The sequence below is a fragment of the Urocitellus parryii genome, chromosome Y, assembly GCF_045843805.1.
Source record: "Urocitellus parryii isolate mUroPar1 chromosome Y, mUroPar1.hap1, whole genome shotgun sequence".
NCBI lineage: Eukaryota > Metazoa > Chordata > Mammalia > Rodentia > Sciuridae > Urocitellus > Urocitellus parryii.
The window spans coordinates 288,612-353,288 of record NC_135548.1 but is presented as its reverse complement, the minus strand read 5'-3'; the positions used below and the strand labels follow the sequence as shown (position 1 = coordinate 353,288).

The 64,677-nt window shown below is 58.0% G+C and overlaps 2 protein-coding genes across 4 annotated transcripts; both read right to left on the bottom strand.

Annotated features, from left to right (window-relative positions):
* Positions 1-4,844: 4,844 nt before the first annotated feature.
* On the bottom strand, positions 4,845-21,580 carry LOC144251049 (glycoprotein Xg-like). 2 transcript variants are annotated; one of them, XM_077794174.1, is made up of 11 exons: positions 21,336-21,580; positions 17,670-17,711; positions 16,146-16,169; positions 14,236-14,298; positions 13,563-13,628; positions 12,625-12,681; positions 10,724-10,780; positions 9,233-9,277; positions 8,307-8,342; positions 5,530-5,646; positions 4,845-4,942 (listed from the first exon to the last, which is right to left on the bottom strand). In XM_077794174.1, the coding sequence occupies exons 1-11, from the start codon at positions 21,397-21,399 to the stop codon at positions 4,926-4,928; spliced, it is 588 nt and encodes a 195-aa protein (XP_077650300.1). In that variant the 5' UTR covers positions 21,400-21,580; the 3' UTR covers positions 4,845-4,925. The 2 variants fall into 2 exon arrangements, with proteins under 2 accessions (XP_077650300.1, XP_077650301.1); XM_077794175.1 differs by lacking the exon at positions 9,233-9,277.
* Positions 21,581-24,065: 2,485 nt separating this feature from the next.
* LOC113176946 (CD99 antigen) lies at positions 24,066-38,605 on the bottom strand. 2 transcript variants are annotated; one of them, XM_026381501.2, is made up of 10 exons: positions 38,448-38,605; positions 32,340-32,363; positions 31,396-31,446; positions 30,132-30,182; positions 29,206-29,262; positions 28,920-28,967; positions 28,635-28,685; positions 28,029-28,142; positions 24,909-24,965; positions 24,066-24,519 (listed from the first exon to the last, which is right to left on the bottom strand). In XM_026381501.2, the coding sequence occupies exons 1-10, from the start codon at positions 38,515-38,517 to the stop codon at positions 24,494-24,496; spliced, it is 549 nt and encodes a 182-aa protein (XP_026237286.2). In that variant the 5' UTR covers positions 38,518-38,605; the 3' UTR covers positions 24,066-24,493. The 2 variants fall into 2 exon arrangements, with proteins under 2 accessions (XP_026237286.2, XP_026237287.2); XM_026381502.2 differs by lacking the exons at positions 24,066-24,519; positions 24,909-24,965 and adding an exon at positions 25,553-26,799.
* Positions 38,606-64,677: the final 26,072 nt, after the last annotated feature.

The following is a 64,677-nucleotide window of genomic DNA, read 5'->3' as shown; positions in this document are numbered from 1 at the left end:
CTAAGTTGACTAAGTAGATGGTGAGTGGAATGAATGAGTCCGTGCCAGAATGAACAGGTGAATGAATGAATGAATGAATGAGCGCATGCGCACCTGGACCAGTGCGCTGAATGAGTGCTGGAGTAGGTTTCACTGAATGAATGAGCAGCTGAGTTGAATGAATGAATGGGTGGATGGATGGATGGGTGTGCGCATGCGCACCTGGACAGGAGAGCTGGGCTAGAGAAAGGATCCAGAGGCCAGTGGCCCAGGAAGGGTCCCTTGAGTGACAGTGTATTTCAACCCGGGTCACAAGACCCAAGAGGCAGGCCCTCCTGTAGGCCAGTGCGCCTGGCCGGCTCCAGGGACAGCGCATAGCCGGACCAAGCACCTTATTGCATCCACTTGGGGGACAGGCAGAAGCCCACGGGGCCAGGTGGCCCCTCACCATATGTCCTTGAAGCCTCGGGTTCCTGCGGGGACCAGGTTGACGGTTCAGGTGAAGGGCCCTTCGTAGGCAGGCCTAGGAGGGGTGCAGGTAGGTGTGGGCCTGAATCCTGTGCATGCACCCGGAGTGGAGCAGCCTCTCTGAGCTCTACACACCAGACACTGGGAGCAGAGGCCCCTCCCAATTGTCAGATCCAGAACCTTCTCCAGACACGGCCAAAACCCCTAGAGGTGACACCACACCAGCCACACCCCTCGGGGCTATGGGGAAACAGTGCCCAGAGGCTGGAGAGGCCTCTGGGTGGGAGGCCACCTGGCTGGATCCCTCTGCCAGGCCCAGCCGGTCTCTCCACTCACCCGACCCCCCAGAGCTCCTTGGACTTTGACTTCAGGTGTCTTTGTGCTGGGAACATGGAAGCTGGACATGTCCATCTCACTGAAGGTCAGCCCGGGAGGGAAACGGAAGGCGGGAAACTGGACAGAGGTTGGAGGCGCTGCGTCTGCAACACAAGCTTCTGTCCATGTGCTGCCATCCCCTGCCCCACACTCGCTCTCGTCCCTCTTGGGTCCCGTTTCCTCTCCAAGCAGAGCAAAAGCCTCTTTCGAAATGATACTGTGCCCAGTCAGCAGGGGACAGGCAGCCCCTTCGCTCCTGGGTGAAAGGGCAGGTGCCCCTGGAGACATGTCCTCAAGATGTCCTCACCTCGGGGATGATGACGTCACTGGAGAATCCCGGGGACCCTGATCTCACATCAAATGCAAGCCGAGAACACAGATGACAAATGGAAAAGCCATTTTACAAAAAGGGACCACCTATTTGATTGACAGTATGAGTTTGCCACCCGGAAGAATTTAGAAAAAAAAAAAAAGAAGAGTAAGTGTTTGTGACAAATATGCAAATTTCTGTGTGTCAGAGTCGCCACTTTGTATCAATCGTTCATCTGCCCATAAAAGTTGTTTCTAGCTATTGTTGATCTTTAAATTTTTTTCCCTGAGGATTAAACCCCCCTGAGCCCCGTCCCCAGCCCTATTTTGTATTTTATTTAGGGACACGGTCTCCCTGAGTTGCTTAGGGCCTCGCTTTGGCTGAGGCTGGCTTTGAACTCGCGATCCTCCTGCCTCAGCCTCCACAGCCGCTGGGATGTCAGGTGCCGGCCATCAAAAACCCTGAACTTTTTTTTTTTCTTGCTGTTTTCCTGGGCCAAATCGTGAACTGGATTGGTCTTCGGCATGAAAAAGGTTTATTTCTGCAAACAAGCAGAATACAGCGTGCTTTAATGAGTATTGGGTATCTCGATGATAAACGTTTTTTCAAAAAATGAAGATCCAATTCTCCCTCTTTGGGATGTCCAATGCTCGTCTGGGGGGGGGGGTATACCTGGTGTGTTCTCTGATTGACAAGCTCAGAGAGACCGCAGGCTGCCCATGAATGTAGGGAAAAGAGTGGGGAAAAGAGTGGTGGAAATTCGAATTAAATCCACGCTGAAAAACCTCCTCTCACGCGGGTCAGAATGGTGCTCGTCAAGAACATCTATAATAATGAAGGGCGGAGAGTGTGGGGCGAGAAAAGAACACTTTACACCGTTGGTGGGGGCTGTAAATTAGATGACCCAGCTGGACCACTCCTCCCTATCACCTCGCTGCAATGATCCACGCACACCCAGGTTCAAAGCAGCCCAGTTCACAGCAGCCAAACTATGGAGCCAGCCTGGGGATCCATCAGTGGATGAATGGATAAAGAAAATGTGGTGTATATATGCACAATGGAATATTACTCAGCCATGAAGAAGAATGGCATATGACATTTGCAGGAAAATGGGTGGAACTAGAGATCATCACACTGAGTGACTTTTACCCATCAGCGTGGACCAGGAAGAGGAGGGAAGGGAAGAACTGGGTTGTAATTTTGAGCAAATCATGTTGTATGCGTAGCCCACAGTGAAACCCGCTGTTCTGCTTAATTAATACACACCAGTTAAAAAGAAATTGTATTTTAATAATTTAAAATAATTCTTCAGATATATAATCTTAATAATTTAAAAATTATTTTAAAATGTTATTATTTTAATAATTTTTATTGTGTTTAGTATCATGTTTTGAGAAATCTTTACACGATTTTTAGGATTTTATCAGAGTTTTTAGGGTTCAAAAAATGGAGGTGGCTTGCCATTGGCCAGACCGAGTCACATGATCATGCCTGACTGCAGGGGATTCTGGGAAATGTAGTTCCTCCGTCAGCCCAGGAACCAGGCCCCATTGGTCAAGTTTCGCGGATTTAAAACTATTGAGAAGGAAAAACTGGGCCAAACAGCCTGGATTCTCTACTCTCCAGCGCTGTAGTTTTCTTCTGCGGTTTTGATTTCATGGTGTAGAGTTTCCAGCCATTTCTAAGAAATTCCCAACGTGTTTATTTATCTTTTTTTTTTTTTTTTTGGAATGGGGTAATTAAAACTCAGAGAGGTTGTGAAACTTATAAAAGTTTGCACAGCTTCAAGAAACCTCCTTGTCCTCCTCCTCCTCTTCCTTCACTGCTTCCTGGTGCCCGGTCCTGAGCTGCTCTCCTCCTCCAGGCCCTGCCGCCATCTTGTTCTTCTCCCCTTGGGCCAAAGCCATGGAGTCAGCCACCAGGGACTGGACCTCGGACACCAGGAGCCCCAGACAAACTCTTCCTCCTCTAACCTGTTTTGTTTCAGGTCTTTTGGTGACAGTGATGAAAAAGCTCACTCAAACCCCCCAACCCCAGATTGAGCCCCTGAAACAGTGAGTCCCTAAGAAATCCTTCTGACAAGTTGACTTACCTCGGGTGTTTTGTCACAGTCACGGCGATCTAACATATACCCCAATATCGTCACCCTCTGGTCCTGGGGCGGGGTTTGATCTTGTCACGGTCTGACCCGATTTTATATGTTCCTAAGTCCTTGATCCTCAACCCAGAAAGGGACTCATGAAGATGAAACTTAACACAGGGCAACCGTCAAAGCCAAGAGTTTCCTTTGGCATTTGTTTATTTGTCGATTGGAGAGTTGGAGGACGTGCTGAGGTTCACACTCAGGGCCCGGTGCCTGCAAAGTGCCCGCCCTGTCCCTGGGCCACCCCCAGCGACCACCGTTATGTGAAGGAATTAAAAGTGGTTTAGGACAGTCATGGGAATGGGCAGACATCCATCAAAAGTGTTTAGATTCCACCTCGGTGTGCGGGTAGGAATCTCAGGGTGGTTGTTTTTTTGGTACCAGGGATTGAACTCAGGGGCTCTTGACCCCTGAGGCCCGTCCCCAGCCCTATTTTGTATTTTATTGAGAGACAGGGTCTCCCTGAGACTCTTGGGTGGCCCACGCCTGTCATCCCAACTGTTGGGGAGGCTAAGGCAGGAGGATCACTAGTTCAAAGCCAGCCTCCACCAAAGGGAGGCCCTAAGCAATTCAGGGAGACCCTGTCTCTCAATAAAATGCAAAATAGGGCTGGGGACGGGGCTCAGGGGTCGAGGGACCCCAAGTTCAATCCCTGGTACCAAAAATAAAAGAGAAAAATGAGGAACGTGATTCTGAGACACGAGGGTTACAAGTTTTGGGTCCTTTTTCAAATCGAGGCTATTTCACCCCTCTCTGGAGACCTGCAGCCAAGGTGACAAGGTGAACCCCAGGGACTTGGGGGGGGTCCTCTGTATGAGTTCCAGCCTGCCATGACCTCCAGAATCTTTGGTTCTGATATTTGGGGCAAAGTGTAAAAACTTACGTCATTACAAACCTCTCCTGAATCAGACTGGATCCCAAGGCCATTTTTTTCGCGCCCTGTCCCTCAAAGTGTCCCTAAAAATAGAGCGAATGGCTCAGACCCTCTTTAGATGTTGAAGCATCTAGGAGGTTTCCCCTCCGTGAATAGACAAAGGTACAAACCAAGGGCGGAGGCTGAGGCAGGAGGCTGGCAAGTTGGAGGCCAGCCTCCACCACTCAGTGAGGCCCTAAGCAATTTAACAAGACTCTGCCTCAAAATTTTAAAACAACACTTTTTTTTAAAAAAAAAAAAAGGCTGGCAACATAGCTCAGTGGTAAAGCACCCCTGGATTGCATTCCCAGTATAAAAAAAGGAAAAAAGAATTTTCTAGAAAAAAAAGTCTTGCAAGACCCATTTCCACGAGGTGATTTTAAAACCTCAAATTCCATTTGGAGGGAACAGACAGGGGACGGAGGGCCCTGGAAATCCCTCCTGCCCCTTGCAGGGGGCGAAGGGGCAGTGTCAGTAATGAGGGCCGCAGCCTCTGTCCCCGAGACCCCTCTGCTCCCTGGCCTCCGCAGCCGGGCTCAGCCTCCGTGGAGGCCCCCCGCCTCCGCCCCGTGAAGGCAGCAGCTGCGGGGTGGAGGCCACAGGTAGAGAATCCTTCTGGAGGCAGCTGGCCTCCTTCCGCAGGTGGGAATGCACTGAAATAGAAAAGGAGCTTTTCCGTGGGACGGTCCCCGGCGTCGTGGGGTCCTTGTGGGGACCTCGGGAAGACCTGGGCAGCTTCACACCGTCTCTGGATCTGGAAGGGAAGGGGCCAAAGGTCTCAGGTCGGAGCCGGGGAGGAAGCTGCATCCCTCATCCCAAATGCATTTGGGGAGGATTTCCGCGAAAGCTTTTTGAGTTATAACTGGTATTTGTGTGAGCCTCTTTTTTTTTTTTTTTTAATGCGGCCTCATCGGATCTGAAGCGCGGAGGGTAATTATTTTCTTCTTTTTTTTTCTTACTTTTTTAGTACCGGGGATTGACCTCGGGGGCACTCAGACCCCCTGAGCCCCTGTCCCCAGCCTGAGAGACAGGGGCTCCCGGAGTGGCTCAGGGACTGTCAGTACCGCGTCTCGGCCAGCAGAGGGCGCGCGAGGCCAGGTTTTGGAGACCATCCCAAACTCCCTCCGGAGGGAGGCCGCCCGCGGAGGCCCGGGCAGACCTCCACCTGGGTGGTCTCCCATCCTCCCCCGGTTCTGGGTCCTGCCGTTGGAGGGTGTCTATGGCTCCCTGGGTCCCCAAGGGGCTAAGCCCTTGCAGTCTGTAAAAAGCGGCCACCAGGAAGCCTTCGCTTGCCGGCTTAAAGCAGCCCGTTCCACGAGAGGGACAAGAGAAGGAACTTACCACTGGCCCGAAAGCAATTCCTCCTCTGGTTGGACTTGAAGTAGCTGACCCCGGCCCCCACCAAGGCCACCACCACCACAGACACGATCGGGGACACGATTCTGGCCACCGTGTTGCCTGCAGGGTGGACAAAGAAAGTCTGCCTGAGGAGAAAAATATTGGTGAGCAGAACCGCGGCTAAAATGGGCGGCTCGGAGAAGGGCCTGGAGAGGCGCCTGGCGAACCGCGTCCTTCAGGGGACAGACACCCAGGGCCGCGCTCTGCACGCTGCGCTCCGGGGTCTGCAGCCCTTGATGGACAGGCTCCGGTTCAGCCGCAGGGCTGTGCCTCGGCACGCTATCGGGGCTGCCGAAGCCCCGGATGCTCAGCACAGTTCCTTTACAACCCAGCCCGGGGTCTGCTCAGAAGGGACCCCTGTCCTCCAGGGCACTTGAAACCACCTCTAGGTGACTTAGGGTGGCTGGAAGCCGTGGGGACACTGGTGACCCAGCTAAAGGACAATTTTCAATCCGTGCTTGGTGGGCTCCATCTGTGGCTGTAGAACCCACAGACATGGAGGGACAGGGCAGAAAAGTGTCGCATAAGAGAAATTGTGTATATGTATATGTGTGTGTAATGATGTGATCGCATCCACATCACATGCATTGAATTATATGCGAACTGTCTGAGTGACATGTGATAATTGACCATGTAAAATATAATATGCATAAATAATGTATGATCATATAATACATGTGATTACATAGCTTATTACATACGAGATATATATATATATCATAATATACTATGAAATATATGTTACCTAAGGTTGTGTATAAGATATAATAATCACATAATTATAGTAAATAATATGTAAAATATATTAAGTATACATAATCATCGCTTTGGCGGAGGCTGACTTTGAACTCGTGATCCTCCTACCTCAGCCTCCCGAGCTGCTGGGATGGCAGGCGTGCACCTCGGTGCCCCGCTGTGTGTATAGTTTTTTTTAAAAAAAAAAAAAAAAAAAAAAAAAAAACTAGAACATTCCTGCTAGGAGTTGTTTCCAAAACCAGGCTGATTCTCTCGTGCCCTGAAACAGAAACACCCTCCAAATATAGACGTCCTCCCTTCCTACAAAGTGTCCACGCACCGAGAACCGAGGTTGGGGACCTCTGTATACATACGCAGCCATATGTATGTGTGTACAGGAAGAGGAAAGGTGCGTATATGTCACTATGTCACTGTATTTGTATTTATCGACACTTGTCACTGTCTAGCTGTGTAGGTAGGTACATATATTGATTGATTGATTGATCGACTGATCAATAGATACATCGATCGATGAGAAGAAGGGGAAGCCTAGTTTGCATTTGGAGTCACCAGCGATGTCCCTGCAGACGGGCTCCGACAGCCCAGCCCAGGTCTGGGTGCGGGAGGTGACGGACATGGATGTCCCGTGTGGGCTGGAAGACTGTCACCTCACCATCTGTTTACCTTGCCTCTCGGGCCTCCCCAGAGGGACCGGCCTCCCTCCCTCCCTCGCCTGCCCAGGTCCACACCCCTGTGCAGGGCGGCAGGGCTGCATTCCTGCTCCGGGGGTGGGCTCTGGGTGGGCCTCCCGGGAGGCTGGGCTTTGGCAGAAGGGAGGCTGGGCTGGTCCTCAGCCGGGTGTGGCTTCTCTCTTCGGCGCCCTGCCCTGTTGGCGGCCATGGGAACGAGCCTCACCCCCGAGGGACGTGAGATCCCAGCGGAGGCAGAGACGGGAGGCCTCAGCTGCAGCCCCAGGTCTACGGGGAGACTCGGCCTCCCAACCAAGAGGGCGAGCAGCCTCCACCCGAGCACCACGCAGCAGGGAGGCCGGGTGGGCCTTAAACCACCACCATCAAATACTGAGATAGTAGCAAACAGTTGGGAGGGGTTCTTTTGTTACACAGCGCAGCTGACTGATACTCACTGCTTTCCTCTCTACGCCCCTTAGACGTCGTTCCGGTGCGGTCATTGCTACCAAGTGGCCCCCACCCACCCACCCACCCCGTGTGGGCTCCCTCTTTCCCATGAGTCACAGGACCCCAGGGGGTCAGCCTGGGCTGCAGGGGCTTCTCTGCCCTTCTCTCTGCCCTTCTCGGCTCTCTCTGATTTGAGGGACACGAGGTGTCCACACCGGATTCCCAGGGTCAGGGGACAGAGATGGCCGAGACGGCGGGGCTATGATAAGGAATCAAGGGGTTCTCCTGAGATGCCACACCCAGGCACCTGCTTCCCAGTCCACGCCGACGCCGTGGCCGCTGGGCATGGCCGGTCCCCCCGTCCTCTCCCGTAGTGGACGGGACAGCCTCGGGGCTGGGCGCGCGGGTCGCGATCATCCTGGGTCTGCGCTCAAGCTGGCTGGGACCAGGTCCCTGGGAGGGCGGGGACCCTGCCCCCTGCTAGTTGGCCCTTTGGGCGCAGCGTCCTCTGTCCTGTGCCCTGAGATGGCCGATGGGGCATTTGAGGGCTTAGCTGGGGCAGAACGACCCTCCCCTCCCCTGACCCGCAGCTGTCTGTCCCGGGTGCTGACTGACTGTCCCCTGCACAGGGGCCATGAGGACCCTCGGGCCAAGCCCGGGCTGCAAGGCGCGACAGCCCCGGGCTGTCCCCACCGCTGCTCCCTGTGAATGCCCGTGGGTGGCGCAGCCTGTGGACGGGGCACGTGAAAAGTGCAGTCAGGGGGGACAGGGGACGGCCACCGGGGTGGGCACAGCGCCCGTCTACACCGCGCCCGCCCACCCGGGTCCGAGGAGACGTGGCGGGCTCACCTTGTGGGTTGCCGTAGGTGGACTGTCCGTCTCCACCTGCAAACAGAACAGGACACGGTCACGCGCTCAGCTCCGCCCGCGCACGTCTGAGAGGCTCAGGGCGCAGGCGCGGGGCTGCCGAGGGTTTGCATCGCGCTCGCAAGCGGAGCGCACGGGCCACGGGGGCCAGGTGGCCGGGCAGAGGGCAGGCGCAGGGACTTCGGGGTGGGCAGGGTCACTCGGGTGTGCGACACACAGCGCAGGCACACACACACGCAGCGAGCTACACCAGTGTGCACGCACACCCACCACGGTACGTGACACACGCAGACACACAGCAACGCGTGTGCCCATCCACACACGGGTGCACACATCCGTGCCCGCTGCACCCCCGAGGGCAGAACAGCCCTTACACACTCCGTCAAGAGTGTGCAGACATGTGTATCCACACACCTCCGTATGCACAGAAAACACACGCAGGCACACGCGCTCACACACCTACACGCACGCACCATGGTAAGACGACTGCACACGTGCGCACCCCTCAGCTCCACGGTCACACACACGCGCACGCAAGAACACACGTGTGCAATTCACGTGCACATCGAGCACAAGATAGAACAGAGTGCATGCACATGCACCTGCGTGCATGCGCGCAATCATGCACATCCTGCACAAGCACATTCGCGTGCCCAAATACACGCGTGTGAGCGCAAAGCGTGCTCACAGGTGCACACACACGTGCACCCGAGGGCCGCAAAAGCTCCCCTCAAGATGTTAAGGCCGCGTGCAAAACAGCTCCCGAGCATCGAGGTGCGTGAGCGCAGGGATCGCAGACCTGGGTGCGTTAGTGGCCCCGCGGGGGGGACAGGCAGACCCCCTCCCATGCCAGGCCGGGGGTTAGTGGGGCGCGAGGACAGCGTCGCCCAGTGCGCCCCTTCCTTTACCATAGGAATTTCCATAACGAGGTTTGGGTCTGTAACCCCCTCTGCCTGCAGGACAGAAGGACCCGTGAGACGCCGGACTGGACCCGGGGAACCGCAGGGCGCAGGCCCCACACCCGAGCCCAGACCTGCCCAAGCCCCCCAGGGACTGGCTCCCGGGCACCCGGGGCCTCCAGGACCTGAGACCCTCTCCCTCTTCCGGAGGACACAGACAGCCCCGGCAGCGGTGAGGAGCCACCGGCCAGGACCCCGGTAAGTGAACAGCAGCGGAGGCCCGTCCAGGCGGCTCCCGGGCCTGTTCCCTGTGAGGGAGGCTCCAAAGGCCACTGGACCAGTCACAGGGCCAGTCCCCGAGGGCTCCCGGCCAGGTTAGGACACACACGGGCAGGACAGCGCCAGAGCTCACGGCTCCTGCAGCCCCAGAGGGCGGAGGCTGGACCCGGGTCCCCGGCTGAGCTCCCTCCAGGGCTCCAGGGGGCTCCTCCTGCCTCTCCAGCTCCTGGGCTCCAGGTGGCCCTGGGCGGGTGGCCCCTCACTGCAGTCTCTGCCTCCGTCTCCACGGGGCTCCTCCTCTGTGTCTGTGTCCCCTCCTCTGTCTCTGGGGAGGACACGGCCATGGCCTGAGGGCCCCCTGACCCAGGAGGAGCCCATCTCAGGACCCTCCACTGACCACCTCTGCAGAGATCCTGTTCCCACACCTGGCCCCAGGACCTTGGGACGTGCTGTGTGGAGAGACAGGTCTTTGCAGAGGGGATGGAGGTGCAGTGAGGTCCCCAGGGTGGCCCTGTCCAGCAGGACTGGGGTCCTTGTAGAGGAGGAGATGAGGACACAGACGCACACAGAGGGACGGCCCCGGGAGGACACAGGGAGAAGACGGCGGCTGCAAGCCCAGGGGAGAGAGAGGCCTTGGGAGGAGCCTGCCCTGCCCACACAGGGTTGTGCCTACATCCACTGATAACACGGCCCACCTTTTGCATTATTGAAATGCCACAGGCTATTGACATATGAAGTCTGCTTTGGGCCTCCCTTTGGGTGGAGAGCGACGTTAGCAAGCAGAGCTCCAAAGGCAGAAATACCCTCCCAAATACCGTGTCTCTCTCACGCCCCAAGCTTCCCAGTCTCGTGGGACCAGAGTTACAAGAACCGAGCTCTGGCCAGGTGCACGCCTGTCATCCCAGCGGCTCGGGAGGCTGAGGCAGGAGGATCACGAGTTGGAGGCCAGCCACCCAAGGAATTCCCATGTCACCGCGTGGGCTCCTTTGGGTGACGCTGCATCAGAGTCTCGCTCCCCATTAAACAAAGCTGTGGGTGCAGAGCCTGTCCCCCGGGAGCCCAGGCTCAGTCCTCCCCAGCACAGACAGATGCTGAGTCCCTGGCCTCAGCCGAGGCGGCCCAGCTCACCCAGGACCCCAGATACCAGGCCCAGGCGGAACCCAAGGGGAACCAGAAATTCCAGCATCTGGGTCTCCGCTGCCCAGCGCCCACATGACGCACCGTCTGTGTGTCCGTAGCCACCATGTCCACCGCTGTATCCACCACCGCCATCTCCTCCTGTCAGACAGAGAACGAGGGAGTTAGGGACAGCAGGCCGAGCCTGGCTCACGGGCAGTGGTGACCGACGGGTAGGATGGCCAAGGTGATCCCGCCAAAGTGACATCGTCCACGTGATACATCTCACACCAGGACCAGCTGTGGAGACTCCCGGCTTCACCCAGCTGTATCTGCCACATTGAAACCACTATGGGTGCATGCTGCTACTGCAGAGAGACTTCCGAGGGACCGGCAGCCCCGGGCCAGAATGACCCGCATCAGAAGCACAGCCCCTCCGAGGATCCTGAGTGGGTCTGTGTGGACCGACCCCTTCCAAACGCAGAGAATTTGCCTTAGAAGTTCACCTAGAGACCTACAGAAAGATCTATTTCTGGCCAGGCACGGTGGCACCCGCCTGTCATTCCCCCCGGCTCTGGAGGCTGAGGCAGGAGGCTGGTGAGTTCAAAGCCAGCCTCAGCCATTTAGCGAGGCCCTCAGCCACTGAACGAGACCCTGTCTCTAAATAAAATGTAGAAAAGGGGCTGGGGATGCGGCAATAAATTGTCCCTTAGGGATTCCATCCCTAGTATAAAAAAAAAAAAACCCTATATATATGTAATTTCTTGACACCTCTTTAGATATACGCATATGTGGGTACACACGTGGGAAAATGTAGACCTTTGCATAAAGATATTTGTGGATACCTAAAGTCACATCAAGAGATCTATGCATGTGACATTAAAGGGTACAAACATATAAATGTGTGCACACGTGTTGTAAAGGTGCATACCTGAGGGTAGACATGCTTTGTATCGGGCCATACAGACATTCATGCAAATGCACATAAAAAGGTACTCGCAGGGTCAAACAGGCATATATTTGCATATGATTATCATATGCAAATATCACATATATGTATGAATGTCTATGCAAATACCATACATATATTTGCATATAAATATCATATGCAAATATCATACATACATGTACATATAAATATCATATGCAAACAGCATGCATATATTTACATATAAATATTATATGCGAATACCATGCATATATTTGCATATAAATACCATATGCAAATATCACACATACATGTACATATAAATATCATATGCAAACACCATGCATGTATTTACATATAAACATTATATGCAAATATCATGCATATATTTACATATAAATACCATGTGCGAATATCATGCGTATATTTGCATATGGATATTATATGCAAATATGATGTAAATGTGCATGAGCATATGATAGACACCTAAAGGTCCGTGCGCATATACAATGTACACACAGACACGATATATGTGTGCATAAGGGCAGCTCTGTGCATGCAGAATGCAGAAAGATTCACAGACCTAGACAGAAAGATGGTCTATATGCACAAAGTTCTATCCATTTGTATACAAATGGTCTATACAGACAGCATATATTAACCGCCTTCTGTATAGCCACAGGGAGGTCATTTTACCTGAAAATGACCATGGTTTTCTTTTCCTTCCATCCTGGGCACTGCACCCAGGGGAGCTTAACCTCTGAGCCATACCCGCAGCCCCTTTTGAGTTTTTATTTTGAGACGGGGTCTCACTGAGTCGCTTAGAGCTTTGCTAAGTTGCTGAGGCCGGCCTCCAACTTGTGGTCCTCCAGCCTCAGCCTCCCGCGTCCCAGGGATGCACCTTGGTGCCTGGCGTGAGCACAGGTCTTGAGAGGTGGGTCGGTGCACAGGCTCCCGATGCAGGGATGGACAGACCCTGTTTGTGTCCTGCAGGGGTGACCTCCCTCCTCACGGGTTCTGTCCCCACCCTCCCTCTCTGGGCACACCTGAGGCTCAAAGCGGCTCTGCCCCTATGTACCTGCGGGCGGCCTGGGCCTGGGCGGGTAGCGTCCATCATCGTCGTTGTGATGGTACCCTGTGGGGCAGAGGCACAGCGTGAGGCCCATGTCCCGCCCACACACCCCTACCGGACCCACAGGCCGGGGGCCTTTGTTGGGGACAAGCCCTGTGCACGCAGCAGCTCTTTCCAGGGATCCCGCAGACACATCTGCTGGGTGTCCTGTGGGCAGACAGGGACACTGGCCAGCAGCCTGTAGGAACTGCGCTCTGCAAACAGAGGGGCCTGCCTTGCTGTCACCTGTGCAAGGGTCCTGGGGCCCGTCCTGCTCAGAGTCTCCCATCAGGATGCTGTGCCCCCTCCCTGCCAGGCGCCACCCTCTCTCTCCTCCCGCCCCTGGTTGGCGGGGCCTCCAATGGCCGATGCAGCCCCCTGACCCTCACCTCGGCCCTGGAGGCGTCTCTGGCCTCAGCCCCTGCTCCCCACGACCCCAGACCCTTCTCCTCTTTCAGGTCCAAAATGACCTCCCTCTCCCACCCAGCAAGCCCAAGCCAGACCAGCTGTTTAGACGATCAGCCCCCAACACTGGGCTGAATGAACCTTTCTTCTTTATAAAGGCAGCCAGCCTGGGCTAATTCGTTATAGTAACAGAGAGCAACGTAGGAAGGGTTCAGAAAGAGGAGATGCTCCCGTTGAGAACCAGGAGGAAGGTCGCTCTTACTCCTTTGTTTCTTTAGTGCACACGTAAAATAAAAAGCCACTATATGCCACCACGTGACACGGGCAAAGCCAGACAGACCTATATGTCATGCATTCCCCGGGCGCTGGCCAGCGATTCAAGTAGCCCGCTGTGAAACTATCCCAGAGGGGAATTCACCAACGAGCGCCACTGCGTATGGAGTTTCAAGTGCTCCCGGATCAGTTGCCTCCGGAATCTGAACGGGACTCAAGGTCCTTACCTCCTCCGCTGTTATCGGAGCTCCCAGGCTGTGGGCGAGGCTGGGGTTTTGGCCTTGGGTAGATATCTGCAGGAAGAGAGCTCGGGGATTTCAGGGAAAGTGTAACATACTCACCCCGAGCGTGTGCGCACCCCAGGACCTTTGCACACCACCAGCTGCCCACCCCAGGACCTTTGCACACCACCAGCTGCCCACCCCAGGACCTTTGCATGGGGTGTTCTTTCGGTGGGAATCTCTCTGCCTGATGCCTCTGTGGCTCTGGCTGGGGTAAAGGACCTCTGGGTTTGTCAGTCACCACTGGAGTGACATTGCAGGCAGCGCAGCATACATTGGGGATGCTCTGGACACACCCTCTTGGATACCAGCCACGGGGGACTGCAAATTAATCGTGCAGCTCTGCACGCTAGATTCAAACCCCGGAACCGGAGCCAGGGAGCCGCCTTCCTGTGCGCGGAGGCAGGAATGGGAACATCCAGCTCTGAGTCACACAGGGCCCCGCCCGAGCTGGGACCTCGGCCAGGCCCTCGGGTTGGTGAGTCACTCCGGGAGGGGAAGGGCCAACGTCCAGACCCCGTGGCTCTGACGGGTCCTGCGCAGGGAGAGCCCCAGGGCAAGTGGCCAGAGCTGGGAAGAAGAACAGGCCCCAGGTGTTAGGGAAAGGAGCCGAACTTACTGCCTCCGCTGTCCGGGTTTGCAGGCTGGGGGCCGAAAGGGGGCCTGGGCTTGGGGTAGATATCTGTGGGAACAAGGGTGCAGGCTTAGAAGACCCCCCAAATCCTTCTATGACCCTTCTGCAGGACACACACCTCAGGCCGGGTGCCAAGGCCCACGCCTGTCTTCCCAGCGGCTCGGGAGGCTGAGGCAGGAGGATGGCAAGTTGGAGGCCAGCCTCAGCCATTTAGCAAGGCTCTGAGCAACTCAGGACCAGCCCATTTCCCAGCCCTGAGCCTGCTTCCTGGATTCTTGCTCTGTTTTCTTTGCCTTGAGGACGGCTCCCAAGTCCCCAGACACAGTCCACTCAAAGTCCCTTCCCGGCTGTCCACACACACGGCTCTCTCCTTCTCTCTCCTCCGTGAATTTATTTAATTTTTAATTTTTTTTTGTGCTTCTGAGATGGGGCTCCCCAGGATGGGCCTGGCGCTCGGCAGGTGCCCCCCCACGGAGCTCCAAGCCCCGCCCCAGAGCCACCGGGTCCCTATTTAGGGCGTCCTGCCCGGGCTCCAAGTTCGGGTGACACTGGCCCTCTGTTTCCGCATTTCTTTATACAGTTGTTGAGCACAGTCCTGCTACGGTCTAGAGAGGTGACGTCCCCAAAGGTCATGGGTGAGACCAAGCCGGAAGGTTCAGAGGTGACATGACCACCTTACAGAGGTGTAGACTCATAGTGGATTAATCCACTTGGATGGACTCGCTGGGTGGTGACTGCAGCAGGTGGAGTGTGGCTGGAGGAGGGGGTCCCTGGTCTCGTTCGACAGTCCCCTACATCATTTTGGTCCTCGAAATACGCCCTCTGGGGCCCAAGGCAGGTGTCCCCAACTGTCGCTGGCTGAGTGACACAGTGGCCCCCAGGATTATTTGGCATCGTCCTTTTGACTGGCACTCTGAGCTGCCCAGGAGCTGATGGACCAGGACACGCACTGTCCCCAGGGCGGGAACCAGCCCTGTGTCCCCAAAGAGAACGCGATGCATCCGCCAATTGTCATTGAGACCGACCTGAGCAGCTCACTACCGCCCCCAGTGGTCGGCTCAGGAACTGCAGGGCGGACAATGGTGACCCTTTTCTGGCGGGTTGGGGGGAGGTACCAGGGACTGAACCCAGGGACACTCGACCCCTGAGCCCCGTCCCCAGCCCTATTTTGCATTTTATTTAGAGACAAGGTCTCCCTGAGCTGCTAACAGCCTCCCTTTGGCTGAGGCTGGCTTTGAACTCGCCATCCTCCTGCCTCAGCCTCCCGAGCCTCTGGGATGACAGGTGTGGGCCCCTGGGCCTGCCCCTGGCCACCAGTCACCCATTTCCCATCTCTTTGGATGTCTCGATTCTGGCCAATTTATATAAACGGGATCCTGGGCTCTGTGCCCTTTGGGGTCTGGCCTTTGTCACCGAGAAGCTGATGCTCATGTTGTGGCTGGTGTCGCGGCTTCATCCTTTTGCATGGCTCAGTAATATTCCAGGGTGCATGGGCCACCTTGTTCCTTTTTCATGGCCTAGTCATATTCCACAGCGTGGCCGGACTAGATCGTATGCATGCCTTCATCGTTTGATGGACGCCATGCCTTGGTCTCACCTTTTGGCTTTACCGAATCGTGCTTCTACGTACGCGGCCTGCAGGGTTCTCGACACCTGATACCATCTATTTCTAAAATCCTAACCCTCCTAGTGGACACGATGGAGCTTCTCAAGGTGGCTTTTTTGATTTGCATTTGCCCGGTGACCAGCATTTGCTTGTGGCATCTACTGACCGGCCCCCCATCCCTCCCTCCCCTCGACACCCTACAACAGCCCTACAAAGCGTCTACACCCATCGCTGCCAAAGCCTCCGGCCCAGGGTGCGGCCCCCCGTGATGCCCCGAACGGCCACTCACCTGAGCCTGGCTTCGGGGTAGGTTCTGCGAACAAAGAGAGAAGACAGATTCAGTGAGCCTCCAAGATTTACCGGCGGCTCGGAGACAGGGCGTCCATGTCCTCGCTCAAAGGAAACCATGAAGAGAAACTGCAAAGCCGTGAGGAATGGGGACTGTCCACCAGCTGCCCAGGGGCTGTGTCGCTGCCCACAGATGGCCAGCAGGGACGACAGCACCCAGGACGGGAGCCGAGAGCCTTGGGATGGCAGGTTTTTGCATCTGTGAAGCTTAGATAAAGCCACACTTGGAAGGACTGGGAAAAGCAAGTCAAGAGACATTTTCAGCTTTCGAAACGGTGCGTCTCCTCACTCCTCTGACCCACTCACTGATTCACGCGGCAAACATCGGCTGGGTGCCCACTAGTACCAGAAGAGGTGCCGGTCCCTCTGGGCACCCAGATCACCCCTACGGTGCACATGGGAACATCCAGAGGTCAGAATTCTTGGAAGCGGGTATCAGGTGGGGAGTGCTCAAGGTGCAACCTTGCTGTGACTCAGGTGTGGGCGCAGGTGGGCATGTGGGGGCAGCAGGGGGTTGGAGTCTTCACAGAGCAGAGAAGATTGGACACACATCCCGGGTGTCCAATGGCCAGAGTTTTTTCAAGGACCCAAATGTCTACTTGGATGGACTAACTGTAGGCAGGTGGGGTGTGGCTGGAGGAGGGGGTCCCTGGGCTGTGCCTTTGGGGTCTCTGTCCTGTCCCTGGTGAGCAGAGCTCTCTCTGCTCCCTGGTGCCCTGTCCTGAGCTGCCCTCCTCCTCCAGGCCCTGCCGCCATCTTGTTCTGCTCCCCTTGGGCCAGAGCCATGGCGTCGGCCAGCCACAGACTGGACCTCGGACACCAGGAGCCCCAGAGAGACTCTTCCTCCTCTAAATGCTCATGTGTGAGACAGTGCAGGAACATTCAGAGGATTGGGTTGTGAGAGGTGTAGACTAATAAGTGGATTAATCCACTTGAATGGACTCACTGGGTGGTGACTGCAGCAGGTGGGGTGTGGCTGGAGGAGGGGGTCCCTGGGCTGTGCCTTGGGGGTCTCTGTCCTGTCCCTGGTGAGCAGAGCTCTCTCTGCTCCCTGGTGCCCTGTCCTGAGCTGCTCTCCTCCTCCAGGCCCTGCCGCCATCTTGTTCTGCTCCCCTTGGGCCAGAGCCATGGAGTCGGCCACCAGGGACTGGACCTCGGACACCAGGAGCCTCAAATAAATTTTTCCTCTTCTAAGCTGGGGACTGGGCTCAGGGGTCCAGTGCCTCACCAAAGTCCCCAGGGTATCCCTGGACCACAGGCTCCAATCTAGCAAGACAAGGGTCGGAACCGATGGCCAAAGTGGACCTCTGCAGAGAGACTTCTAGAAGGGCGTCTGTGGGTCTCCCGAGAAGGCTGGCCTCCCTGGAGAGAACGCGAACCTCAGCCCCCAGGGATTCCCAGCTGACCCTAGAGCCCTGGCCCAGCGGGGACCAGGCCAATCCCCACTGAGAACACGGGCACTTACCTGGGTCATCCAGGGCGTCCGCCAGGTCAAAATCTCCCTGAGCTGTTGGAGCAGAGAGGGCACAAGTCACATGGGGAAGCAAAAGGTGACAGATGACAACTGCAGGGATCCCTGTGCTCCTGCCTGCATGGCCCGCCGGTCCCTCTGGGCACCAAGATCACCCCACCGTGCGGCACGCTGTAGGATCTGACTCCCTGGAGCTCAGGGGTCCTCCTGAGCCCCAATCTCTGTGGGTCGTGGTATCAGAGGGGGCCCTGCAGCCACCCTCCAGATTACCTAAGGGTGACCATGTAAGGAATGACGGTGGGTGGTCAGGGACGCCGTGTCCAGTCCTGTTGGTGGCATTTCAAGAATCCCAGCCTCCCATCCGCCCCAGGACCTTGGCATCACTACCATGCCTATTTCCCAGGTGAGAAACCCGGGAGCAGCAGGAGGGGAAGGGCAGGGCAGAGGCTGAGTCTGCACTTAGACTCGGGCCCAGTCACCAAGTCCCAACGGAGGCGGGGCCTGGGGAAACCCCAGGAGCCCTGTGACGGAGCCACCGCCCTCCTCGGTGCTCCCAAGGCCACACCCAGTGTCTCACATAGCCAGAGCCTCTGCCTTACTCCCTCCGTGGAGGCTGGCCTCTCTGAAAGGCTGTTTCCCAACTGCACTGGGGTGGAGGCTGGGTCTTATCAGAGAAGCCACAGGAGGGCAGGGCTGGAGACTGTCCCCAGATATCACCAGCCCGCAGCAGGGACCTGTTTGCCCACGGAGGTGACTTCCAGAGACTTCCCTCCTGGAGCCCTTCTCTGTCCTCTCTTCTCTTTTCTTTATTGGGGAGGGGTATTGGGGACTGACCTCAGGGGCACCGGACCCCCGATCCCCGTCCCCAGCCCTATTTTATTGAGAGACAGGGTCTCCCTGAGCTGCTTAGGGCCTCCCATGGCTGAGGCTGGCTTTGACCTCGCGATCCTCCCGCCTCAGCCTCCCGAGCCTCTTCCCATATCCCATGGCCTCCTCCAGCTCTGATGGGCGGCCAGGGACCCCGTGGGTGGGCAGGACGCGGGAGGGGCCCCAGAGGAAGCTGAGCAAACTGGCCGGGCGAGGTTTTTGCCTGGTTTTGAGAGTCGCTTTCCAAGTAGGAATGTCCCGGGGCAGCGTGACTCACACACACGCGGGGAGGGGCGTGGGTGTCGCCCGGGCCTCCCGGTTGGGCCTCCCAAAAGCCAGGCGTGGCGACAGCCCCTGTCCTGCGAGATGGGCGGGAATCTGCCCTGCGATGGGGGCGGGGAGCCCAGCCAAGGGTCCCCAGGAGTGGGGGGGGGGCGCTCAGGGCGCGGCCAGCCCGGGCGGTGGACATCGCGCGGGCATCTTGCTCTCAGGAGGCCACGGACATCAGAACGCGTGTCTCGGACTTGCTTTCTGGTGGCTTGCGCTGGGTGGCCTCTGAATCCAACCCTGCTGTGTTCTGGGACCCCTAGCCCCACCCCCCCAGGAGTTGGGGACAGCAGCCTGCGTGCTGTCCTGTGATTTCAGGCTGGTCCTCGGGGAAGGCCGGTGGAGACTCGCCCCTGCGCAGAGCAGCGCAGCATTTTTGCACGAGGTTCCCCGGGCCCCCGCGCATGCGCACAGAGAGAAGTCGAGCCGCGGATCCTGCAGGGGGCGCTGCGAATGCAGCTGCAGACATCCCCCGGCCTCGTCCTGCAACCAGACCCCGGCCCCGGCCGCATTGGGTGCAAAAGCATGCAACCTGCAAAGACCCTCGGATCCTGACTTCTGTCCACACCCGCCGCCGGTGACCCGTGCACACAGCCAGCAGCCCAGACCCCGCGGCTCGGCTCCACCCAGGGGAGAGAACAGGCCCCGGGCGGGGCTTGGAAATAAAGGGAAAAAAATAAAAAATAATAATATGTTTTTTTTTTTTTTTTAAGGGTTTCCAAAGCCCTGGCCGGGCGCAGCACCAATTCCAGCAGAATTTGCACACGAAGCGGCGCGGCATTGAATTCAAGTCTACCGAGGCCACCCGATGGCAAACACAGCTGGCTCCTCTATTGTGTGGTGCAAACCAGTGTCACCTCATCTGCAAAACATCTGCCTTTCCTACTGACAGTTGGTGGGTTTTAGTACCAGGGATCGACCTCAGGGGCCCTCCACCCCTGAGCCCCCTCCGCAGCCCTATTTTTTTTGCATTTTATTTACAGACAGAGTCTCCCCGAGCTGCTGAGGGCCTCGCTCAGTTGCTAAGGCTGGCCTCCAAATTGTGAGCCTCCTGCCTCAGCCTCCGGAGTCGCAGACATTACATTACATTACACTGCACTCCCCACGATTTTTCAAAAAAAATTTTTTTTTCCTATAAAGAGGATTTTTTGCGCTTTCTCGGAAAGCGGTTGCACAATGGCTTTCTGAGTCTCTGGACCTTGAGGAACTCCCTGCAGCCCTTGCCCAGCACGTGGGAAGCCCGGGGGCGGGGGGTGGATTCTGAGCTCTGCAGACACAGAAAGAAACAAAGTAACCAACAAGGAAAGGCCACTGTGCCCTGGGCAGCCGCCCTCCCTCCCTGCATTTCTGTCCAGTGTCTGAGCACCTCAGACCCCACGGGTCTCCCAGGCTCCCTGCAGAATCAGCTCACCGTCTACTTTGCAGGGACTGTCACCAGAGACCCCCACCACAGCCACCGCATTGCACGGAGACCACGGCAGCCCCAGGCAGAGAACAGTTCTGCAAACACACCCGCCCGGTACCGACTGCCCTGCCTCCTCCTCCACCCTCGCAGCCCACAATTAGTATTTCAGTAGATATTATGCACCTCATGCATACACCACCCACCTGCCGTAGAGCCTGGGGACGTCCCCAGCACCACAACCAGGCTGTTCACACTGCCAGCCTCCAACCTACGAGGCTCAACAACCCTCTTTTCTTAATAAAAATTCCCGGCCTCAGGTATTTTGTGAGGGAAATGGACGAAGGAATACAGAAAGCACTCGGAGAACTCATGTCACCCTGCTGGCCACCAGAAAGACCCTTTTCAAGGGCAAATGAACAAGGCTCTGGAAATATTCATTTATGCACCTGTCAAACGGCCAGTCAGCCGACGTCCCCATCCATTTCCAACGAACCCCGGTGGCTAGATAAAGCAAGTGACTCCTAATGATTGTTGGTGGCCATCTCTGGACCTTCTACAAGTGGACCGTGACCCCCAAACGGAAGCAAGAACGTCTAGATTTAACAGTCCTATAGTCTCAGGCCAAATGCACGGGAGGTGACATCTACAGGTGGCATGGCGGTGTGTAAGTGTCTCCCTTGAGGTTTCTGGGCTCTGGACACCAGAACCAGCCCTGGGCATCTCCTCCGCCCATTCACAACCAGCTAATGACACCCTGTCTTCAAACAGGACAGACAAGAAAGGCCGGTGTCTGGAGGAAGCCTGTCCCTTCCTGACCGACCCTTCTGCCTCTCCCACTCCCCTCTGTCCATCATGCCCTGGAAGGACCCTCGGGGTCCCACGAACCTTCCCGATGCGGTTCCACCCTACAGTTCCGAGGTCCCTGCGCAACGCGATGCCCCATCCCCGAGCCTGGGAGGCGGGCGGAGCGTCTTGGCGGTTCTTTAGTAAACTTTGGCGTCAACTCTTTGCAGGACTCGGACCTGCGGGAACCCAGGCTCGCGGGGGCGCCCGGTGCTCACCTGGGGCGCGCGGCAGCAGACACAGGAGCAGCACCAGGCCGGGCAGCCCCCGCCGGGTCTCCATGGCTGGCTGAGGTCCCCGGGAGCGTCCGTCCCACGTCGTCCCACGTCGCAGCTGGTCTCCTCCGGCCGCCCCGCCCTGCCCTGTTGACGGCGATGTCCCCGCCTGGGCGGGCAGCGAGCGCTGTGTCCAAGTGGAAAATAGGAAACCAGCCGCGCGCGCGCGCGCTGCGCTCCCCGTGCCAGGAAACCCCGACTGCGCTCGAGCCCGGATTCCACCGAGCCCAGGACGAGTGCTCACACGCTCGCCCAGGGCCAGCTGCTCCCAACTGTCCCAGCCAATGGCACCAGCGCAGGCCCTGGGGCGACCTGGGCGGGGCCACATGCCAATCATTCAGCATCCGCGGCTCCTGGACGCCACCGCTGCCCCCGCGCACCTGCTCAGCCACGGGGACCGGACTCGTGCACCCTGGAGCTCGCAGGTGCTTGGCTGAGACCCCTCTGTCACTGGGGTCCTGCACAGAGGGTCAGGGCGTGGCCGCTGCAATCCAGGATCCAGGATCCCAGGGACTTCCAAGAATCCCCCTCCTCTCCCTGGAGCCCCCAATGATCTCGGTGAGCAGCAGAACCCATAGTCAGAAGGGGCGAGGGATCCTACAGTGGCCCTCTCTCTGTCTGTCACCTGAGACCGGGACACTATCATGGGGATCCTGAGAGACCGGATCTGATAACCAAGATGGCTCCTGACCGAGTACCGGGAGGGTAGCATATACAGCGTGGATACGCGGGGCTAAGAGGGGATCTCACGCAGGAACAACGGGACCCGATGTCTTCACGTGACACAGACTAGCTCGGGTTTGAAGCTTCGTAAATGATTGATTTCTGGAATTTTCCATCTGGTAGTTTGGGGTGGTGCTTGACTGCCGATGATTCGAATTTTAGAATGTGAAATCGTGGATGAGGGGGCACCCGCGTTTCAGAGAAGAGGCTGGCAGAGCTCAGCTCCGGGCACAGCAAATTAATGATGGAGGAGATGGGTCCCTGGGGGGTGTGATTCCGATACGTAAAAATTAAACACTGCTGGGTGCAGTGGTGCACGCCTGTTATCCCCGTGGCTCGGGGGAGGCTGAGGCAGGAGGACCGCAAGTACAGGGTACAGGGGATTATGGAGGTGCAGGGGAGTATCTGAATGCAGGGGAGTATCAGGATGCAGAGGAGCATCTGGGTGCAGGGGAGCAACTGGGTGCAGGGGAGCATCGGGGCATAAGTAGTATCTGGGTGCAGGGGAGTATCTGGGTGCAGGGGAGTATCTGGGTGCAGGGGAGCATCTGGGTGCAGGGGAGTACCTGGGTGCAGAGGTCCATCAGGACAGAGGGTCATAAATCGGAGCGGTGGTGGCAAAGACGGACAGAAAGGTTCAAATGCCGAGAGGCTGGGCCACGTGACTGCTCCCTGTCCCGGAGGAAGGGGCTCCTAGGCCCGTCCCTGGGAGGGGTGCCCGTGGGGGAGGGGCAGAGCCCTTACCCGTGGGGACTGGCCGTGCGCACCCCCAGATGCAGGCGGTTCCTGAGCAAAGGCCTAGGACCCAGGAGGACGGCCCACCCGCGGTCCCCCACATCAGGGGACAGTGCGCTGTCCACACAGGTGTCGGACCGGCCACCAGGGCTGCGGGCAGGGAGCTGCCGGGAACCCCAGCTGCCCGGCGCGCAGCGGCTCCTGAGGCCCTGCCGGGGGACAGCAAGGCCCTCCCCACGGGGTGCCTTCTCTGGGCGGCCAGCCAGGGCTCTCGTTCACTCCCCCGGGCCGCTGGCCACCCCGAGTGGACAGGCTCGTGTTCTGGCGGGAGAAGTCGGGAGCCGAGGCTGCCCGGCTGCAGCTGGAGTCCACCGGAGCCCGTCCCTGGGGGCCTGGGCGTGGGCAGCGCCCAAGGTGAGGAGCTGCTGCCCCCCACACACACACTACGGGGGAAAGTCGGCTGTCACCGCAGGGAAGGGACCGTTTCCAGTGACCGCGGCTCCCCCAGGAGGACACTCCCGGCCACCACAGGGAGGAGCTGCTCCCCCGTGTTCAGCCAGACCCCACGTCCACGGGGCCCAACCCCTGGTACCAGGCTCCAGAAATGGTGAGCAAACACCCACGTTCCACCCACAGGACACACGCCGCTTGGGGGGGAGACATCTGGGGGCCGGGGAGTATCTGGACAGGAAAGGATCCCAATGCGGAGGAGGGTCTGGATGGCAGGAGCACCTGGGAGCAGAGGAGTATCTGGGTGCAGAAGTGTCCCGGCGCACAAGGAGCATCTGGAGGAAGGCAGAGCCTCTGTTTAGAGGAGCATCTGAATGGAGGGGAGCACCTGGGTGCCAGGGCCGACCTATATTCAGAGAAGTAGCTGGGTGCTGGGGAGTGTCTGGCTGCCTGGGAGTATCCGGCTGCAGGGGAGTATCTGACTGGGAGCGAGCGCAGGGGAGTACCTGGTTGCTGGGAGCATCTGGGTGCGGGGGAGTATCTGGCGTCTTGGGAGTATCTGCTGCGGAGCATGCGCGTGCAGGGAACTGTCTGGCTGCCCGAGCATCTGGGTGCAGGGGAGCATCCGCGCCCTTGTGGAAGAGGAGGCCCCGCCCACGCCCCTTCCCACGGCCCCCAGCTGGAACCCACCGCGGCAAACCCCGGCGCAGAAAGCCGCTTGGTTTCCAATTTTGTTTTATTAATTGGAAAAAAAAAATCCTAAAAAATCAAAACAAAAGAAAACAGCCGGATATCCTAAGGCATCGGAGGGACGCGAGGACACTGGGGTCAGCTCCACTCGGGAGGCGTCGGGCGTCGCCTGGGTCCAGGTACTGGGCATCGGCCCAGGGCTTGCGCGTCCAGGCATCTGTCGGGGCCGGTGTCCGACCACAGGTTCTGGGTCCTGGTGGCCTTTCCCATCCCCCGGAGCCCCAGGGGTCAAGGTGAGACAAGTCCCCGCGGGTTCGTCCTGCTGGTCACCCTGCGTGCTGGTCACCTCAGGTCTGGGACAGGGAGTCCTTCAGTGGACACAGGGCGGCGGCTCCCCGAGCGCGCGGTGGCCTCTGCGCTGGCCAGCTGGTCTTGCAAAGTGTCACTGGGCAGGTGTCACTCAGCGACAGACCTGGGACTGGGCTCTTCCCACCCAGCGGCCTCTACTTCTCCAAAAGCGTGCGCTGCACTGGGTGGACAGAGGACAGGGCGTCACTCCCCCGGCGCATGCGGGGACACCCTTCCTAGAGGACCCGGGAGGACCGGGCACCTCAATCCAACACACATAGTAAAAAGTCACTCCGTGAGCCCCACGGGTGACGGATGGGACCCCCAGGAAAGGGACACCAGGGGTGCTTGACCACTAAGCCCTGTCCCCAGCCCTTTTTATTTTTTTATTTTGAGACGGGGTCTCGCTGAGTTGCTTAGCACCTGAGTGGCGGAGGCTGGCCTCCAACTTGCCGTCCTCCTGCCTCAGCCTCCCGAGAGGCTAGGATTACAGGGGTGCACCCCCGCGACACCCAGCCAAATTCTCCTTCTTAGACTTGGAAGCCGGCCTCCCTACCTGCCCTTCCTTACCTGGTGGCTCTGCGTTGGTGCCCGCTCGGTTCTCCAAGTCCACTTCTCCTTGTCCCGCTGCAAAGAATCAAACACACGCACAGCTCAGTGGAGCAGGGAACGCACTGCTCAAGATGCACAAATCACACCCGGGGGTGGTGGTGAGGGGTGGACGGGGTGGACAGCAGGGTCTGCTGCACCCCCAGGCTTCGTTTCTCAGTCCTAAGACCCTCCAGGAACGAGCAGTGGGCACGGAACCCCCACTTCAAGGCTCAGAGGGGATCGCTGGGCTTGGAACTCACGCAGCCTGCAGAAGGGGGACTTTTCGTCCCTGTTAGTACCCCGAGGGCCTTCCTTGGGCTAAAAGCTGCCCCTGCCCCTGTACCCACCTGCCCCAGAATGCAAACCACCAAAACCAGCCCTGGTGCTGGACACCGTGGCCTGTCATCCCAGCAGCTCCGGAGGCTGAGGCAGGAGGATGGTCCATTGGAGGCCAGCCTCAGCAACTTAGCTTAGAGCTAACCTAAGCCCTAAGGGGGCTGGGGACGGGGCTCGATCCGTGGAATTTCAAAGTCACCCGCGCGCCCCATGTCACCCCCTACCCCCTCGCCCTTCTCTTCCAACGCGCATCTAAAAGCCAACAGAGCTCCAAGTCCACACGAGGGTCACGGATTAAATGCGTTTATTTGTTCTCTGCACCGTCACCAAAGGACACGTTTTACACGCCACACGGAGGGGGCTCACCCACCCCCAAGTCACCCCACCCGAGCCCTCCGTGTCCCCTGATCACAGAATCTGAACGCACAGCGCACCCTGCCGTGGTTCAAATACCGTCGTGCCTCAAGGTGTGCGGTGCGGGTTGCAATCACGGCGACAGAGAGATGGACCCCCTAAAGGGACCCTAAGATCTGCAAACTGCACCCCCACCCAGCCTCTAAGTGACACCCACAGCGAAGAAGCCAACGTGCTTGAGACCAGAGAGCGAGCGAGCCCAAGGTGTACGCAAGGCGCGCACTTGAGGGAGGTGCGCAGGTGGTGACCAGAGAGGGTGCTTGCGCTGCGGACAGGGGAACACAGCGGGTTGGCCCTTGAACTACTGCGAACTGCGAAAGCCTGGGAGCCCAGGTCAGCATGCCACCGAGTACCAGCGGCCGGTCACTCCGCGGTACTGACAAGCGGCGTTTGGGGGGGACTTGAGCCTGTGCGCCTGCGCGCCTGCGCGGACTGGCTTCTGGGGATCCTAACCGAGGATGCTTTGGACACATGTCTCCTTCCAAAAGAGCAAAAGGGCCATCCAGGCGGCCACCCTGGGGCGGTGACCAGAACCACAGTCGGTCGGTCCACCCACCTGCGGCGCCCTTTTTGGACAACGCAGGACAGGACTCTAGAGAGCCGTGTCTGCAGACCCAGCGCGGAAGGAATCCTGGGCCGAGAAGTCCCCTGCGCTGAGTGGCACTGAGTGGCACTGAGTGGCACTGAGTGGCGAGATCCCCGGGAGCAAGGGGACCCCGTCCCAGGGCTCTCCCTGCACAGTAGAGCGCAGAGGGGTCCTCGCCCTGCTGACCCGCTGCAGAGGACCCTCGGGGGCAGGGCGACACGACTCGCCCCGTTCTCTCTGTGGCCTTCCAAAGGGACACCATCCCTTCCCGTCCCTCCCCGCGCACTGGGTGCGCGCCGTGTGGCCCGAGCTCCATGCACCGAGAAGGCCCAGAAATGGAGAATTTAAGGTACAGAAATCTGCAGAGGGGACCCCGCGGGGAGGAGAGAGGCGAGCTAGCTGGGGAGGGGACCCGGGCGCACAGAGGGGGAGGCGGCTCGCTAGGCCAGGCTGCGTCCTAGGAGTGGCACAAGGGTCCTCAGGGCGCTCTGGACTGGACAGGGTGCTCTGCTCCTCCCTAGGTCTTGGAGGCATCTGAAATGGGGGGGGGACCAAAAAGAAAGAAAAAATAATAATGATAAAAAAAAAGGAGACGTTTAAGAGGTCAGCTGGGGGCAGGAGCCGGGTGGACAGAGCGCAGCCAGGTGGCGTTAGAGGACCAGGCAGGAGGCAGGAGAGTGAGCGCAGCCCGGCTCCGCACAGCGTCCAGCTGTCCATCAGGGACACAGGCCCAGCCCAAAGCGCCTCCCTGAGCATGGATTAGGCTCCGCGTGGTTGTGCGCCCCCCCCCCCCACGCGGACCTCGAAGCTGACCCGGTGCCAGGGGACAAGCAGCAGAGACAGACCCTGCAAGCGTCAGGCAGGTGGCCGGGTGACTTCACAGTGAGCCTCCCCTCGTCCCTTCCGTGGGGAACTCGGTTTGCCCCAACCCTTCCTGGCCACCCCAGGCCATTTCTCTACCTCTGTCCCTAAAACCACGGCTACCTGAGTCACGCGTTAGGCTCACTTGAAAAATTCAGGGGCGAAAACGGAAACGTGCACGGCCCAGAAAAAGGTGGAGTCTCCTGAGGGAGGCCCGAGGAGTCTCCAGAAACCGAAGGTCACTTTCTCCCCAGGTCACCACGGGGCTCCCTGGCTAGGACGCAGCCTTCCTGAGCAAGCCACCTGCGTCCCCCCTCCAGCCGCACGTCTAGCTCCGACTTGGGAAAATGGAACTAAAGGGAAATTGTAAAATCCACGTGGGCGGAGCTCCAGGCTGGTGGAGGTCCTGGCGACTTTGGGGAGACCCAGGCCGGGAGAAGGTTTGGGTTCTCCTAGATCCTTGGTGGCATCTCCTTGAACCTGGGCATTTGTGTGCCCTGTTTCCCGACTTGGAGCAAATCCCGGCCTCACTCAGGGACTTTTAAGCACCAGGTCCCAACCCCCCTGACCATGGAGTCCCCAAGACCTGGGTCCCCAAGGCGCCCCGAGTCCCGATTCTCCATCCAATTTTGCACCCCATCCAAGAGCCTCACTGGTGAATTGGTTTCACCAAATTGGACGGGAGCGACTCCCCATTTGGGGTGTCGGATGCCTCTGGGTGCAGAAAGCAAGATGGCGGCGCCGGAGCAGTTAGCAACCTGTGCACATGTGCATGTCGGAGCAGCAGGGCCTGATGGCAGACCCAGGGAGTCCCAGCCTCGCACCCGCGCGGTGAGCCGGCAAGAGCGCTGCTGCGTGTGCTTTTGCGAGGGGGCCTGGTGCGCGGTCAGGAGGGCACCTACCGTTTTCTTTGAAGCACAGCTTCTTTTTCTGGTAGGCGATGAAGCTGGAGATGGCCCCGGCCACGGCCACCACCACGGCTCCCACGATGCCGGGGACCACGCCCTCGGAGTTAGCTGCACAGAGGAAGAAACAGACGTCACCGTGACAGGGAGGGACATGCGGATGGCAGTGGAAGCTCAGGACAGCCGCCCGAGAGATGCATCTAAACACGGCCCAGGAAGCTCAGGAGGCTGAGGCAGGAGGATCGTGAGGTCAAAACCAGCCTCCGCCAAAGGGAGGCCCTGAGCAGCTCAGGGAGACCCTGTCCCTAAATAAAATGCAAAATGGGGCTGGGGACGGGGCTCAGGGGTGGAGTGACCCTGAGGTTCAATCCCGGGTACCAAACCCACCCAAAAACACCGTCACTTATTTCCCCAAATTGCAAAGTGGCCACGCAGCCGTGTGGTCGGCCCAGCTGTGGCCCGTGATTGCCGCGGAGGGACCCGGGCTCTGCCCAGGTCTTCAGGGCGATGGTGCAAACACTACGACTTCAAGCACCGTGTCCCCGGCGTCCCTTGTCCCCAGAGGAGAGGGGAAGGGAGAGGGCGGCCGTTCAAGGTACATACTCTCTTGTCCCTCGTTCCTGGGACTGCCACCGTCAGAGCCACCACCGTGTCCTGCAAAAGAAGAGTGTTGACCGAGGGCAGCCGGCTCCCGTCTCCGCTGCACCTGGAAGGTCCCCCGGAGGTCCCCTGTGTCAACGGCTGGGTCCCCATGTGGGGGCTCGGAGACGGAGGACGAAGCTGCAGGGGGGTCTTTCCGCGCGTTCGAGAGGGACCTGGCCGAGAAGCTCGGGGACACTCCGCAGGGCCGGTGGCCGCGGGGGGGTGGGGGGAGAAAGGACAACTCACCTTCACCTCCCGAAGTCCCGTCTAGGAGGTCACTGTCGGAAAAGCCACCTGGGGAGAGAGGGGGAGAGTCAGCGGGTCCTCGGGTGGAGGGGGCCGACCCGGTGCGGAGGCAGGAGGACGGCCAGTTGGAGGCCAGCCTCCGCCCGTCTCCAAAGGAAACAGAAAAAGGGTTGAAAACTGCTGATCCCGGCCCAAAGCGGCCTTTGGGGCAAGGACGGTCCCCACAACCCCCCGTCCAGCCACGCCCCATGACCCCAAGTCCAGCCGAGGGACAGGGGGGACTCACCAGAGGAGCTGGGCTGGTTGGGCCTGGGCTTGGGCTCATTGGGCGACGCTGGGGCGTCTGGAACAGAGTTAGAGCAGCGAGAAGTGAAGGGAAGGGACCTTCCTCGGCTTCCCCTGGGGTCACCCAGCCGCTGGACAGCACAGCTAGCCCTCGCCTTGAGGGGACACTCATCCCATGGTCACCTGGCAGTTGCCGTCCACCCCCTGGTGACGATGCTACTCACTGAGGGCTTTCAACAGAGGCCAAAGGTCACGTGGGAGACCATGTGAGTGAAATGAGTGGGTTGTGAGAGGTGTAGACCAATAAGTGGATTAATCCACTTGGATGGACTCACTGGGTGTAGACCAATAAGTGGATTAATCCACTTGGATGGACTCACTGGGTGTAGACCAATAAGAGGATTAATCCACTTGGATGGCCTCACTGGGTGGTGACTGCAGCAGGTGGGGTGAGGCTGGAGGAGGGGGCCCTGGGCTGTGCCTTTGGGGTCTCTGTCCTGTCCCAGGTGAGCAGAGCTCTCTCTGCTTCCTGGTGTAACCGAATAGTGGATTAATCCACTTGAATGGACTCACTGGGTGGTGACTGCAGCAGGTGGGGTGTGGCTGGAGGAGGGGTCCCTGGGCTGTGCCTTTGGGGTCTCTGTCCTGTCCCTGGTGAGCAGAGCTCTCTCTGCTCCCTGGTGCCCTGTCCTGAGCTGCTCTCCTCCTCCTCCAGGCCCTGCCGCCATCTTGTTCTGCTCCCCTTGGGCCAGAGCCAGGGAGTCGGCCACCAGGGACTGGACCTCGGACACCAGCACCAACTGCCACACCGCTCACGGCGGCAGGGATCAAAGAACACGAGTTGGGTTCCTGACGCCCCTTGCTCCTTTCTGGAAGGAAATGCGCGAGTGGGCACCTCAACGACCCTGGCCGCAGCAGGTCACTCACCGTGTCCACCACCACCACCACCGAGGGCGTCCTCGAGATTAAAGCCGTTCCCTAGAAACGGGGACAGGTGGTTAATTCCCAAGTTCTCGGGGCGCGATGCTGGCACAGAGGGATGGTCACCCGGGGGTGGAGCACAAGCAGCGGGTTATTAGCAAAGCTGAGCCTCGAGCGCGCGTGCAGCAGGGGACACTGGGGACCCTCGGGTAGCTCCCCTTTACCTTTCACACGGGGTGTTCCACCGTGTCGCTGGGCAACAAAGTTGCAACTGACTCACGCTGTCCAATTGCAACAAAGTTGCGACTCAGTTTTGTGCAGTGCGCATCCTGAGCTGCGGGGAGCTGTCCAGTAGCTTTTTCTGGGTCCGGGGACAGCCCTGACCATACTCCCTGCTTGGTGCATGGACCTTTCTCAGGGTCCAAGAGCCTCAGCCCGCTTAACTGCGTCTATTTGCAGGACCTCAGGACGCACGAGGCCGTCCTTCTTGCAGACACGGCCTCCAGGAGCCCGGAGCCCGACCTCAGGACCGAGGGGGCGCAGGAGGGAGACCCCCCAGCAGAGAAACCTCAACCCTCCTGAGGGTCTCGAGTGCCTCCCTTTGCAGAGTCGAGGCCCGCCCCTCCAGGAAGGCCCCACCTCGGTGCCCACCTTGCCAGGGCTTCGGGACGATCTTTGTCACGGGCCCCGGGGCTTCGTGCGCGGCCAAGCTTAGGTCAGCGGAGGGCGAGCAGCAGCTGCTCAGTGCGCGAGGGCTCCCCGCCGCGCCACCTTCAGAAGCAAGCAAGCAGCTAAGGCAGAGCGGCCTCCGCAGCGAGGCCAGCCAGGAGCGGGCAGCGGCCATCTCATCCGCTAGGATTCCAACCACACTCTGGGGCCCAGTGATGCCCGTTAAGGAATAGACGGGCAGAGGCCACGGGTCCCAAAGTTGGGCGTGGACATGGAATTGAAATGGCCCACGGCGGTCACCGCAGCGGCTCAGGAGGCCGAGGCAGGAGGATCGCGGGTTCAAAGCCAGCCTCCGCCAAAGCGAGGCCCTGAGGAGCTCAGGGAGACCCTGTCTCTCAATAAAATGCAAAATAGGGCTGGGGACGGGGCTCAGGGGTCCAGTGTCCCCGAGGTCAATCCCGGTACCAAACAGAAAATGTCACCACCCTGAGTGACTCATGTCCCCTGGTGGCTCCGGGAGCTGTGTCCTGCTGTTAGTTAGGGACCGGGAAGCCAGCGTTTCCTCTTTCTTTTTTGCACAGCGAGGACTCTGCCTCCTTACCGTCATTGCTCGGCTTTTTGGGAGCCTTCGTTGGCTTCTGGTCATTGTCCCCTAAGAAACAAACAAAAATAACTTGAGGTACTAGAGGGAGGCAGGGAGGCCCGCTCAGTGTCCACTCCGTGCACACGTGGAACACGGCTGGCTGCACAGGGTGGTCCCGCCGGGCTGTCCCCTTCCTCCTGAGAGACAGATGCCCCCGGAAACCACAAAAAGAGGAAGCTGACCAGCAAGACCGGGAGTGGACGGCCCGAGATCAGAGGAGAAGGCGGGGGAGGGACCCGGTGCCCATTTACTCCTCGGGAACCTCGCTTCCTCCTCAGGGACCTGCACCCAAGCGGCCTCCGTTAGGAACCCAGGCTGGGCCGGGCGCGGTGGCTCCCACCTCGGATCCCTGCAGCTCGGGAGGCTGAGGCAGGAGGATGGCCAGTTGGAGGCCAGCCTCAGCCACTCAGCCAGGCTCTAAGCCATTTAGGGTGGGACTGAGCGACTTCTAGAAGGTGTCTGCAGAGGGACTCAGTGAAGGGCCCTGAGATGGGCTCCTCCTGGGTCAGGGGGCCCTCGTGCCATGGCCGTGTCCTCCCAAGAGACAGAGGAGGGGACACAGACCCAGAGGAGGAGCCCCGTGGGGACGGAGGCAGAGACTGCAGTGAGGGGCCACCCTCCCAGGGCCACCTGGAGCCCAGGAGCTGGAGAGGCAGGAGGAGCTCCCTGGAGCCCTGGAGGGAGCTCAGCCTGGGGACCCTGGTCCAGCCCCTTCCCCAAGCCCCAGGCTGCCCGGCTTCCAGGTCACCATCTCCACTGAATGACCCCAGCGGCCACCACGGTGGACCCTGCTGCACCTCTGTGCACTGTCCCCTTCCCGAGGGGCTCACACCATCAAGGGCCTTAAGGGACACACTGTGTGCAAAGTTAAAAATAAGAATAAAAAATCAGGCGCTACTCACCGAGGGCGTCGGACAGATCGAAATCTGAGAGGAAAAGGAAGGAGATCCAGGTTAGAAATCGGGGAAATTTCGCTGGACACTGTGGCAGCGTTGGTCATCCTAGCATCTGGGGAGGCCGAGGCAGGAGGATCGCGAGTTCAAAGCCAGCCTCAGCCAAAGCGAGGCCCTAAGCAGCTCAGGGAGACCCTGTCCCTAAATAAAATGCAAACTAGGGCTGGGGACGGGGCTCAGGGGTCCAGTGTGTGGACGGTGGACGGGGCCAGGGGCAGAGGTCCACCCAGGGGCTGAGGTCTGGACACCCCCGTTTTCCTCACAGGCTGCAGAGCTCCCAGACCTAGAAGAGGACATTTGGACACTTGGAATCCCCTCCAGGTGTCCCGGGATGGGACACATTGTTGCCACCGGCCTCCCTGAGGTCCAAACCAGCTCTGCAGCTAATCCTCCTCGTGTCCGGCTCCCGGAACCCCCAGAAACCACCTGGGCACTTCCTGTTTCTTATGAGAGTCAGAACAGGTTCCCCTCGTCTTTCTGAGCCCGGCTCGTTTCAGGGCACACACATTGTCCCCTCCGGCCACCAGGCTGTCACCGAGGACAGGAGGAATCTGCCTTTTTCCTGGTTGCATACTAAGCCGTATTTCTCCCGGGGGCTCATCCTAGGTTGTCCCCATTTCTGAGCTGCTTGGAAGGACAGGGCCATGATCTTGAGGGCGCAGACGGCTGGGACACGTAGGTCATGTCATTTTACACCAGGGTGGGGGGAGGGGGCACAAAGTGACACTCAGACCTTCCAAAAAAAGGCACCAACTTCCTCTCCTTCCCTTGCCCTCCTCCTCGGTGCGCACAAACCCCAGGTGACCCATACCCAGATCTGCTGCCCAAACACCCGCCCCCCCCCAGGGACATTAGCAAGAAAGGGCAGGTGGCCAGTCGGGGTGAGGGTGGGGGGCCCCTAGATGCCCGGGGAAGCCGGCCGCTCCGATTCTCCCTCGGTTTGCAGAGAGGCTGCCTCCGCCCCGCCCCGCGCCCGCGCAACCAGCCTCCAGATGTGCAGGGGACCGGCCGATGAGTCACCAGGGCGCGTCCCAGCGGCGGCCCGAGCCCCGCCCTTCCTCGGCTCCGCGGCCAGGAAGCTCGAAAAACAAGCCGCGGCGCTGCGCACGGGCCTCCCTCCCGCCTCCCGGCCTCCCTCTTGGCCTCCCTCCCGGCTTCCCGCTGAGCTGCCTCCCGCAGGCGCGCAGGGGTGGAGCTCCGCAGGTGCAAACGCGGCCCGGAGGCGCACCGAAGGGCAGCCCGGCAGAGGCCAAGGGCCCCTGGACTTGCAAACCGGCTGGGTCGACCTACGCCGAGCTTAGGCGCCGCCTGTATACGCTGCCTTTTGCAGATCAGCTCAGGGAACCGCCTTCCAGACCGGGCGCTGGGTTTTTGCAGCCGAGAGTAGCGACAGTGTTACCCCGCGGCGGCCCCCGTCCTCTGTCACTCTGAGACATTGTCCCCCACAGTTGGGGTGTGGGGGGACAGTCCCTTCCTGAGCAGCCTGGGTCTCCAGGCAACCAGGGGACGCGGTGGCCCAGGGACCGTGTCGGGATTCTCCATGACAGTGACAGCCCACTGGAGGGTGCGGGAGGGACCCAGGCGGAGGTGACAGACGCAGAGACGGACCTGGCCGTCCCCTGGGACTCTGCACCGCGGGTCACCACAAAAGGGAACTGTCCTTTTTCCTTTCGGGGGACGCTTCTCCGCGGAGCCACACCCCCAGGGTCTCGCTGAGTTGGGTGGAGTCTTGCTAAATGGCTGAGGCTGGCCTCCCACTCTCGATCCTCCTGCCTCAGCCTCCCGAGCCGCTGGGATAACCTAGCAAAGGATCAAGGGATGGATGGGTGGGTGGACCGGTGGGTGGACAGATGGATGCACATGGATGATTGGCGGCTGGATGGTGGGTGATGGATGGGGGTGTATGTTGGGGATGGTGAGTGGGTGGTGGATAAACTTGATTGACAGCTGGATCCTGGACTCTCAGGGCCTCTGGGGTGCTCTGGTGAGGGGCTTTTAAAAAGCCTTCCGTCTCTAAGGAGGTCCCTGGACCTGTCCAAAGTGTCCAAGGTATGAACTATCTGAAGGGCTTCTCCGAGTCCTGGACAGATGCTGGGGTTGGGGACCGTGCAGAACAATTGAGGGGATTGATTCAACAGTCTGCTAACAATCTGATGCGGAAGAAGGAGCCCGCAGGAGTGGATCCTGACCTCTGGCAAAGGGCCATATCCTAAAAGATAGGCATCAAGGAGGGGATGCAGGCCAAGGAGACTAAAACCCGGTGCTTTGTTCAGGGAGCACTTGGTGCACCCAGACAGACCCGATCCCTGCGCAATTCCCTACGTGACCTCAACCCAGTGAGGAATCTGGGGACAGGGCCCTGGACGCTGGGGGGGTGGAGAAAAAGCAGAATGCCCAGATGTGGATCTAGGGAAGTTCCCTCTGTGATCACACTCGCAGTCTAGTTCTCCTCCACCATTTCCACTCCCCGCTTATCTCCAGCTCCTTATCTTGCTGGACACGGAGATGAACCCAGGCAGCGGCTCTGACCTCGGGGCTGTCTGGGGGGTCACGGCCATCGCCCCGCAGACACCTCTGGCTGGAAGCCGGACACCGGGCGGGGGGGGGGGGGCCCTGGCTGTCCCTCACGTCTGTCTGAGGGAGCTAGCTCGGTGCAGAGGGACCGAGAAGATACCACGTCCCCCGGGCTCTAGAACCATCCGTGGCTCCCGTGCCCTCCTCCAGGGGCCGGCAGGACCTGCAATCTTGGGGCGCTTCTCAGCGCACAGAGGTGTCCCCTGGAGAAGTGAGGCCCGGGAGCGTGGGGGGGGGGCGGCCAGCTGCGGTTTCCAGGGCACCCGCTGGTGTGGCTCGGGGGAAGGAAAACAGGAAACAGGAAGTTGTAGGGGGGGGGGGGTAGAGGCCCAGCCTCACCAGGGAGGCTGGCACCCGCCCAAGCCAATGGCCCAGCACCAACAGGAAGCCCCCAGAGAGAAGTGGCCATGTGCAGAGGGTGCCGTTATCACCCCATGCCGTCACCGTCCTTGTCACCATCCTTCCTCCAGGACAAGGGCACACACAAGAAGGCCAGAGCGTACAGCTGTCCCTGTGGTGTGCCGCCCTGAAGGCCACCTCCACCAGCAACAAAACGCTCCGCCTGCCACCACGCTCTCACAAGGGGACAATGACCATGTGATAAACCGCTGGAGCCAGGCGCGGTGGCACGTGCCTGTCATCCCGGTGGCTCGGGAGGCTGAGGCGGGAGGATCACAAGTTGGAGGCCAGCCTCAGCCACTCAAAGAGGCTCTGAGCAGCTCAGGGAGACCCTGTCTCTAAATAAAATATAAAAAGGGCTGGGGACGGGGCTCGGTGGCTAAGCACCCCCAGATTCAAAGGCCGGTACCCCCCCCCAAAAAAATGAATAAAATAAAATTTAAAAAAATAATTTAAAAAATCTAAAAATGATAAAAATAAAGGAGCCGGGGGTGTGGCTCCGTACTGACCGGTCCCCAGTACAAAATAAAATGAAATGAAATGAAATAGACCCCTAGGTCACCCTGATGGACGGACGGATTCCAGGGGGTGAAAGGTCCGTCTGTCTGGATTTGGGGTCTTTCTTTTGCCAAACTTGAAAATAGGTTTGAAAACCTGGTGGAAGTCAGGGGAGAGGGTGCCCAGCCCGGCCAGAGGCTGACGGCTTCTGGGTCAAAGAATCCAGCGTCCCCCCCCGAGAGGCTCCGAGCGCCTCTGGCTACCCCGCGAGAGGAGGGTCTGCAAATGTGGGGAGAGCAGGGTCCCCACGTCCTGGTGCCAGGGGACACAGAGAGCCCAGCAGGACCCGGATGACCTCCCTGAGTGCCCCTCGCTGGACAGCGCCCCCCATTGGACAGGCGTCCAGTTAGCTCTGCACGTCCCCAGCTCTGTTTTGCATTTTATTTAGGGACAGGGCCTCCCTGAGTGGCTCAGGGCCTCGCTTTGGCGGAGGCTGGCTTTGAACGCGCCATCCTCCTGCCTCAGCCTCCCGAGCCGCTGGGAGGACAGGCGTGTGTGTGCCACGGCGCCCGGCCGAGCGAGCAGCCTCTGTCCACTCACCAGAGCTCAGGGACAGACCCATAAGCACTGCCAGGACCTGGCTCGAGGGTCATGGGGGTCTCAGATCTCTGGGTGGCCGACTGCGTCCAGGTACAGAGGGACGCTTCGTGGATGGACAGGACCACAGCCGGCCACCTCAGATCTAAGGCACTGCTGAGCTCAAGGAGATGCACCAGGACCCAAGGTCCCCGCTCCGGTGCCACCTGGGAGCCAGAGCCCACCCTGCAGGGACTTCGAGCCCTCCTGGCTACAGATGTCCCCGACGGACCCTCAGTGTGCAGGGGTCTCCTGCCTCAGGTCTCCAGGGGACAATTCCTCCTCCAGTAGACGCTGCCCCTGGAGACGCCAAGCCCTGGGCCTGTGTCTTCCCACTTCTCCAAAATCCTCTGTCCCTGTGGAAGGCTCTGTCACCATCACTGAGAAATTCAAAGCCACTGTTCGGGTGACCATTCCTGGTTCCTGGGTGCCGTCCACGTGCCTGGGGAATGTCCAGGTCTCAGGGACACCCACCCAGGGCACTGTGGTACCTGGGAGCCCAGGACTCCCCGCGTCCCCAAACTGGGAACATGGAGCAGAGTTCTCAGCAGCAAGCCTTAGGACCCGTCTGGAGCCAAGATGGTTTGCAAAACCCCCTGGAAACCAAGCCCGAGGGTCACTCTCGGGAACAATCTGGTCCCCATCCCGTCCCAAGAGGATCTGATGGGAAAGAGGGGATCAGGAGCGGGAAGAGGAGGTGGAGTCCCCTGCCCCACCCTGCGGCCACCCCATCACGGAAACCATCCACATCCACAGCCTTGGGGTTGGTAGGGCCTGTGAGCACCACTGAGGCACTTCCAAGCCGACAAGCTGAAACGCCTTATTTGGGACTCAAACACGAGGAGGCCGCCCCCTCTCCACCGTAATAACCCTCCGAGAAGGTGCAATGGCCCGGCCAATTCTGCAGCAACAGCATGTCAGGAACAAGTTAGGGAACAAGTAGGACCGGCGAGCTGTAAACTCCTTTTCCCCACCAGGAGGCAGGCTGCGCTCGTGCTTGGCCGCCGTGCATTCCAAAACCGGGTTCAAATTGTCCCTAAAAACCGAGGGCCTGGTGTCTTCCCCCCACCCCCAAGTCTAGGCTGAGCTGCAGGCTGGGGGCGCTCTGCAGAGAAACTTGAAGGCCCCATCCCGGCTGCTGCGCGCTTCTCATTCCTGAACCGAACCGGCGCCCAGATACAGGCAGCGGGCGCGCGCACTCAGGGACCCAGCGGTGCCCTGCGTGGTGACAGTGACTCACACCACCCGCGCCCTGAAGCCTTTCCGTTTTGCAAAGAGGTTTGGGCAGGGATGGGGGAAAGAAAGGGCCAGGGGTCCCGGGGATTCTGCTTCTCTGGCTCCTTTCCCTGCGTGTCCCGAGTGACAAGCCCCTGTCCATCGGGTAAGGGCGCCTCGGTGTCCCCGCGTCGCTTCTCCACCAGCCGTGACCCGCGGCCAGCGCTCGCCAAGTACTTTCTCTGCCCACCTCGCCCTGCCCCTCCTCCCAGGCCCCAGCTCCCGGAGCCGATTCCAAATTTAGGCCCGGGCGCAGGGCGTGGCTGGGGCCGCGGCTCGCACACAAAGGCCCAGGTCCCCGAGGCCCCCCGTGCGCGTGGGCGAGAGGTGGCGACCCAAGTGGCCGGGGGACAGCGGGCACCGGGCTGCGGACCGTAAGCAGGTCGCCCGGGCTGGCAAGCGGAGGGGCACTGACTCCGGCTGTCCCCCGGGGCCTCCTGCAAACTTTGAAAAAGTTGGAGACGCCCGAAAAGACACGCTGACTTTTCGCGCCTGGAAGCGATCCGAGCTGGCCCCGGGGACACAGCTGGACACGCGGGCCTCCTCCTGGAGGCGTGGGTCACCCGCTGGCCGCCCGCCAGGGCTCCGGGCGCGCACCGAGGCCCCGCCGCGCGCTGCGCCTCCCGCGATGCCGTGCGCCCCCCGCGCCCCCGGGCCCTGGTGGCGGTCACTCACCCTGCGCCTGCAGCTCGGCGCCCAGCAGGAGGAGCAGCAGCAGCCCGGCCAGGGCGGCCCGACGCGCCATGGTGCGCGCGGAGCCGCAGGGGACAGTCCGGCGAGTGGAGCGCGCGGGCGGCGGCCCAGAGATCCCGGGCCCAGGCGGGGCCGGAGGAGGGGCGCCGCGCTGTCCCCGCCCCGCGCCCGCCCCGGCCACCTCCCACCCCGCGCCCTGGCCCCGGGACCGCGGCAAACCCTGGAGGGGACCCCGCGGGGCGAGTCCCGAGTGCTCCGAGGGGGTCGCCGGCCCCCGCCAAGCCCCTCCTGTCTGCAAACGGCACCGCGGGGCTCCCCACGCGCCCCCCAGGGAGGACCTCGCGCTGGGTCCGTCCCGGGAGAGGGCAGCCCCTGGTCCCCCGCGGCCTCCCCGGGCAGCTCCGACTCGAGGCGGAGGGAAGTCCCCGGGTGGGGGAGGGGCTGCGGGACCGGGCGTACGGTTGCTCCAGCTGCGCACCAGGCAAGGATTTCCCTGAAAGTGGGCCTCAGCTCTGGCAGCTTCCGGGAGCAGGCGCCTAGGGGCGAGCAGAGCTGGGGGTGGGGACTGTCAATCACTGGGGGGGGGGATGGGCAGGAAATGCCACCCCCACCCTGTTCCCAGGTCCCTGGAGGCCCGTCCTGTGGTGGGCTCTGAGTCTAAAGGCCAGATCCCAGGCCAGAGGTGTCCCCGGTCCCCACTAAGACCATGTTGTGTTCTAGGTGAGGTGAACGCCTTTGCCTCCGCTGTGTGACACTCCACTACCGTGCGTGACAGACCCCTGAGTCACGACTCTCCACCCGGAGTCACTCACTACCTCCCCTCTGGCCAGTCCAGGCCTGTGTCACGGTCTAGCCGCGGGCTGTGTCTGGGCCCGCTCCTGCCTGTGTGGGAACACCTGTCATCTGCAGCCTGGCCAGCTGGGTGACACTCTCACAAGGCCACAGGGCCACACAGGGCCTGGCCCTGCACCCCAGGGCCTCCACCCAGGGCCTCCACATGCTGCTTATCTCAAGAGGTTCCAAATCTGTTTACAAACCTGGCCCTGCACACCTGCACCGGAGGAGAGAGGGTTTATCTTTTTATTGTCCCCTAATTGCCCTGCCACCTGACCCTGGTTGGGAGTCACAAGAAGAAAGCCGACATTTGTCGGTTGAAACAGGAAGTCTTACAGCTCACCTGAACTGATTGTGCAGCCACAGCCCCTTCTCGCAGGTTTCTCTTCTGCCCCTTCCCCTCCTGCAGAGCCCTCACCCTCTGCCCAGTGACATATTTTTCCAGGTTGAACACTTGGGGACAATGGAGGGGTACGATTTTTCCCTATGAGGCCAGGGAATGTTGGAGCTCTTGCAGCCATTTTGGAGCCACGAGGCCAATCAGCCTGAGATGGAAATGAAAGACACCAAGGGGACTTGAGGCTGGTGGCCAATTCCAAAGACTCATTTGTGCCCCCTTTATCACAATGAGGTGTTCTGTTTTTCTTCAGCGTTGGCTCAAAATCACAATTTCCATTAGGTGTTGTGGGCATTTTGCAATGAGTGTCTAAAGTTCTCATCTCCAGAATGAAAATTAAATTAATGGGTGGGGGGGTGAGGGGATCCTTTGAATTGGATTCCACCCCCAAGGACCCAAATGTGTCAATCATCAGGTACAAGTCTTCAAGGACCCCCGCAGTGGGTACAGCGGGAAATCAGCGGCCCTGTTCCTGCCTCTGGGCACGGTGTTTACTTTAAAAGCCTCCATCTAGATTTATTTATTTGTGTTTATTGGCGTTGGTCCGAGCTGTGACAGGCTGCACTTTCAGGCCACTGTGGCCCGGGCTGGGAGCCCAACCCCGAGACAGACACAAGGCTTTTTAGGAGATTAAATTCTCTCCGCGGAGTGCAAGCAAAGCACAATCAGCTCGCGTTAAAGACTCAGCATTTCCATCAGGAAACACTTTGTTTTTGCAGACGGAGCCCCAGGTTTGGAGCCCAGGGGTGCTTAACCACCGAGCCACATCTGTCCCCAGCCCTTTTTTTATATTTTTATTTAGAGACAGGAGCTCACTCAGTTGCTCAGGGCCTCTCTAAGTTGCTGAGGCTGGCCTCTAACTGGCGATCCTCCTGCCTCAGCCTCCTGAGCCCCTGGGAGGACAGACGTGGGCCACTGCACCTCGCAAGTCATGCAATTTCCGATGCCCTCAAGCAGCCGGAAGAAACCCGTCAGCAAGGATTACTGAAGACACACACTTATGTCATGGCATAAGTAGAGAACCGCATGAATGCCTACTGTGAGTGAATACATAAAATCAAATATAAATACTGCATATGTGATGTGTAGAGGGTGCTTGTGTGGTGTTGATACAAGATCTATATATATATAATAAGTAAAATAAAATAAATAAAATATATCCAAATCTCTATACACAGAGTGCAGTATGTGTTAATATACTGTAATGCATGTGCATAGTAGGATTAATACTGTGTAGAATTGCACAGATATTATACGCATTAACATCAAGTTGCATAGTGTTAATACATCTGCTGTTTATATATAAAATGATATATAATAAAAACAATAAATAGATTTATTATGTATTATATTTATACATAATAAATATATTTATTATATATTATGTATTATATTTTATATAATATATTATAATATATTATATGATATATTATAATACATGTATTAACATTAATATATTATAATATATCATATAAAATTATATATGATATATTATAATATATTAATAATATAAAATAATATAATATGTCATATTATTATGTGATTAATATATTATAATTTACTGTATAATATGAATATATAATAGTAGGGATACCTGTGCTATTTATATTGTATATAATAAAGGATATTTCTATCTGTGTACAGAGAATGCACTCTATATCTGTAGATAGCATGGCATATCTAGGATGCATATTAGTCGACATAATTGCAAATATAATGTCAATAAAAGACATAAATAGGGCACATATAATAAAGCGTGTCTATATCTCTATTTGCAGAGTGAGATATATATTAATATGTAGGACCCAGCGTGCATGCTGAGTAGGTGATGGACTGACTGACGGACAGATGGACAGATGTCTGCATATCAAAATGGGTGGGTGGATGGGTGGGTGGACAGATGGACAGACGGACAGACGGATAGGTGGGTGGGTGGATGGGTGGATGGGTGGGTGGATGGGTGGATGGATGGGTGGATGGACAGACGGACCACCGGGGGGACCTTTCTGGACACGCTGGTCGGGCTTCCTGTAGCTGACCAAGGCCTCGCACACCGGGACTCGACCGTGAGGCCAGGGACTCGGGCTGGGGACTGCACTTTGCCTGATGAGGTAACGGCCCACCGCCCCAGGGTTCAAACAGTCTCTAAGTCATTAGCAGAAACTTGGCTTCCGGACCCCGCTGTGTGCCCTTCTCCAGCGTCACGCGGGTCGGGGCTGCTGCAGAAACCAGGCGTCGAGGGGAAGCTGCCCAATGGCCCAAGACGTCCTTCGTGGACAGAGCAAAACCTCGCCATGAGGCTGCCACGGAGTCCACAAAGAACCGACTCTCTGGGGGGCACCTTTGCAAAGTGGGTCCTGTCTGCCTGAGTCCACTTAGAAAGACACGCGGCCTGGGGGGTGAGAGCCGTGTGGGGGGCCAGGGCCACACCAGGGCTGGAGTCTCCATGGGTCGGGACAAGGTGAACCTTTCCTATTCCAGGTTGCTTTTCTCAGGTAATTTGTTACAGCAACGAAAAACTGTAAACACTGCAGTGCATCGAGCGAATGAAGCTCTTTGTTGCCTGAGACAAGAACCACACAGACCTTAGGTCACAAGGTCCCACGCGGACGGAGAGTACACGGCTCTCGTCCCAAACATGGATGGGGAATTTCAAGATGGCGGCCACGGAACGTGGAGGCAACTATGGAGATCCATTCTGGGCAAGGACCCAACGACAGAGAGTGGGAGCCCACGAGGTCAGCCCTGGGGCAGACACCTGAGGAGACTGTGACCAGAACATGCACACGTGGTCCCAGGACTAGGTCACCCTCACAGGATGCTGGTTGGACCCCAAGAGGTGACTCCGATTTTCATTGCTGTGACAAAATACTTGATGTCAATGATTTAGAGATGGAAAAATGGGGGGTTCAGGTTTTCAGAGGTTCATGGTGGGTCGACTCCATGGCTCTGGCCCAAGGGGAGGCAGAACAAGATGGCGGCAGGGCCTGGAGGAGGAGAGCAGCTCAGGACAGGGCACCAGGGAGCAGAGAGAGCTCTGCTCACCAGGGACAGGACAGAGACCCCCAAGGCACAGCCCAGGGACCCCCTCCTCCAGCCACACCCCACCTGCTGCAGCCACCACCCAGGGAGTCCATCCAAGTGGATTAATCCACTATTAGGTTACACCAGGAAGCAGAGAGAGCTCTGCTCACCAGGGACAGGACAGAGACCCCAAAGGCACAGCCCAGGGACCCCCTCCTCCAGCCACACCCCACCTGCTGCAGTCACCACCCAGGGAGTCCATCCAAGTGGATTAATCCACTATTAGGTTACACCAGGGAGCAGAGAGAGCTCTGCTCACCAGGGACAGGACAGAGACCCCAAAGGCACAGCCCAGGGACCCCCTCCTCCAGCCACACCCCACCTGCTGCAGTCACCACCCAGGCAGTCCATCCAAGTGGATTAATCCACTTATTAGTCTACACCCAGTGAGTCCATCCAAGTGGATTAATCCACTGATTAATCCACCCATCCATTCACCCATCCACCCATCCACCCATCCATCCTCCCATCCATCCACCTACCCACCCATCCATCCTCCCATCCATCCACCCACCCATCCATCCATCCATCCATCCATTCATCCGTCCACCCATCCATCCACCCATCCATCCATCCACCCATCCATCCATCCACCCATCCATCCATCTATCCATCCACCCACCCATCCATCCACCCATCCATCCACCCACCCACCCATCCATCCACCCATCCATCCATCCACCCATCCATCCATCCATCCATCCACCCATCCATCCATCCATCCACCCATCCATCCATCCATCCATCCACCCATCCATCCATCCATCCACCCATCCATCCATCCACCCATCCACCCACCCATCCATCCATCCATCCATCCACCCATCCATCCATCCATCCACCCATCCATCCATCCATCCATCCACCCATCCATCCACCCATCCATCCACCCATCCACCCATCCATCCATCCATCCATCCACCCATCCATCCATCCATCCATCCACCCACCCATCCACCCATCCACCCACCCATCCACTCATCCATTCATCCATCCACCCATCCACCCATCCACCCACCCATCCATCCATCCATCCATCCACCCACCCATCCACCCATCCATCCACCCATCCATCCATCCACCCATCCATCCATCCACCCATCCTTCCACCCGTCCACCCATCCATCTGTCCATCCATCCATGTGCGTTTGTATGTGTCTCTCTGTCTCTAATCTTCCCTCCTTTGGTCCCTTTGGTCCCACGAAGCAGACACTGGCTGTGGCTATTACAAAAACAAGCCCCAGAACCCAGACCCGTAGACCGGGAACTGGAAGTGGACAGAGCTCACTTGGACGCTCCGTGTTCCACTCTGGGGTCAGACAAGGACACCTGGAGGTGGACTTGTAAGTTCTCTGGATCTGCAAATACGTAAGCCGCTGTCCAGTCGGTCAGTGGACCCACCGCCAGCTCCTTCTGACCTCCTGGTGGGTCTTGGTCAGTGATTTCAGAGAAGGCGGGAGGTTTCCACCGACCGCGTGTCCTCTGCTCTCTGGGGAATGTGTCAATCAACTGGAAAGGAGGAGGGTGGGGGAGTTTGGGTGGCAAAGACCCAAATGTGACCTCAGGTCATCAGATGGCATTTGGGTGTTGAAATGTAGCAGGAAGTAAAGAAGGTGTCGATCTGCAGCACTTGTAGGATTTTCATGCGTCATGATTTCGTTTTATAACTTGGCATTTTGAAAACATGACCAACTCCCCGGGAACTTGCCAAACCAGTCCCTACAACTCCATATGCCCGAATCCACCCCCGTGGGGCCGTTTCACAGGATGACGGGAAGACCTGTCCATCCAGACGTCACCTCCCCTGCATTAAGGAGCCTGCAGACCACGTGGGCTTCTCCCTATTCAATCAGCTCTGAGGCCCCTGGCCTCCAGCGTCTCCAAAATACGCAGATACACGGAGGCACCCGGGGACGGAGGGCCACCGGTCCACTAAGTTCTGGGGAAAACGCACCTCCAGGGGTGGATATGTCCATTGGCAAGGCCGCCATTTTGGTGGGTAATGGAGCTCTGGTCAATTTCTACTCCAGGGTCTTCTTGCTGCATTCCCCATGAACCAGGGTCCCCTGGGCCATATTTCTGTGAAATCTTGAGTAGGGAGAAGGGTGGACATCCCTTGGGTCATTTCCAGTCCCCACCTGTGGTTTGCTGAGAGGCCACGCAAAGAAAGGTGCACGGGAAATGACCACGTGGTGGGCCACACCATATCAGGACGTGTTTGAGGACAGGTGTGCAGAGAGCAGAGAACTGGGGTGGTCCAGGGGGAGGGAAGACCCTGGGACTCATCCATAAGCATCCGGGGAGCAGGGACTTTTGAAATGTTTATAAAAAATTCATTGCTTTTTCCTGATTCATTCACCTTGCTATTTTTTTTTCTTAAACGTCCCGTTGAAACCGTTTCATCTGAAATCCTTCCCCGTTTTTTAAATAAGTGGATGCATGGGAGGAAGCTCAGAGGGCAGAGTCCCTCTGGAAGTCCCCCTTTGAATGAGCAAAGCAGAAGCCACGGAGATGGACGGCTCCCAGCTCTGCAGCTGCAGCCCGAGGTCCAGGTGGGGCCGCCCGGGGTCAGCTGAGGCTGCTTCCTGCTCCCAGAGGCGCCTTCTCCTGGGTCCTCCAAGGTGGACGGGCAGGGGGCTCTCAGGTCTCTCTGAGAAGGACCCTGGTCCCCTTCATGGGCTGCACCTGGGAGCTCAGCCCTCCCAGAGCCCCCAATCTCACTATTAGGGCCACAGGGATCAGAATTCAATATGCAAATTTGAGGCACCCCCAGGGCCACACCCCAGCAGATTTGCTGGGCTCATAATGGCCCTCGAGACCCGGTGGTTCCTTAGGCACGACTGGGCGCCAGGCAGGAAATTCCTTCCATGTCCCCTTTGACTGGGCACGCAGTTAGTTTTCCAACATCTCCTTTCCAATGGGCGGTGTGCCATCCTTTGGGACCGTTTTGGACCCGCAGCCTCCAAACATGTGGGAACCATCAGGAGATCTGCGCTGCCGCCCGCCTCGGAAATTCCTTCCCCTCCGCATCCTCCCTCCGCCAGGATCCAGCGTTGGAACCATCGGGGAGATGGGTGAGCTTTGGTGAGTTTCCTGCTGCCATGTTGGATTGGGGCATTGGCTCCGTGAGGTTCCTGCTGCCATTTTTGTTCAGGGCACTTATAGCATGAGGTTCCTGCCACCATGTTGGTTTGGGGCATCTGTTTGGTGAGGTTCGTGCTGCCATATTGGTTCAGGGAACTCCGAGATGGCTGGGCCACACAGCTCGCAGGGCAACAAGACAGGTGAGCCAGAAGGTCGGAGTTTGTCTTTGCATTCGCAGCTTATTCACACGGGGGTTCGGCTTGGCTCCCAGGAGCCATGGCAACCTCAGGCAGGCACCTCGGCCGTGTTGGATCATTGGAAGTCATCCGGCCACACTCCCTGGCACTGAGCAGGTGGACGGTCTGGTCCACGCGAGCTCCTGCTACCGTCTTCTCAGCCTCGCCGCCCAAGACGTGATGGCCGGTCCAGCAGCAGCCCTCAGGTGCCGAGAGGAGATGCAGATTCTCCACCTCCTCGTTCAGGAGGTACCTGAAAATCTGCAAAAACCATGAATGAGTTTTCTTTTCTTTTTTGGGGGGGCTGTGGGAATAGGGTACCCACGATTGAACTCAGGGGATTTCGACCCCTGAGCCTCCTCCCCATCCCTATTTTGCATTTTATTTAGAGACAGGGTCTCCCTGAGTTGTTAGGACTTCAGTTTGGCTGAGGCTGGGTTTGAACTCTCGATCCTCCTGCCTCAGCCTCCTGAGCCGCTGCCTTAGGGCAACCTCATTGACACAGCCCTGCACCCTAGGACAGCCTGGACAGCTCAGGGAGTCAGGTGACTGAGGGGGCCGTGCTGGCCACACCTGCTCCGGAGGTGGACCACTGGACTGTGAGGTCCATCTGAGCAATGGCCTGTGTGTCCCAGAGCCTGTGGCCCCTGGGTGGCCCTCCGTGGTCAGCAGCTGGTCAGCTCCGAGGTGGACTGGCTCCCGGGGCCTGAGTCAGCCACAGCCCTCGAACTTGTGAGCTGCCTGGAGCCTCCGTCTCTGCAGCTGCTGTGACAGAACTCCACGGGCCAGCCACAATGGCCAGTCCCCCGAGGTGGCCCCCGCCAGTCCCCTTCAGCGCCCCTCGTCCTGCTCCCCTGGGAAGAAAGCCCATCGAGCCTCGATCCCGTGACCCAGTGAGGATCAGGAGGACTCTGAGCTCACTGGTGGCTGATCCATGGATGGGTTCCTAGCGGGGTGGGTGATTGACAGGCGGCGGGACCAGAAGGAGGCGGGAGCTAGCGGGAGGGATGGGTCTTTGGAGACCAGGCCTTGGGGACTATGTCCTGTCCCTGGCCTTGGAGACTATATCCTGTCCCTGGCCTTGGGGACTATATCCTGTCCCTGGCCCTTTTCTCTCTGTGCTTCTGACAGACACCCGCTCACCCACCCCATCACTCCTGGGCCGCGTCTTTCCGAGCTCCACTCTTTTACGCAATGCAGATCCGTGAATGGCAACTTTCTTGACCTGACTTCCTCTCTGGTGTCATCATGACTGCAGTGTGACTCACAAGAGCCAAGCTGTGGCATCTGCCTGAGCGTTGGTCCTCGGAAGGATGTGGTCTGTGGGCATGCTGGAGTACTATACACCCCCCAAAAAGAATGGAACCCTGTCTGCTACGACAACCACACGGATGGACCTGGAGGACATTCTGGAAAGTGAAATAATCCAGGCAGAGAATGACAACTACCACACGTTCTCACTGCTGTGTGGACCCCCAAATAATAATAATAATAATAATAATATCCTAAGTGTAGAAATACTAAAATGGTGGATACTGGGGTCCAAGCGGGGGAAGTGGAAGGTGCTGGTCTCGTATCATATGCCGGAAATCTGCCCAGAGAGTGGGTTCTCCGTGTGTTTCACATACACTCTGTGTGACTCAGCTCTCCGTTACTGTGACAAAATACCTGAGCAAGTCAACTTAAAGAAGGAAAGATACAGATAGGCTCATGGCTTCAGATGAGCTGCTTTGCTGTGGCCCGAGGTGAGGCAGGATATCATGGCGGAAAGGCGTGGTGGAGGAAAGCAGGTCAGCTCATGGCTCCCAGGAGGCAGACAGAGAAGAGGCCAGGGACAGGATATAGTCCCCAAGGACAGGTCCCTAAAGACTTCCTTTCTTCTAATAGGTGTCCCCTTATACAATTTCCACTCCCCACCAATGGTCCACTCACCTATGAGCCCATCAACGGATGAGTCCATGCCTGAGGTCAGAGCCCCACCTTTGGGGACCAAGCCCCCCCTCCCAAGATGGCCCCAGGCTGGCTCTGGTCAGGAGGGATCACCAACGACCCTCCCTAAACCGTTAGATCCACATGGATCCGCGAGTGCAGTGGGGGTCAGACACTGGGTGCGTTTCTGGCCTTTCCAAGGAAGAGTGAGCTGACGGTCTGAGCTAAGCATTGGCCTCTCTGCTTGGATGTCCCTCCCAGGTGGACACCTGGACATGCCTGTGGATGGTCAAGTGGGACCTGAATTCTTTTTATCTTTCTTTTAAATCGGCCCACCATGCACCTCCACGGCCATGTTGTACCATATGCCAGGGTTCCATTCCTTTTCAAGGCTGCATACTATTCCACAGTGCAGAGATAACACATTTTCTTCATCGATATATATATATTTTTTTAACCAGAGACTGAACCCAGGGGGCACAGGAAGCTCATTGCTCCCGACCCTCTGTGCCCTCTTCCTGATGCCCCTTCCTGCCTGCCAGGGTCACGTCTCTCTGGTCCTGCTTGGACTCCTGTGGACCTTGCCAACATCGTGCCTCTGGACAATGGCGTTCCAAGCTCGTTTTCTCTTGGTCACACAGAAACCTCACCGGCTGGGGGTGCGGCCCAGTGGTCTAGGGCTTGCATGGGGCCCTGGGGTCCATGCCACAGGCCGCAGAAAGAAAATCACAGCGACTCAGAAGAATAGAACAGGATTTCTGTGTCGTAACTGGGAAAATCCAGGGAGTCGGGAAAGAGGAAAAAAAATAGAATTTCCTTTGACCAGAGTCCAGTGTCTCCCCCGAGTCCTCCTCCATGGGCTTCCTGCTCCTGTAGGAGGTGGCCGCACCTTGCTCTTCCCGCGCACTCGCTGCCCTCTGCTGGCCACAGGCTCTCACTGCGCCCCCCCGTCCATGCCAACCAGCTTCCTGTGGCTACCTGCAGTGAGGGGCCACCCGCCCAGGGCCACCTGGAGCCCAGGAGCTGGAGAGGCAGGAGGAGCCCCCTGGAGCCCTGGAGGGAGCTGGACACCATGGTAAGAGGATGGTCCTGTCCACAGCTGGACCCCAGCACCTGTGAGTGGGACCTGGGGTGGGAACGGGGTCTCTGCAGCGGTCACTAGGGAAAGATAAGGGACTCAGAGGCAGCCACGCACGAAGCACCACGGCGTCCGAGTCCCGCGTCCAGCCACCAAGCGCCCCGCCTGCCCCAGCGTCCGTCTCTGCGCCCGGGGTCCGCGCGGTGCAAGGGCCGAGCTGCTCCGTGTGCAGAGCGCCCCCCTGTGGCCACAACGGCCACCTGCAGATGCCCAGCGCCGAGCTCAGTCCTGAGCCTCCACGGACCGAGTGGACCGGGCAGGAGGCTGTGGCCAGCTCGTCCAGCTTTTGGTGACAAGCTAAAAAAAATTTATGCACCAGGCTCGGTCCTCGGGGCTCTGCTAGGAATGCGCTACCCTGCCCTGCTACTGCGCCCTGCGCGCTGCTGTGGGGACAACCAGGGGTGTCCCCACCCGGGGACCGGAAGCATCTCCACCCCCGAGGCCCCTCCCCAGCCCCTATTTTGCATTTTATTGAGAGACAGGGTCTCCCTGAGCTGCTCAGGGCCTCGCTTTGGTGGAGGCTGGCTTTGAACTCACGATCCTCCTGCCTCAGCCTCCCGAGCTGCTGAGATGACAGGTGTGCACACGGCGCTGGCAAAATTCTTTTTTTTTTCCGATTGACCTCTCATGGCCTGTTGTCAATCTTCTGTCTATTCCTTCTCCCTGGATGGCATCTGCCGTTATCCGACATCGGTCATCGGTCCATCGTGGGCCCAACTGTTGATCCACCAATCAATCCATCATCTATTCGTTTTCGTCTCCTACTTGGGTGGCGGCCCAAGTCCAGCTCTGGACGAATGAACGGGGAATGTTACGCTGTACATGTGACGTGTGTCCCCCAGAAGCTCATGTGAAAGAAAAGTCAAGAATTATCAGAGGGGAAATGAGTGGGTTGCGAGAGGTGTAGACTGAAAGTGGATTAATCCACTTGGATGGACTCACTGGGTGTAGACTCATAGTGGATTAATCCACTTGGATGGACTCACTGGGTGGTGGCTGCAGCAGGTGGGGGGTGTCTGGAGGAGGGGTCCCCGGGCTGTGCCTTTGGGGTCTCTGTCCTGTCCCTGGTGAGCAGAGCTCTCTCTGCTCCCTGGGGCCCTGTCCTGAGCTGCTCTCCTCCTCCAGGCCCTGCCGCCATCTTGTCCTTCTCCCCTTGGGCCAGAGCCATGGAGTCGGCCACCAGGGACTGGACCTCGGACACCAGGAGCCCCAGAGAGACTCTTCCTCCTCTGATTGTTCTTGTCAGGTCCGTTGGTCGCCGTGATGAAGTATCTCATTTAAACCCTCTGTGAGGTCGGCCACAGCGGTCCCCACGTGGGGCGCCATGTTGGATCCATGGCTTCCCTGGAGGAGGGAACACAGGCACCGGGACCTCCTGGAGCCCTGGAGCCGGTGCGGAACGTGGCCGTTTCCAGTCCCTCCGTCTGTGGTTTTGACAATTCAGAGGCCATTTCAGTCCATAGCCAGACGCTGCCCAGAGGCCGGCCCCGTCCTCGGCCGGCCCCACAGAGCGGCCCTGGAAGTTTACATTTTTAATATAATGGGGACACCCACCCGAGTCCCCGGGCTCATGAGAAGCCAAGAGCTTCTTTATGTCTTTAATAAAAACCAGAACGTCGTCCGCCCCCTGGGAAGAGGCTGACGAGGAGCCACAGGGAACACGGGATCCGCTCCTCCTCCATCTCCTTTTGCCACAGAAACTCCTGTTTGTTCAGAGCAGGATCCTGAAATACCCAGAGCCGCGCTCTGCAGCCATTGGCCTTCTCAGGTCATCGCAACAAGCTCCAGAAACAAAAAAGTGGAGGCTGCATCGCAGAACAAGGGCCGCGAGGAGCTGGAGGAACACCTCGGAGGTGGCCGCCGGCACCTGGGATTTCATCTTCTTGGAGGAACAGATCGGCTCTGTGGTTGCTGTGGCCACAGGACCCCATGGGGACAATTAGGGGATGAAAAGTTGATCTGGGGCTGCTCCAGGTGTCCGAGGTCCAGTCCCTGGTGGCCGACGCCATGGCTCTGGCCCAAGGGGAGCAGGACAAGATGGCGGCAGGGCCTGGAGGAGGAGAGCAGCTCAGGACAGGGCACCAGGGAGCAGAGAGAGCTCTGCTCACCAGGGACAGGACAGAGACCCCCAAGGCACAGCCCAGGGACACCCTCCTCCAGCCACACCCCACCTGCTGCAGTCATCACCCAGTGAATCCATCCAAGTGGATTAATCCACTATGAGTCTACACCCAGTGAGTCCATCCAAGTGGATTAATCCACTATGAGTCTACACCTCTCATAACCCAATCCTTCCACCCCTGAACCCTCCTGCATTCACACAGGAGGTTCTGAAGGACACCCAAAACGCAAACCCTGTTTATTTGTTGACGGTTTGCCGTGCGTAATGGAAGGAATGAGCCTCTTGGAGCGTTTGAAAAGGGCAGCCGGTGTAGAAAATGACAATGAAGCCCATCACGGCATGCATTAATGGCAATTTTAAAAAATACAGTACAAAAAGGGAGGACAACAAAGGAATGTGGATTTCAGTGTAAAACATGCCAAGTTCACAAAGAAGAAGTGGCTAAAATAATACAATGTTCTGGGTGGTTTTTTTTTTAAAAAAACCATAAATTAGGAATTAACTTTCTGCGGCGACGTGCCTTGGACCTGATTTTAGAGAACGCAGCCCACATCTGTGTTTCTTAAAGATACGTCTTAAGTATAAATAAATAAACTCCTACATGTAAAAGGACCGAGTTCCAAACATTCACCTATGCACTTTCATGACAAATGGAGTAGCCATGTGGGTATTTTAAATCGAAATATGCATTTATTTTATCCCCTGATGTTTTTGAAAGCCCCAAAGTCATCCCAGGGTCTGTGCTAAAGAGAGGAATTTTGCATGGACAAAGAGGAGTTCTGGGAACGTACAGTTGAAACTGCAGAAATGAAATGTGGTCCAGCCACCCGGTGGAATATTATTCAGCCCTAAAAAGGAAAGAAGTTCTCATATGGGACACCCCGGGGCTGCACTTCAAAATCATCACTCTGGGTGAAAAAGAGACACAAATATCCATGATGATATTAATTAGAAATGCCCATAATTGGCAAATCCAGGAGTGTGATTCATAGATTCATGGTTGTCTGGAAGGGATGCAGGGATTCCTTGGAGCACAAAGAAAATGGTCCGAAATAGATGGCCCTGAGCGATGCCCAACTCTAGGAACACATTAAAAGTCACTGAATTACATGCAATCCCTGACTTTGGCAATTTTCCAAATTAAGAATTTTTTTTTCAACTTTACATGGTGCAAAATGATCCACCATCAGGAGAAACTGAGCTTTTGTTGAATTCTGATTTTTCTCCGAGGCTCATGCTGGACGCATGTGGGTATCCAGGTGGGGTCGGCTTGGCCATCCTGGAGGGTGAGTTAGGGGCATCCAGTGCTCCTCTGGGTGATGCTATTCCATCTTAAAACAGATTTATTGAACCTCATTGTGAGTTCAGCTACCGCCTCTAGGAACCAGGATCATCAGTGACCTTCCAATGGCCCAGGAGTCCAACCATCATCTCCAGGAACCAGGAAGTTCTATGACCTTCCTGTGACCCAGGAAGTACAACCGCCATCTCCAGGAAGTTCTATGACCTTCCAACATCTATGACCTTCCAATGGCCCAGGAGTCCAACCATCATCTCCAGGAACCAGGAAGTTCTATGACCTTCCTGTGACCCAGGAAGTACAACCGCCATCTCCAGGAAGTTCTATGACCTTCCAACATCTATGACCTTCCAATGGCCCCAGGAGTACAACCATCATCTCCAGGAACCAGGAAGTTCTATGACCTTCCTGTGACCCAGGAAGTACAACCGCCATCTCCAGGAAGTTCTATGACCTTCCAACATCTATGACCTTCCAATGGCGCAGGAGTACAACCATCATCTCCAGGAACCAGGAAGTTCTATGACCTTCCTGTGACCCAGGAAGTACAACCACCATCTCCAGGAAGTTCTATGACGTACCAACATCTATGACCTTCCAATGGCCCCAGGAGTACAACCACCATCTCCAGGAACCAGGAAGTTCTATGACCTTCCAACCACCATCTCCAGGAACCATCTCTAGGAACCAGGAACATCTATGACCTTCCAATGGCCCAGGAAGTCCAGCTACCATCTTCAGGAACCAGGAAGTTCTATGACCTTCCTGTGACCCAGGAAGTACAACTGCCATCTCCAGGAAGTTCTATGACCTTCCAACATCTATGACCTTCCAATGGCCCAGGACTACAACCACCATCTCCAGGAACCAGGAAGTTCTATGACCTTCCAGTGGCCCAGGAAGTACAACCATCATTTCCAGGAACCAGGGACATATATGACCTTCCAATGGCCCAGGAGTGCAACCGCCATCTCCAGGAAGTTCTATGACCTTCCAACCACCATTGCCAGGAACCATCTCCAGGAACCAGGAAGCTCCACAACCTTCCTGTGACCCAGGAAGTACAATGACCACCTCTCCCAGGCAGAAAGTTCTACCACCTTCCACCTGAGGGTGTTCAGGACTCATCACCCCCAAACAGATATCGAGTTAATTAAAAAAAAAATCCCAGACAAAATTGTTGCCCAGTTTGGCAAGACTCCAGGTCTGTAAAGACACTGAAATGCTGGATGCGTTTGGGGAGGGAAGCACTTTTCTGTGGATGCTCACACCCCTCTCGATGCTTTCGTTACTGTAACAAAATACCCGAGGGCAGTCGATTGACAGAGACGAAAGGTTTGCTTTGAGTCAGCGTGAGAGATCTCAGTGCATGATCCTTTGGTCCTGCGCCTGGTTCTGGCACTGAACGGTGAGGAAGAGCTGAGCTAGAAATGGGAGAGAGAAAGAGGAAGGGGCTGGCCCCACGGGCCCCTGGAATAGGTTCCTCTGTCTTGCTCCCGGGACCCCGATGGGCAAAGCCAAGGCCCTTGGAGTCCCCAGATCTTGCACTTGTCCTAATGCCCATAAAGGTACAAAAAGGACACTCCTCCACATTCCAAATGCCACCTGCCTTTCCCTCAGGCTCAGCCCAGGTCGGAGAGTCGGCCGTTGGCGACGATTCCTGCGTCCTTCTGTGATCGTCACCGAGGGACCAAAATTAGGCCAACATGAGAGCCGTAATACAAATGATTAGTATAGCCGTAATAAATAAAAAGCACGCTCCATCAAATGATTTTACAGAAACAGCTTTAAAAACTGCAACCTGATAGCTCCTTGTACTCTGGGACAAGAAGAACTGAGGGTTTTTTGTGCACGTGTGGAATTGCACCTGGTCACCCGACGTTGACAGTGACCCGCTGCTCCTACCAACTGTATGGAGGCCTGATTTGTGCACAGGGAACTCTGCTTATTGCTGATGCACAATTCTGTGGTTTTAAATATATCCACAGCGTTGTCCTAAAACCAGTACGATTCCCACCCATGCAACCGTCCCTCCCCACTAACCCGTGGCTCCCCTCCAGGCCCCCTGATGACCACCGGTCAACTTTCCGTGTCCTGGGGACTTAACTGTTGCAGACCCAGCATCGTAACCCACGCAGTCTTGGCGGCTGACTTCTGTCACTGAGCAAAACGTCACTGACTTTTCTCCCCGTACGCATCTGTCAGTAACCAACTCCTTTTCATGACTGAATAATAGTCCATTATGAGGCTAGACATTCCCTGGATGTCTCCACTGATGGGCATTTGGGTCGTTCCCAGTCGAGTGCAATTGCAAATGCTGAGCTAAAAGAAAAAATATATATATATGTTCGAAGGCACAACGTCTAGGGGGGACATGTTTGAGGTTTTTGCATTCTTTGGGGGGTGTATATATATATATCTTGGAGAAGAATTGAAGAATTGCTGGCTGGGGGGGTCAGCGTCATATATGTCAAAATTCCTAAGAAAATCAACTTGATGGAAGAAAGATTTATTTTGGAGAGAGAGAGAGAGACGAGACAGAGAAATGCAATAGACCAGGGACAAGATATTGTTGTCTCCCAATGTCATGCCCTCCATTCAATCGAACTAGGTCCCATCTCCCGCAGTCTCCACCACCTGCCAATAACCCCGTCCACTAAGGACCTATAAGTGGATTAATCCACAGCTCTCAAGATCCCACCGCTCCCTAGACGGCCCCCTCCGGACGTTGCCGGACCGAGGGACCAAGCCTTTCACACGGGGGTCTCGGGGCGACATTCCCAATGGGCCACACCTTGGTACCGTCTGAATTTCCCGTTGCGGCTCAGACTTAAGCCTGAGCCAGGCTCCACTGTCCTGGAAAAGCCATCTTGGCTGTATTATCGAGGTCCCCTCGGGTCCCTGGAGTCGCATAAAGAATGTGGGTCATGCTCCACTTTCCTGCTGGTCGGGAAACTGGCCCAGAGTGGCTGCAGGCTCTCCGGCTCGCCGACCCCCTCCATTGCTGGGTGTGTGCAGGGTGTGTGTGTGGGGGGGGATTCAGGAATCTGGGCCGAGCCTGGAGCCCGGGGAATCTGCTCCAGGAGCAGGATTACCCGCCACCCAAACCCTTGCAACCTGCAAAGTCACCGAAATTGCGATTTTAAGGCCAACCACCTGCTTAGGGGGAGGTAAAAAAAAGAGGAGAATTGGTTTGGACGCTGTGCATCGCCCTTTGCATCTGCAATCCCTGATGCCTGCACCCTCCTCCTACCTGTGCAAGACGTAAATCATCCAAAAAAGCTCATAAAAGGGTAAAAAAATAAAATAAAATAAAATTCGGGCTAAGTCCTGGGGTTGGAAATGGAGCGAGTTCAGCTCCCACGTGGGGAGAACGGGGAGCCTATGCCGCGGGCGGCCGGTAGGTGGCGCTGCCGGACAAGGTTGCGCCCGGCGGCGGCTCCGCGCGGCCTGCGGAGTGGAGTCCTGTCCCCAGGGAGGCCCAGGGAGGCCCAGGGAGGCCCAGGGAGGGCTGGGGTCAAGTCCCACAGATACATCGGTGGACGTTGGTCCCTTTTTGAAAACTGGGGGCATGAGATGGGCTCCGTGGTGCCCGCCTGTCATCCCAGAGGCTCGGGAGGCTGAGGAAGGAGGACTGCCAATGGGAGGCCAGCCTCTGTAATTTAGCAGCTCAGGGAGGCCCTGTCTCTCCATAAAATGCAAAACAGGGCTGGGGAGGGGGCTCAGGGGTCGAGGGCTCAGATTTAATGAGATAAAATAGAGGAAAAAAAAAACCCCGCAGGCTTCAGGGTGAATTTGCCCTGACCTGGGGTCATTTATCACCCTCTGTCAGATGCACTGGGGGGAGGTCCGCGGCTGTCTTTGCAAACACGTGATCCCGAGAATGTGAAGAATGTTCCCTTGCAAAGGACCCTCCCCCAAAGGGCACCGGGTCACAGCAGCTTCCCCTCAAGTGGACATCCTTGTGCGCTGGCTCCTTTCTCTGTCCCCAGATGCAAATGTGAGACATCAAAAATATTAACTTACAGTTTTGGTTTTTTTTTTTCTTTTTGGTAGCAGAATTTGAACCCAGGGGCACTGAACCACGGAGCCACCTCCCCAGCCCCCCCCCCTTTTTTTTTAAAAATAAAGTTTTATTTAGAGACGGGATTTAAGTGGCTTAGGGCCTGGCTAAGTTGCAGAGGCTGGCCTCCAACTCGCAATCCTCCTGCCTAAGACTCTCAAGGCCCTGGGAAGACAGGTGTGTGCCCCTGCACCCGGCAGCTGATGCTTATGAATTGCATCTATTTAAAAAAAAATCCTATGTTATTATTTGGACAGTATCAGGAAGGAAAATGACGGCACTTGCAATCAGCCTGGCTGCGTAGTATTCCACTCCAACCCACGAGGACACCCCAGGGCACCTGTGGGCCACCGATTCAGGGACCAAAGGGGCCGTGGGCAAATCGAGTTTTATGCGAGCGAAGCCGGGAAGCCGGGTCTCCAAGCTTGGGCGGCCCAACCCCAAGGACGGCAGCCTCCCAAAGCCCTGGGCACAGCTTCCTGTGGCCGAAATTCAGCCTTCAGGGCAAAAATGGAGATGGTTACTGGGTGACGTGAGGCTGTCCAAAAGCCCTCAAGAAAGAGGTTCCACCTTTTAAATAAACTGCTGGCCCTGTCCCAGGGCTCTCCAGGGATGGCCAGGAGCCCTGGAGCCGATTCAGAGGGAGGCACACAAGTCTTCAATACGCGCCTTTCCGGAGGGCTGTCCACTGCAGCCTGAGGGCCCCTGCCTGTCCTGCTGAGATGGACACTGAGCGGAAAACACAGCCCACGGTCAGAAAACGGGGGGATCCTGGCTGGGAGGGCCGCTCAGAGGTAGAGCGATCACCTAGAACAAGCCAGACCTGAGTTCCATCCCCAGTTCTGCAAAAGCCAATCCGTCAGGGAATCCTTTTCCCCACATGCTCCAGAGTAATTGGACCATCGCTGGACTTTCTCGGCCTGCCCCCCCCCCCCCCCGGGCCCTTGGGTCCACCTGCATTTGAATCTCTCAAAACTACTTGGGAGATAAAATGGAAATCGACCCACGGGGCTTAGCCAGCCGTTTGCTTTAAAGAATCCTGGTTTATTGCAACGAACGCCTTCTGACATTTTTTTAAAATCCACCTGATTTTTTCTTTTTTTAATTCTCTTTGCACCCTCTGAATAGACACTGTGCTCTTTGATTGGGTTGCAACCCTGTAGTTTGGAGAATGGCTTCTCAGTCTGTCGACACTGACTGTCCCGCATCCAATGAATCCTTGAAGGTCGGACCCGGATTTTGGGGAGCTTCTTCTCTTACTGAAGAGTCATCAGATCTATTGCTCAAGGGTTGGCAAGAGTTTTCCTTGCTCCTGACATACTAGGTATCCCGTGGTACGGGGAACCCAGCAAGAAGCCATTTAGGAATGAGGGGCACCTGGTGCGAATTCTACAGCAGGAGACCCAACCTGGCAGCTCAGGACACAGGTGGCCAGACCCAGTGGAGGTCATGCATCTGCAGGGGTCCACCCTGACTTCTCCCCAGGACAGCCTGGTCCCTTCCAAGGTGACTCCGGGCAGGAGACACACGGAGAGCTCAGGATGAGCCCTTTCTCCTGCCGCATGAGGTCATGCACCTTAACCCAGGCCCTGGTGGCTGTCGCTGGGGCCACAGGTGGTGCGGAGGCAGAGGTCACAGGAGCCCTAGGCTGGAGAACTGGGCTCCCTGGGTGTTTCCAAGACGTGGATTCGCAGCGCAGGCCCCAGAACTGTGCGCCACACCAGCTCACTCCGCGTTGGGAAGGGCACATGCACCATCCTGTAGGGGGCCTTTATTTATTTATTTTTTTTTTGGGGGGGGGGGTGTTCCTGGTCTTTCTGTGCTTTCTACTCCGCCACCGTCCCCTCCGGGTCTCGGCCCTAAACGTAGCCCACACTGAGGGAAAGGTGTGTATGTGTGTGGTGCGCGCGCGCGCGAGTGTGTGTGTGTGCACGCGCAGCGAGATGTGTGTGTCCGAGACGCCCGGTGTCGCGCAGGGCAGAGACCGACCTCCCTCCGTGCGCCCCGAGGTCCGCACCCGCTGCACCTCTGTCTCCCAGCAGCACCGCGGGGGCCCCCTCCCCATGATGTAAGTCCCGAGTCTGGGCCAGGGTCTGCGCCGCGCCCCGCCCTCCCACCGCCCGCTCGCTCCTGCCCTGGTGTCGCCGACCGGAGCTGCCATGCGCAGCCCCCTCCCCGCGGCCACCGCCCGCCCGCCCTCCCGCCCGCGGGGGAGGGGAAGGGGCGCCCCTAGCCCTCCGCCATCCCAGGGCCGCTCCTCGGTAGCCGGGCGCGGGGAGGACGGGGTGGCATCTGGGGGCAGGGGGGCCGGAGGCCGCCGCCAGCGCTCAGGACCCGGGGGATCCGGGAGGGCAGCGCGGTGGGCGGGGTGACCGGCAGGGGCGCCGGCGGGACCTCCCCTCCCCCGTCTGCGGAGGGCGCCCCCTCGCCGCAGCCCCTCCCCCGGGCTCGCCCCCGCGCCGCCTTCCCGCGCACACGCTCCTCGGCCGCCCCCGCGCCCCCCGCGCGGGTGGACGGCTGCGCGCTGCGCCCCGCGGGGCCGGCGCTTCCACCTGTCACCGCGCGCCCGCTGTCTCGCCGCCACCCAAGTTTTCGGGGACTTGCCCGCGCGCCTCCCCCGCGGCCCTGCGTCCTCGCCTCCGTCCTCGCCTATGGCCGCGGCCCCGGCCCGGCCGCGCCCCGCGCCCCCCGCGCCGCCCGCCCAGCCCCGCGGCCGCCGGGCGCGGTGAGGGCGAGGAGCCGGGGCCCGGGCGGCGGGAGCCCCGCGCGCAGCCGCCCGCGCCGGAGCGAGCGCGCCGGGCGCCGAGCCGTGGCCGCCCAGCAGCAGCCCGACTCCGCCGCCGCCGCCGAGCCGCGAGCGCCGTCCCTGGCACCGGGCACTGCGGATGCGGCGCGGGGCCGGCGCGGGGCTCCGGGCGCGCTCGGGGGTCGTGAGCGCCGCGCCCCGCGCCCCCACGCGCCCCCCGCCCGCCCGTGCGCCCCGCCGGGGCCATGCAGTCGCTCATCTCGCCGGTGACCAAGGCGATCCTGGTGGCCCTCTTCATCTTCGCCATCCTCCTCATCCTCTACGTGATCCTCTGGTACATCTGCCGCGATGTGGACTGCGACCACGGCATCTGAGCGCCGCGGCCCGCGCCCCCGGCCCGAGGGCCGCCGCGCGGGGCAGGGGGACTGAGCCGCCCCGCGGGGTCCTCCGCCCGCCGCCCGCGACCCCCAGCCGCGGCCCCGCCGCGCGCCCGCCTCCGCCACCTGGCCTTGACCTTCAGGGATGGACCGGGGCGAGTGGGTGAGTTCCTGCGGCCGCTCTGCGGGGCGAGGGTGCGGGAGACGCAACTTTGGGGAGGACGCGGGAGCCGGGGATGGGACTGTCCCCCGGGGTCCGCACTGCGCCTCGCACGCCCCCTGCGGGTGCGAGGAGCTGGGGGGGGAGCTGCAGGTGGGTACGCAGAGGGGTGCCCTTCGGGGTCCGTCCCACCCACCGGTGTCTTGGGTCCGAGGATGCGACTGCGCTCCGGTGGTTGGTGGCAGCCGCGGGGCAGCGCGGTGCCGACTGGGGCGCGGGTTGCCAGGTCCGCTGTGCCATTGCGCACCCGGCGCTACCCCGTCCCCAGCCCTGTGCCCGCAGGGAGGCGCGAGGACCCCGAGCCGAGGTCCCCCGGTGCTGAGCCACAGAAGGGTAGCGCGGCGCTGGGGGCCGGTGCCAGGCGCAGCACACGGACCCCTCCAGGGGACAGTAGGAACCCAAATGAAGAACAGGTCTGGGGTCACCTATTAGTGGTGACCCCAGAAGGACCATATCCCGGGGACCGGAAAGATCTCTTCCAAGGTCCCCTGTCCCCTGAGGAGAAGGACAGACGTGACCAGAAGGGAGCCTTGTCCCCTGCCAAGTGCTCCTGGCAAGTTTGCCGAGAAACATCTGTGACTTAAGGAAATATTTTGCTCGCGAGAGAGAAAAGAATCGCTTTCCCTTTGAATGTTCCTCTGGAGAAGCCGGGGATCGGGGAGGGACCCAGAGAAAACATGCCCAGGTTCCCCAGGGCTGGCCGTGGGGACATCTGCAGATGGGAACAGGCTCCCTCGGCTGTGGGCTGGAGTGGAAATTGGTGTGGAGACAGCAATTATGGAGCTTGTCCCCAGGAGCCACCGTGTGAACCAGAGGTGCCGAGGGGCAGGTGGCCCCATTCGGGGGAGGGGGGAGCATGTCTGGAACCCCCCCTGAGCGGCCAGCCCTGTCTTTGACCTTCCCAACTGGTTCCCCGAGACTGGGCACCAGAACCCTGAGCTGGCTTTGCACAGCTGGGTCCCCGAAGCGTCCCCAGGCAACAGGACGTCGTACCAACACGTCCCACGTGATTGGGAAGGGACTGCAAGAAGCGTGACAGGTCCCAGTCTCAAGGGTGAATGCCAATCCCCTGCTGTGGACCGAGCCCCCCCCCTCCAGTTCTGCAGCACCCCAAAGCCAGACACAAAGCACCGGGATTGGGAGCCCAAGGGACAGGCGGACATAGGCAGGGCACCCTCGCAGGGAGGGAGAAGCCACACATCACGAGAAGCCGGTTGGTCCTGAGCCCTGGGGCAGAATCGGGTTGTGGGCTTCGGCCACCAGTGGGGTCCGAAGAAGAAGCAGGATTCAAACTCATTTCGTGACTCAAACACCTGCCACGCCAGCCTCACAGGGTCCGGGGCCGGTGCCGGGCAGATCCTTCTGTCCCCTGTGCTGGTGGGCATCGAGGTTCCCTTGGAATCTGGTGGCTTCTTGGAGTGGGGGCCATCTCGGTCCCTCTGGGGGTGATTTCCTCCCTTGTGATGTCCAATCTGGCTGGGCAGTGTAGGTCCAGCTTGCCCGAGAGTCCCTCCCGGGGACGAGAAGGCAGCCCCCCACACTGGGCCACTTCCATCTCCTGCCCCGTGGTCCCTACCATCTCTGCTGCAAAGACTCGTCACCCAACCAGAACCAAGTCGAGGGACCGCGAATTCAAATGGCAAGGGGTCCAAGAGGGCACGGAGCCCACGGGTCTGGTCACGCTTGGTTCAGGACACAAAGGCCTGCCGTGGACAGACAGATAGACATAGATAAGTGGTCGGCAAAGGGTGGATGGGTGGATGGATGGATGGATGGATGGATGGGTGGGTGGATGGATAGATAGGAAAGATAGATAGATAGATAGATAGATAGATAGATAGATAGATAGATAGACAGATAGATAGATAAGGTGTATCAATGGATGGATGATGGATGGATGAATGGATAGATAGGAAAGATAGATAGATAGATAGATAGATAGATAGATAGATAGATAGATAGATAGATAGATAGATAGACAGATAGATAGATAAGGTGTATCAATGGATGGATGATGGATGGATGGATGGATAGATAGGAAAGATGGATGGATACATGGATAGATAGATAGATAGATAGATAGATAGATAGATAGATAGATAGATAGATAGATAGATAGATAAAGTGTATCAATGGATGGATGATGGATGGATGAATGGATAGATAGGAAAGATAGATAGATAGATAGATAGATAGATAGATAGATAGATAGATAGATAGATAGATAAGATGTATCAATGGGTAGATGATGAATGGATGGATGGATAGATAGGACGGATGGATGGATGGATGGATGGATGGATGGATGGATGGTATGGACAGATGGATAGATAGATAGATAGAAAGATAGATAGATAGATAGATAGAAAGTATCAATGGATGGATGATGGATGGATGGATAGAGAGGATGGACAGATGGATGGATAGACAGATAAGATGTATCAATGGATGGATGATGGATGGATGGATGGAGAGGATGGACAGATGGATAGATGGATAGGTAGATGGGACAGATGTATCAATGGATGGATGATGGATGGATGGATGGATAGATGGATGCACAGATGGATGGATGGAGATAAGATATATTAATGGATGGAAGATGGGTTCCTGCCCAAGCAGACAAGGGTACAACCAGAGTGTCCGAGACAACAGGAAGTCAGTGACTCGGGCCCAGGCATCCGTCTGTGACCTACAAAGACCCCCCCCCCGCCACGGGGCCCTCCCCAGCACCCGGGCAGCTGTCCTGGGAGACGGCAGAGCAGAGCTCTGTCCCCTTGGGGTGCAGGCACCGGAACAGAGAGAGGTGGTTCTTGCCCAAGGTCACACAGCCGGGCGTTGACGGAGAAGCCGTGACCTCCGAGCTGTGGTGCCTGCCGGAGATGCTGGGGGTGGGGGGTGTTGGTGCTTTCTGGACACAGGTGACCGTCCCCGGGGCTGGGAATCCGGTATGTGTGGCTCTCCTTCCTGCTCCCCCAGTTTCCTCACAGCTGCCAGGGAGCCGTCAGAGCACCGTGGCCATTTGGGCATCTCAGGCCTCCGCAAGAGGCCAGTTCATGGGTGTTGAAACGGGACTGGGCGCTAAGGGTCAGCCTGCAGAGTGGCCAGCCCTGCACAGACAGAATTTTAAAAAGAAAAAGGAAAAAAAGAAAGAGACCTGAGCTACCAGCACCTTTATCGTTTGCCCTGGGCAAGAAGGAAAAAAAAATAAAAAAATAAAAATACAAGAGCCGGGTGCCTTACAACCCAGACACCCCGGGCGTCCTATAAATAGCCACTTCACCTAGTATTTCTGCGGCGTGCGCTACGGAGCCGGCGGGCGGGCAGCGGCTGCGGAGTTATTGACACTGTGCTCCCTCCTCCTGGCTGCAGCCCGGGCACATCCTCCAGCTCCGAGCCCAAACAGGAGGCCGCGAGCTCCGAGGTTACGTAACGCGTCCGGGATCCCAGAGGTCCAGGGCCGTCCTCGGTGGGTGTGGACGCTCGGGCCCCAGCAAGAGCAAAGTGCGGGGTGTCTGGCGTGCATTGGGGGGAGAGGCTCTGAGCTGCAGGTTGCATCCTGCAGAAAAGAGATGCTGAGTGGTCAGTGCTTGGAGTCCCCTTGTGGGTCAAGAGCTATCCCCAAAGCTACCAGCTGCAGGTTGCGTCCTGCAGAAAAGAGATGCTGAGTGGTCAGTGCTTGGAGTCCCCTTGAGGGTAGAGAGCGTCCTCAAAGCCCCCTTCAGAAGTGGACACAACCCCCCCCCCCAAGAGAACTATCTGAGCCTCCACTCGGCTGAGGGCAGCCTCCTGCGGTGCCTCTCCAAATCTAGAGAACCAAACAAGGGATTTTTCTTTATTATTATTATTATTATTATTATTATTATTATTATGCAAAGGTAAACATGGTGCGATTGTAGATAAATGGCGACGTTAGAAAATCCCTGACTCCGGCATCCGGAGCTCCGTTCGGCTCCCCGAAACCGGGCCAGGCCTGCGCCTCTGTCTGTCTGTCTGTCTGTCTGCCACGATGCGTCTTGCCCATCGCCTGCCTGTCCAGGCCCGGCTCCCACAGATGCCGGACTTCAGACTCGCCCCCTGTTGCACACACATCTGAAAAACCAGATGCAGGTGCGTGTGCGTAAAGATGAGACGGAGTTGCAAGATGTTTGGGGGGGGGGGTTGGTCCCCGAGATGCAGCTGCGTCTGGGGACCTGGGGGATAGATGTGAATGGGGACCTGCCCAGGGGCTGGGCTGGACGCAGGGTGCTAGGTGCAGGCGCGGGAAGCAGGCTGGCAGGAAGGGGCGCCTGCGCCTTGTGCGCCTTTACGCACCTTTACGCACCTTTACGCACCTTTACGCACGTCTCTCCAAGGCCGGTGCCCAGGCTAGGGGCTCCCCCGGAGCTTCCACGCACAGATGTGGCGCGGAGAAGCCTTCTAAATACGGCCTGCCTTTGGAGCTGGAGGAAGGAATCCCATTTCTAAAAAGATCTCGTCTCCACCAGTTATTTTTACTCCGCCCTCCACCCCCCGCAGACTTGGTCTGGCAGCGGGCACTGTGTCCATTCAAAGAGGACGACGTGCCAGCCAAAGCACGGGGGACCTCGTGGCCGTGCTCGCTCAGCGAGGCCCAGCGGGAGGGGGAAAGCTGAGCCCAGCGGCCTCTGTGGCCTTCCGGGGGCCGGCCTCCACCCCCGGCC

Excerpts from the sequence above, each read along its gene's own strand:
- LOC113176946 (XM_026381501.2), bottom strand. The coding sequence starts at position 38,517 with ATGGCGCGTCGGGCCGCCCTGGCCGGGCTGCTGCTGCTCCTCCTGCTG. Across the intron at positions 32,364-38,447 it reads CGCCGAGCTGCAGGCGCAGG|ATTTCGATCTGTCCGACGCC; the intron begins GTGAGTGACCGC and ends TTTTCCTCTCAG. Across the intron at positions 24,966-28,028 it reads GCTGTGCTTCAAAGAAAACG|CGGGACAAGGAGAAGTGGAC; the intron begins GTAGGTGCCCTC and ends GATTCTTTGCAG.
- LOC144251049 (XM_077794174.1), bottom strand. The coding sequence starts at position 21,399 with ATGGAGACCCGGCGGGGGCTGCCCGGCCTGGTGCTGCTCCTGTGTCTG. Across the intron at positions 17,712-21,335 it reads TCTGCTGCCGCGCGCCCCAG|CTCAGGGAGATTTTGACCTG; the intron begins GTGAGCACCGGG and ends CTGCTCCAACAG. Across the intron at positions 5,647-8,306 it reads CACCTACGGCAACCCACAAG|GCAACACGGTGGCCAGAATC; the intron begins GTGAGCCCGCCA and ends TCCACCCTGCAG.